Source organism: Papaver somniferum, chromosome 9 (genome assembly GCF_003573695.1).
Source record: "Papaver somniferum cultivar HN1 chromosome 9, ASM357369v1, whole genome shotgun sequence".
Lineage (NCBI taxonomy): Eukaryota > Viridiplantae > Streptophyta > Magnoliopsida > Ranunculales > Papaveraceae > Papaver > Papaver somniferum.
The window spans coordinates 2,429,175-2,501,263 of record NC_039366.1 but is presented as its reverse complement, the minus strand read 5'-3'; the positions used below and the strand labels follow the sequence as shown (position 1 = coordinate 2,501,263).

At 37.3% G+C, this 72,089-nt stretch overlaps 4 protein-coding genes across 4 annotated transcripts; 1 reads left to right on the top strand and 3 right to left on the bottom strand.

Moving 5' to 3' along the window:
- Positions 1–38,815: 38,815 nt before the first annotated feature.
- Positions 38,816–42,562, bottom strand: LOC113311152 (kinetochore protein SLK19-like). Its single transcript, XM_026560004.1, has 5 exons — positions 42,549–42,562; positions 41,159–41,291; positions 40,357–41,073; positions 40,102–40,276; positions 38,816–38,967 (listed from the first exon to the last, which is right to left on the bottom strand). Exons 1-5 carry the CDS (start codon positions 42,560–42,562, stop codon positions 38,816–38,818), a joined length of 1,191 nt encoding a protein of 396 aa, XP_026415789.1.
- A 1,883-nt stretch (positions 42,563–44,445) lies between these two features.
- Positions 44,446–45,224, top strand: LOC113311151. The gene is made up of 4 exons (XM_026560003.1): positions 44,446–44,613; positions 44,713–44,856; positions 44,935–45,012; positions 45,084–45,224. Exons 1-4 carry the CDS (start codon positions 44,446–44,448, stop codon positions 45,222–45,224), a joined length of 531 nt encoding a protein of 176 aa, XP_026415788.1.
- A 15,381-nt stretch (positions 45,225–60,605) lies between these two features.
- Positions 60,606–61,598, bottom strand: LOC113313359. Its single transcript, XM_026562120.1, has one exon. The coding sequence runs from the start codon at positions 61,469–61,471 to the stop codon at positions 60,776–60,778; it is 696 nt and encodes a 231-aa protein (XP_026417905.1). The 5' UTR covers positions 61,472–61,598; the 3' UTR covers positions 60,606–60,775.
- Positions 61,599–62,278: 680 nt separating this feature from the next.
- Positions 62,279–65,650, bottom strand: LOC113307728 (target of rapamycin complex subunit LST8-1-like). The gene is made up of 11 exons (XM_026556180.1): positions 65,520–65,650; positions 65,242–65,418; positions 64,368–64,469; positions 64,166–64,278; positions 63,956–64,025; positions 63,608–63,685; positions 63,368–63,484; positions 63,133–63,227; positions 62,910–62,989; positions 62,755–62,814; positions 62,279–62,663 (listed from the first exon to the last, which is right to left on the bottom strand). Exons 2-11 carry the CDS (start codon positions 65,356–65,358, stop codon positions 62,536–62,538), a joined length of 960 nt encoding a protein of 319 aa, XP_026411965.1. The 5' UTR covers positions 65,359–65,418; positions 65,520–65,650; the 3' UTR covers positions 62,279–62,535.
- Positions 65,651–72,089: the final 6,439 nt, after the last annotated feature.

Genomic DNA, 72,089 nt, shown 5'->3' with positions numbered 1-72,089 from the left:
CAATCCATTGCAGTGTGGATTTCAAATTTGGCATCTGCATCCAATCCATATCGAACGGATTTTGTATTCAATGGATGCACGAATGGACGGATTGGATGCGGATAATCCAATAGTTTTGTTTTAGTTAAAATTTATAGTAAAGAAAATAAGCTGACACAAATGACTCCTTATAAAACCTACATATCCTATATATGTATACACATATAAATATGTCATGTACAACACCCCAAGCAAATATCTTAAAAATTCAAAAATGGTCCATAGTATTTTCTAGAACTATATAAATTCCCTTAATTTAACAGAGATGTATGTCCAACGGATTTTCAAGGTTCCATCCGGCCCGATCCGTTGTCCGTTGGATTTCAAACATTTCATCCGCATCCAACCCATTAACTAACGGTCCGGACATCCATCCGCAAATGAACGGTTGGTCCCGGTTAAATCCGTGGATTACGGTCCAAATGCTCACCCCTAAGTAGAACTTGATATTGGTCGTCTATAATTTCACATAAAAGTTCATTGACAATTCAAAAATAATTTCCATGTACACGAGTTACGTTAATTATTTGGTAAAGATATCCTTTTTGCGGTAGAAAACGGAAACCACCGATATATCAACACATAATTGGAAACTTTAAACTAGAATCCCATTCCGGCCGATGTATATTACCTATAAATATAAACTGGTACTAGGGATGGTCATGGGGAGGGTATGGGCGGGGATCTTGTATCCCAGTCACTGCCCCGTTCAAAAAAAAACCCACACTCTCCTCATTACCCGCTTGATCTGGGACGGGGCGGGTATGGGAAATACCCGTACGGGGCGGGTTTTTTACGGGTTACCCATAACATTAAGCTCAAATATGATGAGTTAATTTAATAATCAATACCTAAGTTCAACCAATAATAATAATAATTTAAAATTTCAAACTCATAAATTCATCGTAAAACAAGCAAAGAAAAACAAATTGGTCTATAAACGAGCATCACTCATTTTAGTTCTTAATTATTTCTTATCAAGTATCTTCCTCCATGTTGATCACCTCATCGTCTGCTTCAGTTTCTTCCCAAAATGTTTCACCATCGAATTTTGATCCACCTAACCAAAATAAGAAAGTGTATCATATAACCATAATGATGTATTAAATGTAAAAAAAACATTTCAATAAAAAGAGAATTTCATTACCATTCAGCATATCCCATAGCCAGTCTTGAGCGCACATCAAAGCTTCCAACGTTTTTGGATGAAGTCTATTACGTTGGACACTCACAAATCTACCTCCGGTACTAAAAGCTGATTCGGAAGCTACCGTTGAAGTCTATTAATGATATCTTATACTTTTACCTTTTCTTTTATAATATAATATAATTTCTTAGTTTAAATATAATATAAATAATTAATGATATCTTATACTTTTACCTTTTCTTTTATAATACAATATAATATAATTTCTTAGTTTAAATATAATATAAATAGTTAATGATATCTTATACTTTTACCTTTTCTTTTATAATATAATATCTTAGTTTAAATATAATATAAATAATTAATAAAAATATAAAATCCTAAAATGGGAATGTACGGGGCGGGTATGGGGCGGGGACCTAGAATCTCATCCCCGCCCCATCCCCGCTTCACTAATTTCGGATATTACCCAACCCCAACCCCATTTGTACGGGTAAAATCCTACCCAATAGGAACGGGTACCCACAGGGATGGGTTTGGGTGGGGCAAATGGCCATCCCTAACTGGTACTGTATTAAAGTAGAATTCGACTTATTTATCCAGCCTATATATATCATATAAACCTACCTTTTCCTAGATACATCGAAATCTGGTTTGGTTTTGTAGTTGTAAGATTTCTTACAACTACACTCCACTTAATCTGATTATATCTCTATGTCATCATCATGGACAATTATTTTATTGATTGAGTATTCAAATCACTTACAAGATAGATGGAAATCTAACAACAACTCTTCTTGAAACCTAAACTCACTTTCTCTCTCTTCCAATCCCTCTTACAAGACTTGTCCTAGAATCCTCACAGAAACAATGACTCTCTCCTTGATGTATTTTCAAATGTTGTTGTAGATAGTGGTGAAAACGGGGTTCTTTTCGAACTTGTGAAGGTAACTTTTTTTTTTTAGATTTAAATAAATGAAGGAAATTAATTTTTTGATAGTAATGTCAAGATTTTAGAAGGATTAAGGCTCAGGATTCACTACCACTTCAAGTTGATTGGTTATAAATAATATTTCAGAAATTATTATTAAGCTCTTTTTCTTCTTAAATCACTTTTTAATTTAAAAGGTGTCCAAATATTAAGTTGTAATCCTTATGCATGATTTATCAAAGAATTATTCTAAGCATAAAACATCAAACTGATTCACAACTAATTTAGAAAACCATTTTATCTTTTTTTTTTTATATTTATCCAAGTGAATTAAATAAAGTAAATAATTAAAGAAATTATAAATAAAAATATTACCAATCAAACATGAGTGAATAGATCCTCCATTGCCTCAATCACCAAGAATTTATCCTCTCATCATGTTGGAAAAATACTCAAAAGATTTTATTAATGCTCAAAAGTTGAGTACAAATGATGAAATAAAAAGAAATCGTTTTAAGACTGTCCTTTGAGACACACAGGAAGCGTAGGGAAGAACGGCACTTCAGAAGTGTTGTAAGATCGTCGCGGGAAAGGAACTGAGAATTGTCGCAAATATGCGACCCTAATCAACGACTTTCCTGGACTGTACAATGTTCTTCGTCTTCAACTACACCAGCAGAACTCTTCTCTTCTCTGCGTGATTTTCTTTTGATTCTCTCGACTCCTAAACTTTCCCCCAGACTCTCCAAACTTGCTAGCTTCAATTGTACGTGTATTTATAGTGAATTGAGGCCAAAAATACGACCATTGATTGCGTATATACTCTCTTTAATTCGATTATTCCTTGCTGCCAAAAATAGAGAATAATTGCCATTTAAAGAATTTTCTCACGCCAACTTGCTTCCTGCACGCTCCCATTCGACTCATTCACGCCTCAACACTCTTCCAACGCCAGCAGAACTCCTCCATGCACACAAGAACTTCAATTTTTCTCGTGTTACAGTACACGTGCTCTGTTTTGGGTGTGTGAATCATCACGCGTTTTCCAGCCAATTCTGATCGAATCCACTGCTCAAAATGTGTTCCTTAACCTATATCACATCTCTCTTTCAAATTTCAGTCATTGAATCGACCCATAACCCCTTCATTTTTTTGATCAAACTTCTGCCAGTTGAGAATTTCATTTCCCGCCAAAAAACAGTTTTCAAACGAAGAAGAAAGGGTGTCCCCCTATCCTGAACTGGGGTGCGAATAGAATCTGCCTTGGGGGTGACCTGGGGGTGCCCCTTAGTAATTAGGTTACCCCTTATCCAAAAGCGAGAGTCCGAATAACACTTGTCCTCCGGGTGCCAAAATCAACTTTTCGAGCCGAATTTTCCAAAAATGTTTATTTTCTAAAAATACATAAAAACACAATATTAGTACAAAAATAGAGTTCCAACAATACGGACATTGAGGACAAATTAGACACAAAAATGTGTCTATCACTCCTTTATATAGGATTTTACATAGTGGATGACAACTAAGAATCCCTTTATTTTCGGGATCACTGTGCGACATATTCGCTCATATACAATCGCTCATCTTCGCATAACTTACTTATTCGCATAATTCTTCACACTTACCCATGACTTTGCGGACATCATCTGGTGTGTCATCTCAATTTGCTGTGTGCGATGCTCCTCGCATATGTTGTATTTTTCACTTCGCGTAATTATTAACGTGTGCGACATTTAACTTCTATATTTTCCTCTTCTCATGTCGTTGATTCTTCAAAATGAGCGATATGATTCTTCTTTTTAAGATCGCACATGCTTATCTTTTTCCATTTTACTTTGCCGACAGTTATCCGGGTTTCAAGTTCTTCTTGTGTACGCGTGTCCTTTTAACCACTCATTTGTTGACACATCTTTTTTAACCGCAAGTTTTTATCCATTCATTTCTTCGCATTAATGAGAGTAAATTTTGAAAAACGGGTCGCTCTTTGCTATATATTTTCTTATTTTATCTTCTTTTTATCTTCTTCATTCTTTCTCACCTTCTCTGCAAATTCATATTCTTTATTCCCATTCTCTAATGGCTCCTGATGGTAAAAATATGGAAATCGAATTTAACAGAATGAAAACCAACTTTAATCAAAGGGGTTATGAACTCTCCCTTCCTCCTTCTTGTAACTTCGCATCCAAACTTAACCTTGATCAAATTATATCTGAGCAGTGGAGTAACCAAAAAATCATCGTTTCGTTAGGTCAACTTCAATCTCTGCCAATCCCTTTATATAACCCTAATATTTCTCTGTTCTATAGAATTCTTGCTGATGAAAGATTCGCACGAGGAATATTACAGCTGGGTGGTGATGTTATTAGGATACCCTTAGAGTATGCTCGTCGCGCAGCTGGTCTTGGAAATTCTTATCCCGAGGAAGTGCGAAAAGAAGGTCACCGTGACAAAGTCATAGATCCTGATGAGTATACTCTTGATAATTTCTTTAAGAATTATTATATCGCTATTATGAAAAGCAACGTGACTAAATGGGCTGTTCGCGTAAGGAGAGCAAATGGTATCACCGAAGATGATAAAATTATGCGAGATGTGGATTGGAATTCAAACTCTAATCGTGCTGCTCGCAGATCTAATGATTCCAGTTGGCTCAATTGTCCTGTCATCTTGCAAGGGTCCTTTGTATCTGGTAGAGTTGCAGATGGTTCTGACAATCCTCTTCCCGAAGATTTCCCTCCTTATCAACCTTGGGAATTTAAATTACTCGAAAATGAGGAAAAGAAATTAACGGTATGTGGTCCTCTTAACCCAATCTGTAAATATTTGTAACTTTCTTATATTTTATTTCTTCTCTTTCGCAGGATGCCACAAAGGTCAATACTTCGCTCAAGGTATGATCTTCGCAGAATAAATAAGTAAGAAACACACTTCCTATTTTAACAATATTGTTGCCTCTGTTTCTTATTCGCGTCGGTGAATCCGTTGAGCGACAAAACTTTAGGAAAAAACAAGAGAATCCCTAAGAAACCCGCTTCAAAAACTTTATCCAAGAAAACCTCATTGAAAGAAGATGTCTCTAGGAAACGTGCGAGATATGATTCTTCTTCAAGCTCTGAATCTTCGGATGGAAATACTTTAGCTTCTGAAGAAGAAGCTTCGATTGATTCGTACCATCAGAAGTTGTCTGATCTTTTTCTGGAGATGCTCTTGCTACTTTTGATGATGATGAAATGGAACGTGCCTTCCAAATGATCTCAAAGATCTGTACTGCTCTTGATTTTGGGGATCGATCTCTTCGCGGAGTTTCCTCTGCGATAATCCAGATTTTCAATTTGCAATGAATGGCTTGGTAATATTCTACAAAGTCTGTATTTTTAGTTTTTCCTTATTAGCAACATTTTCTTATGATATTTTTATCTTTGTAGGGTGCCCGCATATCTTATGCAATTTCTTTAGACAATGATAGAAAATTTTGCAAGTTACAAGATGAGAATACCAGACTGAAACATGAGAAGTCTACTCTTTTAGATGCGAATGTGAACCTTGCGAACGAGAATACAAAACTTAGAAATGAGAATTCAAATAATTCTCAATTGGTTCTCCAAGCTCGAGAAAGAAACAAGGAACTCATTGGAATGTAGCTCAGACTTTCTCACTCTTTTTTTTCCATGCAATCATTAGCATTTCTTATTTGATTGTCTTCGCATACCTGTATAACCTTTCAGATGAAGCAGCTAATCTTCCCGATGTTGAAACTCTTTTAGAACATCTCAATTCCTCTTTAAAAGAAGAATTAAGATTAAGAATTAATCTCAATTCCTCGAGGATTTGAAAACCTTAGCTTAGAAGAATTAAGATTAAAATGTACTACCCTTAGAGAACGCCATAAAAATGCATTATCCAATGCGAACAATTTTAAACGACGTTTTTTTGAGGAGAAAGAAGCAGTTCAAATATTGGAGGCGAAGAAGAACGATCTTATTACTGAAAAAGATGAAATTGCTCTAAGGGGTGCGAAAGCATTAGAAAAATTTCAAGAATCCCTTATTCAGATTAAGATAGAACGTGATTCAGCTTGTCATGAGAGATATATTCTTATTGAGGAAAGAAATTTAATTCGATCTCAAGTCCTTATAGAAAGTGAATCTTAGTTCAATTGGGATGCTAGAGTTCTGAACGATGCTAGAAATAATTTAGGTGTAAATGTTAGTCTTCATATTGAGCATTATACACTGGTCGCAGACATTATTTCTAATTATGAAGGTCATCTGTTGTTCTTTGATCTTCATTTATATATATTTTTTTTTCTGTTATCTTAACTCTTTTGTTAATGCTTCGCAGAGAAAGAGAAGGAACAACAAATGAGAATTTCAGAACTAGAAACTCGCTTAGCTGCTAAATAAGAAGAATCGTCTGCTCGTAATTCAAACTATCAGCAACTGAAGCAGAATTGGTTTAACTTAGTCCAGAACAACAGTAACGATGCTAATCGTTCTCGTGAGGCTGCTGTTAAGAGAGTTTGTGTAAAGAACGACATTCCTTTGTCGAAGTACCACTTTCCAGTGATCCCTGAAAATGTTCTTATTCCTGATATCCAAGTTACTGATGGAGAAGAAGATTCTGGAGAGGAAGTTTGCGTTTCTGAGTCTGAGCGAAATGAGGAAGATGAAAATTGATTGCTTCTTCTTGTTGTAATATACTTGTAAATTCTTGTAAATTCAGTTTTCATTAGAGCTGAACATGGTTTCGGTTTTTCGCTGGAACCGGACCGAACCAGACCAATTAGGAAGAAACCAAACCGAACCATTTACTAATGGATTGGTTATGGTGTAGAAAGTGGAAAACCGATAGTGTTGGTTTTGTTTTGGTTTGACCTCTAAAACCGAACCAAAAACCACTGGGAAACCGATTAATTTTTAAACTTAGTTTCTACAGTTGATTTACAAGTATTAGATTCTACCCATTGATTTAGAGGATAAATAGAAACCCTAAATCTAATATTTCATTATGATACTCTCCCTCTTTCTCTTTCTCCTTCTCTCAGTCGCCTCCCTTCTCCACCCCCAACTACATCAGCCAATGCTGCTACTCGACTTTCTTCTTCTCGTCTTCCTTCTTTTTTGTTTGTCATTAACTAAATTAAGATATATTATATATCTTCTTTTGATCTCTAGATTTAGAGTAAGCTTTAACTATTCTTTATATTCTTTTTATTTATCTTTTGTCTGTAAATTTTTGTAAACCAATAATTTCTGCGGCTACGATTTTTTTCTGTAAATTTGTGTAATTTTTTTTTTGGTTTGACATAATTATTGGTTAACCAAAAACCACTGGGACAAACCGAAACCGGCCGGAACCATATGGAAACCGAACCAATGGTTAATGGATTGTTTTGGTTTAAATTTTTAGAAACCGATAGTATTGGTTTCGGTTTTGGTTTGGCTAGAAACTGAACCAAAACCGACCATGAACATCCCTAGTTTTCATATTTTTAATATGATTCTTCTTTTCTTCGCTTCATACTTATGACTTCTTCATATGCAAGTAAGACTATCAAAATGTGGCAAATAACACTTCCTTCGCATTCCCCTTATTTCCTCTTGTTATTTGTCGTATCTTTGATATACCAAATATAATTGCTATATTTTATACAAAGTTTCTCTTGGTGCGAACATATGGAGAACTTTTAGGATTAAATTTGTGTATTAATCATGAGGTCTTATTTGTGCCTTCCTATGTAAAGGTCTTATGTTGCCTCTTTCATGTGCGATGAAATCGTAGGCAGTCGTTACACCATAGTGTATTAACCCATTGATCTCATCTTACCATTTTCTCTTTGTATTATTTCCTCTTCAGGTCAATTCGCATAAATATCATAAGTCTTAATACTCATATGAGTTATAAGTCTTTTGACATTTACTTTTGACACAATTCAGCTCCCTAATGGAGGGTGTCGTCCTTATCTTCCCCCTAGCTGCCCCTTCAAGGAAGCTTACCTCTATCTGGTTAACATTATGGCTCTTCCCATCTGGATTTTCAACAACCAGTTGATTTCGCAATCTCGCATACACTACCGATAGGGTTTATGGTATCAAGATCGCACCCTCAGTGGGGTATCTTCGGACCGAGTGCATCATAGTCAGGACTTGTCAAGAGTGGCAAGGTACGCTCCAGACGTCCCGGGAACTCTTGACTCAACCGTGTACCTCGGCGCCCTAATCGAGTTTCTTCACCCCTTAGGAGATCCTTTCTCACCTTAGGCTCTCAATCTAAGATTAGTATCTTAGACTGAAAATTTAAGGTATCTCTCCCGGATGGGCATTATCGTTTAATGCTCACCCCAAATCTCCACAACTCAAGTTCCGGGGTCGGTGTAGCCTTCCCTTGAGTCATGCCTTCTAGATCTTTCCAATTATGACGTGCATTAGGTCTTACTATTTTGCCTCTTGCATATGAGCGAACTAGGGTGCACGCCGTATTTGGATTCCTAGCCAATCTGATAATAAATATCATTTTCTGTAGCCTTTTATAAAGGTCTTATTGTAAAGATTTCTCTTTGTATTTCCTTATTATGGATTTACCATATGAAGTTAAAGTTTTTCATTTCAATCAACTCTAGTTCATAAATTTTGTTATTGAATCATCTTGCTCAAAGAAAATCATACACATTCATTATACGCATTTGTCTTCTTCATTTTTGATTCTTCCGAAATTCGCATATGTTTATAATCATTCGACTGGCATTGTGCGAATATCCTTGTGCCTTCCACCTTATGATGTTTCTCTTGTTGCTATTCATCCTCATCTTTTATTATCCATTTTACTGCTTCCGTTAATTGACTAATTTTACCGAAATTCGCACATGTTTAATGGTTGATTTCTTCTACTAATTTTCTTCCACCATGAACTTTCCATCGAATTTTGCTTTCTTTCCTCCTATTGATTTTTGATGTTAAACATTACCATACTTCAGTATTTCACATACTTGTTACTCAACTTCATAGACTTCCTCAGACATCAACTATTATTAATCTCTCTGCTCTTTTACTATCTGATGCATTCTTTTGTCAATTTCTTCGCTTAGACTCCCTTGATTCACATCTATCAATATCAATTTCTTGACAACTTTTACTTTCAACTGTGTCCCATCTTATAATTACAACACCCTGCGGTAAAGGAAACTTGATACACTGATGAAAAGTTGATGCAACAGCTAGTATACCATGCAACCATGGTCTTCCAATTAGAGCATTATATGGTGATTCAACATCCACTACACAGAATGTGATATCTTTTGGTAAGCTTTGTAGAAGAATTCTCATAGCCACCCATTGTTTTGTATCTGTGATAAATATAATATCCACAGAACTTCCAGTGTCTATAAGAATTCTATTTATCGCCCAGGTGTTTTTCTTATTTTCTTCTTCATCTTCTTCTAATGGTTTTGGGTTAATTCCCAATCTTACCACCAACGGGCACTCATGTGACGCTTTTCCTTCTGGAACTTCATCTGTGCTGAACGAAATGTTTTGCTTTTGCCAGTCCTTTAAAGATGGTATTTTTGCCAGGTTGAAAATTTCCCTTCTTTACTCATCTCTTGCATATACTCGACTTAAGATATTATCATGAAAATCTTCTATGTTTTTGAATGAATGTATGATCGAGTTACATAATAAATTCTTTGCCTTCGCTCCCACCTCAATAACAAATGTGTTCCTATCCATTTCCTTTCCATATTTATTTCCTTGATATGGTGGTGGTGGTAAATTTCCTATTTGATTTAGTAGGAAGTGGTCCAACTTCCCCTGCTCGATCATTCGCAATATATTCTTCCTCACATTTCTGCAGTTGCTTGTTGTATGACCATGGAATTTGTGATAGACACGAAATTCTTTACTCCTCCTCCCTGGTGGTGGCTCTTCACCTGCATTATGTGGTTCTGGAATATCATGCATTATGAGAGCATCTTCCCATACTTTATCCATTGTAGTGTTTAGTTTTGGTAGATTTACTTGTTCCCACACTATTCTTACAGCTTTCTTGTTATAATTTGTTTGTTGTCCTGCAGATCTACCTGGCTGAACTGTATCATTACTTCCATATTTTTGAAGTTGTTTGTCTCTGTACTCTTTTTCAAACTCTGCTTGATCAGCACTGCCCATATCCACTAACTTTTGTTCCATTTCTGCATTACTCCTTCCTTGATTTCTCTGCGATGTACTCGCAACAGCATTTGTGAGTCTCGGAAGTAAGCTTGTATTTCCACCTTTCAAATATGATATTGCAACTGGGTAGGATTCCATGTCTCTTTTCTTTTCCTCGAGGGATATATGTTCTTCTTGAAATTCGGGTAGTTCCGACATTGTAATTGTATCCTTTACTCTGAAAATCTAGGTGTACAATAGGTCTGTTGAGAAGATAGCATTAATGAATGCAAGAATAAGATGTCTCTCGTCCACCCGCCTTCCCATTTCACTATGTGTGGGTAAAATACCCGATGGCCACGTGTCAGCATCTTAAGGGATGAACATCTGATGAGGTGATAAGGTAGGAGCACCGAATCATCCTCCAAAAGGTAGTTTTGTCTCAGTCGAGGCAACTGCACCAGATCCACATGAATGATGCGTGTAGATAAAGGTCTAATCTACTCAGACGGTCAAGTTTAAAAAGCAAGACCGCATTTAATGAAGTATAAGAACAAGACGTGGGTAGTTCCGCATCATGATGAGAGACTCGGCGATCCATACTACGTCCCAGAGCACCAGGTTCTCCACATAAGGCCGGCACGATCCATGGGGAATGAGAGACAACTCGGAGGGAGAACCCAGCGAGCCATCGTAAGAAGTAGTATGGATGTCAGCCCGAGGAAACCAGAGCGAGGGAAGACAGCTCACCGAGTTCGGACGACCGCACCACCACGAGTTTAGTTAGCCTATAAATACTAGTCCATGTACCAGGGAAAGGACAACTTATGTAACATTTTAGATGGTCTTTCTATAGAGAATTCCTGAGAGATCTAGACAGAGAGAAAGTGAGAAATCTAGAAGAGATCTATAAAACTTTCAAGGGTAATACCTTATAATGAATAAGAAAATATCTTCTTCTCCGTGGACGTAAGTCTTCATGGCCGAACCACGTTATATGCTTGTGTTCATCTTTACTTTTCATGTTATTTACATTTTTTTCATCTTTGATCTTGTATTTTTAAGTAGTTTTTAGTCTTTAATTTTACTTGGGTGTAGTAGTCAGAAAATATGCAACTACATTTTGGCGCTAGAAACAGGGAGGTATGAAGATCTAATCTACCTACATAGTAACAGCACTATAGTTTTCACCATCTTCATAAGAGATGTTTCTGTTGAGATGAATGAGTAGAGCTCGGACTCAAACTCGATCTTCACGATCTGGGTAGTCTAGAAGAACCTCAGGATTAACAGATCTGTGTCTTTCATGAATATTTTTTTTAAAGATTTTTTCGTTATTATAAAGATTTTTTCATCTTCATCAAGAAGCTCAGGAGAGTTGTAGATCGGAGTAAATATGGAGTTTCAAACACTTCGGTGCTCAAACGATCTCCTTCTTGAACGAGTTGGGAAGATTTTCAAGTCAGTAAGCTACATAAGGAAGAAATCACCTTATGAGAGTTGAAAAGACAAATTTTTCGTGATGTTCATCATCAAACTCAATAAAGTCCAAGATCTCCTTCTTAAGAAGCTAAATCTAAGTCAAGGGGAAGGATTAATGAGTACATAATCGTTCATCAAACTCTAAGTTTGTTTAGAATCAAAAATAAAAAGATGATAAGATATGTTTCCTAGAATGGGAAAATGCACTCAATCATCCTGATAATATTTTTTTCCTAAAAAGGGAGGTGTAATGATGGAGTTATTTCCTCGAAAAGAGAGGACTGGAAAAACATTTTTCCCTCCATTATTAATACCTCACTCTTGAAAGGAATGTTTTAACATTTTCATATGTTTCCAAAATTTACTGCGAAGTCTTCCTGTACTAAACTGTCTAGTATGAGCTATAGCTTAGTAATTGCACGTGACCTGCAAACTTAGGGTCCCAGTTTTCTAGAGAAAAGACAAATTAAGTATTATTGCATATGTTACAGGAAAGGTAATGGTTACGAGACGATACGCCCGTACGAGCCAAGGTGAAAATGGTGGAGCATAAACAGAAGGACTCGACGATATAGAGCAAGGAGAAGCTCTGGTCTCAGGCGAGGGACAACCCGATGACCGATATCGGGAAGGACTGACTGACAATTCTAGATCCGAAGGCGAGGGAAACCCATTCGATAAGAATGACGATATCCATCTTAATCAACCAGGAGGGTTGAACCACTTGTCAAGGAGAGTATCCAGCTCCGAGGTCAAGAAGAGTAATCCTTTTGACCTCGTCGAAGCTAATATTGCTATAGCAGCCATCCTGAAAGCTCAAGAGGCTCGGGATGAAAGAATGGTGAAACTCGAAACGCGAAACAAGAAGTTAGAGCGGAGGAACCGCAGGCTAAGACTTAAGGCCAAGAAGAAGGTGTCACTCACTACTATTGAGGAAATTACGGAGGAAGAAAGCCCCCTTGAACATTTGCAAGATAATGAACGAATTGATATCCCAGACACCTCTAATGAGGAAACAGCAGATCGCTTCCCCAAAGGAAGCCAAGGTATACTCGATCACGAGGGAAGTCCCTCTGAAGGTTCATCAGAGGTTGACCGTAAACATCGGCGAGATCAAGGACGAATCAACTAAGTAAAAGCTAACTGTGAGGCCGAGAACATCGCAGCTACCAACCCTAGACGAGGGGGGGGACTTGATGTATTTTCAAATGTTGTTGTAGATAGTGGTGAAAACTGAGTTCTTTTCGAACTTGTGAAGGTAACTTTTTTTTTAAGATTTAAGCAAATAAATAAATGAAGGAAATTAATTTTTTTGATAGTAATGTCAAGATTTAAAATGGACTAAGGCTCCGGATTCACTATTACTTCAAGTTGATTGGTTACAAAAATATTTCATAATTATTATCTAGCTCTTTTTCCATTAAATCACTTATAAATCTATAAGGTGTCCAAATATTAAATTGTAATCCTTAAGCATGATTTATCAAAGAATTAATTCTGAGCATAAAACATCAAACTGATTCACAACTAATTAAGAAAACCATTTTTTATCTCTTTTTTTTTTGATCCAAGTGAATTAAATAAAATAAATAATTAAGAAATTATAAAAAGAATTTACCAATCAAACATGAGTGAATAGATCCTCCGTAGCCTCAGTCACCAGGTATTTTAGCCGCTCATAATGTTGGAAAACCTCTCAAAATATTTCATTGATGCTCACAAGTGTTTACAATGAAGAGAAAGATAAGTAAATGTTATAAAACAGGATTCTGCACCCACAGAAGGCGTCCAGAAAGCAACGACACAGAAGAAATAAGACTGCTGTATAGCGAAGTGCTGTAGAACAACGACAGTAATCTGCGACTGTTGACCGTGGGTTGATGTTCTTCGTGTTCTTCAGCAGCACCAGCAGAACAACTTCTTCTTCCAGCGCCTGGTTCTTCGATTTTACGCCTCTATTCTCTTCCAAACTCTCCCTAAACCTACCTAACCCCTTCTGCTCGACACTAGGGACCTATTTATACACAACAGGTCACTCCAATCCTTGTAATAACTCCAAGAATATCCGGCCATAAAAAGAATATTTTCCGATATATTTTTTTTCTTTATTTCTCTGATTTGTTACGGATTGTTTCCTGGTTTATCTCTTTCACGCATCATCTCTGAGTTGTAGGAGAAGTTTCCATCCAATAGAGTTAACCCATGCACGTCTCTTCCATCCAACAATTCCAAAAATAGAATATCTTCCGTATTTGAGAATATCTTCCCTGTTTTGATTCCCACCAATTATCTAACCAAATTTAACCGAATCCAACACCCATACCAGCTCTGTCTAGGCCCTAGGAACAAACCCATTTAATTTGGGCCGTTGAATCTCACTGGAACACCTTCAAATCCTCAACCTTAGTCACGGCAGTTCAAGAACAATTTTTCCCGCCAAAACTGTTCTTGATGTTTTCATCACCTGGTGATTATCTAGCCAATTTTGATCAAAACCAACACCCATACCAGCTCTTTTAGGTCAATTAGAAGAAACCCATTAAATTTCAGCGATTGAATCTCACTGGAACACCTTCAAATCTTCAACCCTAATTTTGTTACCATTTTTCCCTCCAAAATTTGAAATTCAAAAAGGTTGAAGATGATATGCCCCTATCCTGAACTGGGGTGCGAATAGCAGATGCCTTGGGGGTGACCTGGGGGTGCCCCTTAGTAATTAGGTTACCCCTTATCCAAAAGTGAGAGTCTGAATAACACTTGTCCTCCGGGTGCCAAAATCAACTTTTCGAGCCGAATTTTCCAAAAATATTTATTTCCAAAAAATACCTACAAATACATAAAATAACAAAATTAGTACAAAATCGAGTGCCAACAATATATAGTATTGAGATCAAATTAGACACAAAAATATGTCTATCAGGACTCGAGGTTAACTCGTTCCAAGATTGTGCCATACGTTGAGCAGTCAGATGATGACTCGGGGCGGTCAAGGCGTCACTACATCGAACCCTCTTTCTCACCCGAGAGAGCTGCGGAAAGAAGAAAGAAGTCTGAAACGAGGCGAAGCGACGACGAGCTCCAAGCACGAGTCAACCGGCTCGAAGTAATGTGTAGAGAAAAAGCAGGAAAACCGGAGAACCATAAACTAGCAGTAGTCTTGCGAGAAGCATGACAATCACCCCTTTATGAAAATCTACTGAAATTTCCATTTCCAAGGAAATGCTCTTTGCCAACGTTTGCATCCCCATTCACTGGAACAAGAGACGCAATTGAGCATTTAAGGACTTATCGCATGACACTCACCCAATGGGACCATTATAATGTGGTGTTGTGCAAGTTTTTTTATGCTAGCCTAAAAGATGAAGGCCTATTATGGTACAACAATCTTCCCAAGGGCTTAGTTCAGTCATTTGACCATCTATTCGAGCTATTTTTAGAGACGTACATTCACAATAGTCGAATCCGACCTGAAGTTGACGCGTTGTTCCAAATCACGAGAGGGCCGAACGAATCACTTCGTTCCTTAGTCACACGATGGAGGAAGCTATGCGCTGAGATTGGAAAGGTCCCCGAAGATTATGCAATCTTGGGCTTTAAAAACAGTCTTAGAAAGACGGACCCACTCTTTGTCCGTATGCATGAGTGCATGCCAAAGAATTTGGGTAAACTAAGAGTAATCCAAGAAGACTATGTTGCCTTGGAGGAACTCCAAGATGGAACTTATGACAAAATGGTGAAAGGAACCAACAGAGGAGCCAACGTGGTAGAACCACAGAACCTTCCATCCCAAGGAGCAGGGCGATCCAATGGTAGGACAACCCAGTTCGATAAACATCGGACTGGGGGATGGAAATGAAGAGATCAGACCCAGCAAAAGAAGGGGAAGTTTATAGACCCTGTCTATACGAAGCTAAACACACCAATCTCAGAGATCCTCAAGAAGATCGACGGACAACACACAATTACCTACCCATGGAATAGAGGTCAGCAACCAGAACGAACTAAAAATCGGTCTGACTTCTTTGAATTCCATCAATTCCACAGCCACACGACGGATTCGTGTAGGGACCTAAAGAAGGTATTGCAAGACATGGTCAATGAAGGAAAGCTGCAAGAATATGTGGTGCAACCAACATCTCCACCAACAACTGGGGCACCCATACATCGCGTGGAGATCCATCGCGAGGCGCAGTACTTAGGCTGCAACACCATCTCGCACTCGGCGATTACCTCCCATGTGCGAGAAGGAAACATTACTGGAAGAATACACAAACGAGACTTTAAAGGCGATGAAGTCTTCAGTGTGGCTAGAGAACCTGCAATGGATGAGTGGATGAAATTACCTATCAGCTTTTCAGCCTCGGAAACAGTGAAAGGAGGACATAATCACAACGATCCTTTTGTGGTCACGATGGCCATCGCACTCCCCCGAATGCGAGGGTGAGGAAGTAAAAAACAAAGCGCTACCATGGGCAATGCCCAAAATTATAATTGATGGTGGCAGCTCTGTGGAGATATTGTTTTACGAAACATTCAAACAAATGGGCCTCAAAGACGAGTGCCTCATACCATCTACATACATCATATTTGGCTTTAACGGGTCGTCCACTCGCCCAAGAGGGGAGATAACACTAGAGATCCGAGTGGGAAGATTCCTTACCCTAACCACATTCTGCGTGGTAGACGTGCTGTTACCCTACGCAGCCATTATCGTACGATCCTGGATACATGTAATCAAAGGAGTGGCCTCTATATATCATCAAAGGCTAAGATTCCGAACACCTGACGGAGTAGCAGAAATCATTGGAGAATCTGGCGAGGTAAAATACTGCTACAAGATGGATGTGAAAAACGACGAGAACAAAATGAATTCCCCAAAGGCACAAGCAAGCATATCTAGAGGCATCAATAGCCCAGCCTATACCCATAACTACATGGCAATAAGCGATGTACCAACACACTCGCCTGACACCCAAGCCTCGTGCAACACCGTAGCCTTGGATCCGGTAGCACGACTCTTATAGCAATCACAGGACCTCCCCAAGGAGGGAGAAGTCAGACCTCGTACTCACACTGAGATCGAGGGTAGTCCTAAGAACAAAACAGCTTACACCGGCACCAAAACAATCTAGAAGAATTCCCTCTACATCATCTAACAGAAGTCTGTTGACATAAGTACTGCGCCTACAAGTGCCTTACTATCTTTCCTAGATTGTTATTCAGGTTACAACCACTGTTATAATATTTTTCAAGAGGTAAGTAAAAGTTCGTTGCTCGGACTTGTAAAGATTTAAAAATGAAAATATATACACAATATTTGTCACAATGGGCGAGAGGTACTGGGACTAGGATTCCGCCAATTTCATTTCTTAAGGTTCAAATAATAATTCTTTTATCAATAATAGCTCAAAAAATATATTAAATATATCGACTCTAATTTTTTGCCAAGATTGATTCTCAAAACATTGATTGTAAGTCCTAAGCATGATGTATCAAAACACTTAAGCCAAGCATACATCATCAAATTAAATAACAACCAATTAATTCAAATCATATTTCAATTTTAAATTACTGCAAAAGTCATAAAAAAGAATTAAATGAAATTACCCCAAGTATGAAGTTTGGCCTCCTCCGTCGTCCCAGTGTTGGGTTTTAGCTCATCATAGTAAAAATGCTCTCAAAATAATTATTTATTGCTCAAAAAGTTGTTTACAAATGATAAAAATGAGTAAAACAATTGAACAGAAAAATCGCAACAGAAATAACTGTTGCAAAGGCGCTGTTCAGCTGTTACAAAAAGAACGATAAATGGTAACTGCTGTTGTACGAAGAACTATGACCCACGCGTGTGCGTCTTAGACACTGTTGATAAACGACTGCTTCTGCGAGTCCGTTCTTCGTGTTCTTCATCTTCATCAATGGCAGCAGCAGCAGCAGAGAGAAATCATGGTTCTCGATCTGCAGCGTTCCTTCTCTCCTCCCAACTCTCGACAGCCTCTCTAGTACTCCCAGGGAACATATTTATACACCTACAGATCGTTGAATCTCCCTCAATTACTCCATATAATTCTCTTTAACTCGGCAGTAAAGAAAAATATTCTTGGGAATATTTTCTTTCCATTCTTGCTCTGGTACGCATATATTTCCATCCTGGTCACTCTAGAAGTGCTTAAACACGATCCAAAACGTTTCTAGATCCCTCATGCATGAGAAGAACACGCTCAAATCTTCTCCAATCCCGTGTCCAACCCGTGTTTCCCTGTTTTGCTTCCGTGAATTGTCCAGCTAATTATGGCCAAATTTGATCGAACCAAAAGCCCAAAACGTGTTCCTTAACCTATATCACATCTTCCTACCAAGTTTGAGCCATTGAATCGCACCACAACACCTTCATTTTGTCGATTGAAATTCTGCCAGTTGATGAACCAATTTTCCCGCCAAAAAGTTTATTTGAATTTGAGAAGAAGGTGCCCCTTATCCAGAGTGCTGGGGTGCGAATAGTAATTTGGGTGGAAATAGTAATTTTGGGGTGGAAATGATAATTTTTCTGGGATCCTCCGGTACATTTCTGGGACGTTTCCGGTGCATTTCTGGGGTGCCTTTCAGTGCATTTCTCCGGGGTGTAAAACATTACTTATTGAGCAACTCTTTCTACACAAGGGGTATTTCTCCAAAAAACACCTAAACAAACATAAAAACACCACAATAAGCAAAAATGGGTACTAACAAAATACACAAAAGAGATGAAAATAGACACAAAAATGCGTCTATCAAATACCCCCAAACTTATTATTTGCTAGTCCTCGAGCAAAATTTATTCTTGAAAAGTGACCGAGTTAATCTCGGGTGGGTTTATCAGAGGTGTACCCACAAAAACCAATACTCCAGACCCTAGCTATCTACGCAGAACCTTGGAAAGCACTAAAGAACCTCCTTGGTTGGCATACAATTATTGACTCTAAGAGGAAGAACCCTGATGCGAAATTCCAATTGCTGTACACGAGTTTGCACTCAAGCATACTAAAATCCATATAAGTGACAGAGCTCTACTAAGATAGTTTCACGATGGACATCATACTCGGAGTCAGACTAATCACATGAAAAGATTAAGAAGATGGAAAAAGAAAAATGTAGATGGTTGAAAAGTGAACGGTGTTTCCCATATCTGTCTGAAGGCCTCTGTCAAGATGAACCTAACCTAAATGACTGAGATACCGGTCTGACTAATATTAACACACTGGCATATACAAGGGAACCAGTGGTCAATAACTTAAATCTAGATCAACAAACTGGCAAATACAAGGGAACCAGCAGTTGACTACACATAACAATAACCATTTTTTTTTTTTTATAACGGCATGAATAGATCTTTTGGATCCAAGCGCATGCTTCTTGTCAGCAGATTACACGATAGTTCCCACGGGTCCTGCATTCCACGCTTGCTTAGGCGACGGAAACAGGGAGAACACACGCATATTGCTATCCAAGTGTTAATACTTATTCCGATTGGTCTAACTGGTCCGGTCTATTTATTTATTTTTATTTTTTTTTATTTTTTTTTTATTTTTTTTGAAAAGGTAACTCAGTCACTCTATTTCACCCTAGCAAAGGTAACAACTTGAATCGTGTGCCCCACCAAATCACTTGAAATAAAAGAAAACTAAAAATAGAAAGTGAAAAGGACTCGACGAGATATGGCGAAACTATCATGTTATTTCTAACACCTGAGCTCTGTGCTTTTATGAATAGACTCTATAGATGTTTCCATCTAGTCAGATTGGTTCCTCAACTCCTAAAACAAAAATGTTTCCATCCACTTAGACTGGTTAGTGCTATCCTTAATAGGCGTAAATTTCTAGGCTCTGAAGTTTATTTATTGCAACTAAAAAGTTTCTCCCATACCCCCAAACTTAAATCTAACATTGTCCTCAATGTTCTAAAGATGAAACTAAAAGCATGAACAAGGAGAAACTGTTACCATTTGAAGCGAAAGAGTTAAGGAAAGATATTACCGTGTTGCATGAGATTGGGTTACCTCCCAAGAAGTGCTAAGTTTAAAGTCTTCAGCCAGACTTAGGAAAGGTTTAGTCAACTCGAACCGTATAACAGTAGCCGGAATAACTGTGGGTCTTTAAAACCAAAAAGAGCTGACAAAAGGAAACTGCAGTGAACCAAGAAAATGTACAAGACTAGCATGCCCTTACCTAGTTTCCTGATAACTATCGCTAATTGTGGTTCAGGTTCAGGTTCTATGAAAGGGTCTAAATAGAATATTTTCATTGGCCGCGTTTCTTCATAGGTTGGATCCAAATTATTAGGTCTTAGAGTCTGTAAAAACTCAAATAAGAACTTAGAATCACAAAATAATAATAACCTAAATAACTGAGGATCCTCTAAGTCAATCAGGTTTGACTTACATAATTGACCACAGTGAGAGTAGTGGTCATTCTTAGGAAAATGTGTCGATTCCATTAACCTAAAGTACTTAGGCTTAGTCTCAGAACTTAATAAGTGACACATTTGAAATCTATACGTTCCCACAATTGGAAGAAAACTATTTGGTGGGAAAACAAAATCAATCTTGGTATTATTGCATGGGTTAACCACATCAACCAGAGGATGGGTTTCTAACATTTGAGACTCTTGTTGGATATCATTAGGTTCTGGAAAACGATTATGAAGATAATCTTGTAAGATGGTTGAGGCATTGATGTCAAGTCCCAAGTGAGGGACCTTACTAAGAGTTAAAGCACATGGAGAATGATACTCACCCCCAAACTTAGAGTTTTCGGCGTCTCTAGATAGACTAGTCATAACCTCCCTAATTTCTAGGTCGGCAATTGATTTTTCTAAGTCAGGTTCATCCTCGCTAATCTCTACGAGTTCATCTAAGACTATTGTTTCTAAATCGTTTGACTCGATCTCAAGATAAACTGGTTCCTCTAAACCATCATCGGTTTCGTAAACAGGACATACTACATCGTCTGAAACGTGGGTATCTCTAGTCAAATCCTCGTCCTTTTGAATAGGTGAATAATTTTTAAAATTATTAGGATCTGAACCAGAAATAATATAATCATTATAAGGCTCAACTGGGGTAACAAATTCCTGATCACTATTCCCACATATTTCAGATTCTTCATCATCACTATCCTCATCATCATGATACAATTTTTGAAATTCAAGAATTCTCAATCTTTGTTCCAAACTACATGGTATATGTTTATAATATTTCTCATAGATCGTTAGAGGTGATTCCTCAATAAAAGTTGGAGTATCCATATATCGCTGCCCACGCATATATTCACCAAGAGTCATTTCCGAAGACGTCTCTTGATAACGAGAATTTCTAGACATATATTCTCGCAACGTCATCGCAGGTGGCGTCTCCTCAAAAGGATTCATCACCGAAGAAATATAAACTACAGAGGGATTCTATACAATCACAAACAAGGCCGACTCGACTCCACCAAAGCAAACCTAAAGATTTCTAGCAAAAAAAAAGCATGATGGCTCCACTTAGATTGTTTCTAGACCAGCTTCTATCTTTCGAAAGGGAATTCGTTGCAATTTGAGAAAACCCCTCTGGAATCAATCCGAGTCAAAGTAAGTTGAATTGAGGCGAGGGAAGCTCAGTGGAGCTTTGATACCCAAGGCCTCACCGCTATCACAAGGCGGCGCAGTCACGCATTCAACCCACAGAAACCATCATGAACTTTGGAGTGTGCTTAAAGAGCAACCAATATTTTTCGAACGAGTTTCCTATTAAGCTCGTTACCCTATCGGTCTCGTTCTATTCCAAATTTTAAGCTTGGGTTCGCGTTAGGTTTCGTTTTCCTAAGGCGGGCAAGAAGGGAACGGTGATGAAATCCGAACCCTTATCTTGTTTAGGCCAGGCCTTGCCCTTTACTAGGAAAATAAAGACAGTCTGGTTCGTCCTCAAACAATTATCACCTTAAGGCAGACAGTAACCCGCTTGCAGAAGATTCGCGGGTGTTTCGATTGGACTTACCTCCCGTACCAGACGGGCGATGAACCGTTGTCGTCGACTCGGGCCACGACTCCTATGCCGTGTACGAACCCGAGGGGCCGAGACGATATAGTAATCGTCGTCCTTCCCTGCACACAGTTTATATAATTTTTTTTTTTAATAATAATACCCTTCCGTAGGGTTAAAAAAAAAATAATAACAAAGTCCAAGAGTCCAGTCCAAAGTCCAAATAAATAAATAAAGAAAAAAAAAATTACAGTTTTCCTCACACACTCTAAAAAAAAAATTAAATCCTAAAATTGTCCTTTTTTTCTTCTCTTTTCGCTTTTCGCTTTAAGATTTTTCCTCTCCAAGTCCTTAGTTTTCACTTTGAACCTGCAAAATAAAGACAAAAAGAAACGTAAAAGGGAACAAACAATTCTAAAAAATAAAATAATAATAAACCTAAAAAAAATAAATCAATCTATATACAAGTCCGCGTCGGCGGCGCCATTTTGTTATAATATTTTTCAAGAGGTAAGTAAAAGTTCGTTGCTCGGACTTGTAAAGATTTAAAAATGAAAATATATACACAATATTTGTCACAATGGGCGAGAGGTACTGGGACTAGGATTCCGCCAATTTCATTTCTTAAGGTTCAAATAATAATTCTTTTATCAATAATAGCTCAAAAAATATATTAAATATATCGACTCTAATTTTTTGCCAAGATTGATTCTCAAAACATTGATTGTAAGTCCTAAGCATGATGTATCAAAACACTTAAGCCAAGCATACATCATCAAATTAAATAACAACCAATTAATTCAAATCATATTTCAATTTTAAATTACTGCAAAAGTCATAAAAAAGAATTAAATGAAATTACCCCAAGTATGAAGTTTGGCCTCCTCCGTCGTCCCAGTGTTGGGTTTTAGCTCATCATAGTAAAAATGCTCTCAAAATAATTATTTATTGCTCAAAAAGTTGTTTACAAATGATAAAAATGAGTAAAACAATTGAACAGAAAAATCGCAACAGAAATAACTGTTGCAAAGGCGCTGTTCAGCTGTTACAAAAAGAACGATAAATGGTAACTGCTGTTGTACGAAGAACTATGACCCACGCGTGTGCGTCTTAGACACTGTTGATAAACGACTGCTTCTGCGAGTCCGTTCTTCGTGTTCTTCATCTTCATCAATGGCAGCAGCAGCAGCAGAGAGAAATCATGGTTCTCGATCTGCAGCGTTCCTTCTCTCCTCCCAACTCTCGACAGCCTCTCTAGTACTCCCAGGGAACATATTTATACACCTACAGATCGTTGAATCTCCCTCAATTACTCCATATAATTCTCTTTAACTCGGCAGTAAAGAAAAATATTCTTGGGAATATTTTCTTTCCATTCTTGCTCTGGTACGCATATATTTCCATCCTGGTCACTCTAGAAGTGCTTAAACACGATCCAAAACGTTTCTAGATCCCTCATGCATGAGAAGAACACGCTCAAATCTTCTCCAATCCCGTGTCCAACCCGTGTTTCCCTGTTTTGCTTCCGTGAATTGTCCAGCTAATTATGACCAAATTTGATCGAACCAAAAGCCCAAAACGTGTTCCTTAACCTATATCACATCTTCCTACCAAGTTTGAGCCATTGAATCGCACCACAACACCTTCATTTTGTCGATTGAAATTCTGCCAGTTGATGAACCAATTTTCCCGCCAAAAAGTTTATTTGAATTTGAGAAGAAGGTGCCCCTTATCCAGAGTGCTGGGGTGCGAATAGTAATTTGGGTGGAAATAGTAATTTTGGGGTGGAAATGATAATTTTTCTGGGATCCTCCGGTACATTTCTGGGACGTTTCCGGTGCATTTCTGGGGTGCCTTTCAGTGCATTTCTCCGGGGTGTAAAACATTACTTATTGAGCAACTCTTTCTACACAAGGGGTATTTCTCCAAAAAACACCTAAACAAACATAAAAACACCACAATAAGCAAAAATGGGTACTAACAAAATACACAAAAGAGATGAAAATAGACACAAAAATGCGTCTATCAACCACCGCATTAGCAAGGCTAGTATGCAGACGTACCATGAACGAACAAAGACACCCATACTAGATGACCCTGCACTAAACCCCTGACCACTCATCAAAAAGGCTACAACGGCTCCTAAGCCCAATTATACTAGGGCAAAACAGCCAATTGACGGAAATGTCTCCTTCACAAGTTGGGCTACAGACAAAAGCCCAACTGACATTACAAGCTAATGAGAAGCATTAGCAGACTCCTGACATCACACGACCATGAAGGTTGATGTTTAGCAAGTTCATATTTGAGGCAAGGGCTATGAGCCCCTACTTGTAAGAAGGTTATGAAACCTCCCTCGAAATGTACTAAGGGTTTACATCCTCTTTTGAAATTAATAAAACTACTCTTTTTGACTATTACTTGTCTACATTTTGAATTTATGTTGAAATTTATATTCTAGGTCATAATATTTATTTTGTTATTTTTTCCTATCTATTTTACATACATTTAGGACTAGTCATATCACATTTGCATTTCTAACATGCACATCAAATAGATGAAATCATTATGGCATGGTGCTGGCCACATCCTATTTTACAAAACAATACGGGGGAAACAATCCTCAGTTACCTTCTACGGACTAGACCCAAGGTAACATCGTCACGATCATGATATCGGACAATAACCTGTTTCAACAGGAGACATTCATTCTTGAAAATACGCTCCAACAGCTAACTCAAAAGAGCAAAAGCTCAACAGCGAGCTCTAAGCAAAAACAAACGAAGGCTAAACGAAAGTTGTTATAACCTCATTCCAAACAACGTAAGAGATAACATAACCAATTAAGGAAATGATCACTCCTCGGATATGTTACCCAAAGTTGGACCAGCAGAGTGCAATCAAAACTCTTTCATAAGCCAAAGCATGATAAAGCATCATACAAAAAACAAAAGATGGCAGTCGCCAGACAACAATGTTAAATACCAATTAGCAGCAAAGTTAAAGCGCCTTCCACATACGAGGACTTACCACAAAAACAACAATGTTATGCCTCCCACAACTGAGGGCTTTCCAACAAAAGACGAAACTGTTTCCAAGAGCAAGAAAGGAGCAAATTCAGACCTGTCCATCGCCTGGAGCCTCTTGCTCAACCTATGCCACGCTATCGACGACAGAAGCATCTTGTACAGGCTCGGCAACTGGCGGAGGGACAGCGATGTTCGCAGCAGCAACTCGTTGACGTTCTCGAAGGACAACAGCCTTGCATGCCTTTGTTATCGTAACCTTGTACTGCGCATGAAGATTGGCCAGGCTCTCATCTCTCTCGGCACGAACGGCAGCCAATTCTTCTTCATGGCTATTCACCAATTCATCAAGCTCCTGATCAAGGCTACGCCTAGCCGATATCTCCTCCTCCAATTGCTTCTCCACCTCATCCTTTTGTTTGCAAACCTCTGCAACACAAAAGCAAAGACGATTAGCCCACAAAACATATTTAGCATAACACAATGCACAAGTTAACATGCAAATAACCTTCGTTTTTATGAAAAACGGTGGCTAAGTTCTGTTCTAAACGAGTGTTCTCGGTATCTAGAGCAATAAGCCTTTCTTCTGAAGGAGTCACAGCCGCCTCGCTTTGAGGACAAGATAACATATGCCTATCGCGCTCCTTCTCCAAAGTAATATAATCTCGCTTGAGACGTCTCAATGTCTCCTTGTCTTCCTCCGCCTGTAATATGATAGACCCATGATCGCACTGCCAGTTAATAAACTCATCCTTCTGAGCTTGAAGTATCTTGTTATCATCTGAACGCTTCACGACTATCTTGTTGGCCTTGTCCAGCAAATGGCGTAGCTTCACAATACGATTCCTATGAACATCAACATCTTTTTGCAACAACACCTTTTCTTGCTCTAAGGAGTCAATCTTACACTGATGCGAACTCACATCAAGTCTAAGCTCACTACGCTCTCTACCATGCTTACGGCGAGCATCTTCTAACTGCTCCTCCAATCTCTTGACCATCACTACCAATACAGTGAATCATTCAGAAGTATAAACCCTACCATGAAGATGCAATACTAAGCAGAAAAGAGGTAGATAAATACCTTCCAAATCCTTTTTATCTTTGCGAAACGCCAATGCTTCATCCCTAGCCAGTTGCAGTCTAGTACGAAGCAATTGAGCCTCCTGTTCAGCAGCTTTGGCTCTCCTTCCAGCAGCACGAGCTTTGGCGATAAGGCCAATTATAAGATTGTTGCTCTAAACAGAACATCCAACACTATTAGTCAATACTGGGGCAAAACGAAAAAATAATAAAAGTACGCCAAGGAGCAAAAGCTTTTAATCACATGCTGATAATACAAGCTGCTGCTGTGAAGCCCTATCCAAGGAATTCAGGATGCGATCCTGCTCCTCTTCGCTTAATAGAGCATACTTCTCCGAGCACATCATAGCCATGGACTCGGAGCCTCCACTAAACAGACGCACAGAAGGAATGTTGGACGGACCCGCAGAGGTAGAAGGAAACCCACTAGCAAAGTTACTTGGTACGCTCGGAGCACCAAAACTGCTCGGAACCAAACTTTGACCACCCCCTGCTCCCTTGCCACCAACAACATCACTCACCTGGGGAAGACTCATCTCTGATCCAAAAGCAGCGTCAGGATCGATCGGATCAACCAACAGAGCTTGGTCAAGATCATCTAAGAACGCATCATTAACATATAACCCTTCATCCTCACCAAACAAGGCATCAATATCCACTTCCATTGCATTCTCAAGTGCACTAGCATTTGATGGCCCGACACCATCGGTCAACCTCATCCTCTGCCAAAAACACAACAAACCTCGGCCGCTAAGGAAAAAAACAGGGGCAAGGTATATATATATATATATATAAGTCAAAATACAATACAAGTATTTTTTACCTTAGCATCCTCGCCAGCTCGAGCAGATTGAGACAACCGCCTACGAGGGACGTTCCACTTGATCTCCCAGGGCCTATAAGCAGGCAGATGAGCATGCATCTCAAGAATGCAAGGAAGAACGTTACCAAGCTCATCCCAACCATAAATATAAGGACCCTTAACTCGGATAGGAGCAAGAGGCCACTTAGGGTCGTGGGTCTTACGAAGCGTGCGGTTAATAGCAAACTTTGGATCCAAATAGGACAAGTACGTAAGATCTCGAGCGCTCTTCCGAGATCTAGATATCCCAACCCCAAAACCATCATAGGTGTTGGACTGATGACACCAATAGTTCTCCACAAAGGTTTCAGGAATGTATAAACCCTTTTGGCTAGGATCGAACCTATTCAACTCGTGCCGAGTAACTTTTCCTTGGCTTCGGCGATTACACTCTCGGGCGATCTTGTAGAAGTTACCATTTGGTTGATTGATGGGTCGCTGAGCATCAAGCAGGCACAATACCTCATACTGGAAAGTATTCAACGGACAGTGTATGGGAAGACGAAGACCGGCGTCATGTTGGCGCACAGAGACAATGATCTCATCAGGCCCACAGGGGTTCGCCGCCAGAATATCCTTTGAAAGAACGCCATGTTGCTTCTCTTTAGTAGCGCAAGAAATCTTGAATCGTATAAGATGGTTTCTAACCCCCGCCGATTCAGTAAACTCATCATCAGACTGGCCGGCGAAACGCTCATAACTAGGAGTTCTCATCGGATCTTTTCCAGGACTGATGAAAACAAACAGAACCAGAAGGAAATAAGTTTAAACGGCTAACAAAGCAAAGAAAAACCGTAACTAACAGACTTATACCGGCAATAACTACAGGAGAAAATGGCGGAAAAGCCTCACGACCGGAGCAAAAGCAGGAGTTATCAGTCAAAAATGACAAAGATAACTTTAAAACCCAAAAAGGGAAAGAAAACAATGATAAGAATCATTGATACCAACAAAATCGCATGATTACAGAAGAACCGATGGCAACCATCGGAGAAAGCAAAAAGAGAAATAAAAGCAGAGGGACCGTACCGTCTTGAAGTTCGAGATGGAGAGTTCCGTCCAGACATTGTGAGTCTTTTTATGGGAGACAAGAAGTTAAGGAGAAACAGCAACACACAAAGGAGAGAAATAATGAAAAAATTTTGAACTCTGAAAAGAGATATTAAAGGCGACATTCTCGCCTCTCAATAGATTTTATAAGAAACCAAAGGAACACCAACCGGCGCCTCAAGTCCAATGGGTAAAAGCGCATTAAAGATGCAGATGTGGCGTAAGCCAGGGACGTGGCGGAAAAGGTGCGACGGTTACCAAGTTTTATTCCCATCATGCCCTCGGAAAGATGCAAAGAAAAGGAGCAAAATGTGTGGGTAAAATACCTGATGGCCAGGTGTCAGCATCTTAAGGGATGAACATCTGATGAGGTAATAACGTTGGAGCACCGAATCATCCTCCAAAAGGTATTTTTGTCTCAGTCGAGGCAACTGCACCAGCGCCACATGAATGACGCGTGTAGATAAAGATCTAATCTTCTCATACGGTCAAGTCTAAAAAGCAAGACCGCATTTAATGAAGGATAAGAACAAGACGTGGGTAGTTCTGCATCGTGATAAAATACTCTGCGATCCATACTACGTCCCAGAGCACCAAGTTCTCCACAGAAGGCCAGCACAATCTAGGGGAAGGCGAGACAACTCGGAGGGAGAACCCAGCGAGCCATTGTAAGAAGTAGTATGGATGTCATCCCGAGGAAACCAGATCGAGGGAAGACATCTCACCGAGTTCGGACGACCATACCACCACGAGTTTAGTTATCCTATAAATACCAATCCATGTACTAGGAGATGGACAACTTATGTAACATTTTAGATGGTCTTTCTACAGAGAATTCCTGAGAGAGGTCTAGACAGAGAGAAAGTGAGAAATCTAGAAGAGATCTGTAACACTTTTAAGGGTAACACCTTATAATCAATAAGAAAACATCTTCTTCTCCGTGGATGTAGGTCTTCATGGCCGAACCACGTTATATGCTTGTTTTCATCTTTACTTTTCATGCTATTTACATCTTGTTCATCTTTGATCTTGTATGTTTAAGTAGTTTTTAGTCTTTAATTTCACTTGGGTGTAGTAGTCAGAAAATATGAAACTACACACTACACATTGTTCTCCAGCGAGTCGTTAGATGACGTAAGCTTTCATTTGTTCTTCTGCGAAGTCCAAATGAAGTTTCAATCCCCGGTCTTGATAGATTATTACTTATGTACTACCTCAAAAAGATGTTTTGTAAATGATGAAACGAACCAATGGATTCTACAGGTAGTCCTTCAAACCACTTTAAAGCTTCACCTGCTAAACTTGCAGCAAAATACTTGCACATTACTGCATCATAATTTTCCCACTGCAATAAACATCTAGAATAAGCTTTCACATGTTGGATCGCATATGCACTACCATCAAATATACTTGTAAATGCTGGTAAACTGCACTTAGATGGTATCGGTGGTCTTTGAATTTCTTTTGTAAATGGAGTTTTTCCAGCTTCCTCCACTGCTTCCTCTAGTTGTCTTCTTCATCATTTATTTTTGCAGTCATCATTTCTCTTAATTCTGCCATCTCCCTGAGAATTTCTTTGTTGAATGATTGATCCAAATCTTCTTGCATAGGTCTTTTTGGTCTTGCTTGTCTCAATCTATTCTCATGATTGTTTTGGTGTATTGCCTCTTGTATCTCTTGTCGTTCGGTTTCTTCTCTTCTTCGCCTACGCCTTTCATTATTTGCTTCGATTTGTGCTCTGTCATGTCTTTCTTCAGTATCTCTGCGATCATATCGATTATTGGATATTTCTCTTTCTTGTGGTGTCACTCGACCTTGATCCGTATCTTCTTGCGATGACGTTCGCGTTCTGTTCCTCTATTATCAATGTGACGCAATCCACTTTGTAATTCTCTTTCTTCTAATTCTTCCCTTCTCCTCTGTCTATCTTTCGCACGTGCAACTTCTCGTTCGCGCTCATATTCACCTCTCAACATTTCCCTACCATGTAATATCATTTGTCCTCGCCCTAGACATTCTTCTTCCCTTTCATAATTAGCATTTGCTCGACGAAGAAGTTCGCGTCGATGCTCATACCGATTGGTTGCTAAGTCAATTATACATCTTCTTTCTCTGTGATCTTCCAAATTTTCATCTTCTTGGGAGTTTTCTTCAATGACTTCCATATGTTTTTTTCGCCTATCATTTCTTCGATTAGATTGGCTCTGTCTGGAAGAATTCCTGCTGGATCTTGATCTTGATCTTGAGCGTGTAACACTCCTTGACCTTTGTTCTTGTAATATAAGATTCTCTTCTCGTAAATCATAATTTTGATGGATTAAATTCGCACGTTCCTTTTCTTTTCTCTTTCTTTCAATTATTAATTTTTGTCTAAGCTCTGCAATCGTCATATTTCCTTCACTCGCTGTAATTGGTTCTTCGTTCCCAATTCTTTGTTCTTCTTCCGTAGAATTCGTCACCGCAGTATGGACACTCACTCTATCATAATATATATCAATATTCTGTCCTTGTCCTCGCTGAAACCTATTTGGATTTTCTTCTCTTTGATTTTCATCCATTATTTCTTATTCTTGCTCAAGATTTGTAATTCTTCTTCGCTCAGCAAGTCTGTTACTCCTTCTAGTCGCCATTCCTTGTTCCAAAACAGATTCAATCCTTACCATTTGCTAAATGTTTTGATCTCACATTTTCTTTACAATCTATGATATAATATCAGGATTTATCATTCAGAGCTGTTTTCTAGTGCCAAAAATGTAGTTGTAAGATTCTTACAACTACACTCCACTTAATCTGATTATATCTCTATGTGATCATCATGGACAATTATTTTATTGATTGAATATTCAAATCACTTACAAGATAGATGGAAATCTAACAACAATTCTTCTTGAAACCTAAACTCACTCTCTCTGTCTTACAATCCCTCTTACAAGACTTGTCCTAGAATCCTCACAGAAACAATGACTCTCTCCTTTATATAGGATTTTACATAGTGGATGACAGCTAAGAATCTCTTTATTTTCGGGATCACTGTGCGACATATTCGCTCATATACAATCTCTCAGCTTCGCATAACTTACTTATTCGCATAATTCTTCACACTTTACCCGTGACTTTGCTGACATCATCTGGTGTGTCATCTCAATTTGATGTGTGCGATGCTCCTCGTATATGTTGTATTCTTCACTTCACGTAATTATTAACGAGTGCGACATTTAACTCCTACAGGTTCTGTAACTTCTGTTGATCAACTGCGATACAATGGAGAAAGAAGATTTGAAGGGTAAGAGAAAGATAGAGGAACACGACGAGAATATTCGAGTAGCAGCTAATCATCAGTACCAGCATGAAGATGCGATGATGACCATGGAGAGGTATGTCTTTTCTACTTCCTCCTGGTTTCTTGTTCGCTCCTTCGGATCAAGAGTTGTTATCTATTTACTTGAAGAAGAAGATATAGAGGCCTGACTTTAGCTTTGATGGCATGACTTTTATACCGGATGCCAATGTTTATGGACGTCATCCCCAAGATCTTCTTGGTAAGCATCATATACTAAGTTTATTTGCTCTTTTTCACCTTGGTTAATTTGTTTGATTATATATGTAAAACACTACTAGGTGTTATGATACTGATCGTTTAATCGTACATACTACCTCCGATTTAGGATAATAGGATGGTTTGTGTGTAAATTTGCACACAAACTTTCCTATTTTTTAGAGACGGAGGGAGTATATATTACAACTGACATTTGGAAAAATGCTGGGTGTTTCTTTACCTGGAGAACCTACAGGTATGCGAAAGGAAAAATACCGGCTCGAACTGTGGAAGGACATGGGTACTGGAGAATGTCTGGAGGCACCGAAACCATCAAGGAAGAAGGTAGAAATGTTGGCAAAAAGAGTAGCCTCGTTTTCAATATCTGTAGTTGTGAGAAATCTCACAACCGCACCCTAGATGAAATGTATAGAACAGTCTAAGTAATCTTCATAAGAATCACAAGAATATTCATTAAAATCTTTAAATTCAATACAAAGAGATAAATAATTCTAACTTTCTCTCCAAACAATCTTTCTATCACCTAAAATATTGTCTAAGATCTCTATTTTTTTCATACAAGGTCGCACGGCTCCTTATATAGGAGTTTACATAGTGGATGACAGCTAATAAAGCCTTTATTTTTGGATCTGGCGTGTGTTATTAACGCACGCTTACATTGACTCTTCTCGCACGTTCTCTTAATATCGCACAGCTCTTCACACTTTATTCGTGATTAAGCTGACGTCATACGATGCGTCATTTCAGATATGTTGTATGCAGTTATCTTCGCTCAGTCTTGATGGTCATTACTTCGCATATCTATAGGTGTGCGGTATTTTACTCCTACATTTTGCCTCTTCTCATACATTTCTTTTTAAAGAAAGAGCGATATGAGAAACTCTGATCCATTCTACCGCACCCGTTCACCTTTTCGTATTCTTTTCTGCCAACATATTCCCCTGATTTAGGCATGACAGCCTACGGGTTTCCTCTCTACCATCCATTATTTGACATGTCTTTTATAACCGCCTCTTCCTATCCGTTCACTTTCAATCACCAGGGATTCAGGAAATTCCATACATGTAATGGTGACCCTAAGACTACAGAGTCGTTAACGTTTACCAGTAGGTGTATATTCCCCATTTATGAAGCAGACTTTTAACGGGGAAAACCCACTTGGGCTAGCATCCGTAAAATATCTGTCCAAAATAATGTTGTGTTTATGGATACAAGTTCAGGGGACGGGATAGAAGCATGGGTAACCTTGAAAGCGGAAGACATGGTTGAATTTGAACGTCACGAGGAACTCCTTGCGTTTGCTTCTTACGATTTCATCATTTCTTCCCTTTTGACTTTTTTGTCCTTAATTTATGTATGGTTTGTGGTGTTTGTCTGGGTCTTTTTGTGGTAGGTTGTTATCCTCTGTTCCTGTTGTATGTTCATTTTGCGTTTATTTTCTTTCATTGGACTCTTGTTCTGGCTTGATTTTTTGTAAGGTGTGATTTAGTCTTCTTGTTTGATGGTTTGGAGCTTCCTTAATTATCTGGGAGACTAGTGCGAAAGAAGTGCAAGAAAGTATAATGGTGATGAGTGGGGTGTTTAAAAAATACAGGTAATGTAGGAGTTAAATATTGCACACCTTAATACTTACGCGAAGTAAAGAATACAACCTACGCGAGTCGTATCGCAAACAGCAAAGTTGAGATGACACACCAGATGATGTCAGCAAAGTCACGGGTAAAGTGTGAAAAATTGTGCGAAGAAGTATGATATGCGAATATGAGTGATTGTATATGAGCGAATATGTCGCATAGTGATACCGAAAATAATGGGATTCTTAGCTGTCATCCACTATGTAAAAATCCTATATAAAGGAGAGAGATCATTGTTTTGAAAGAGGATTCTAGGACAAGTCTTGATAAAGAGATACAAAGAGAGAGAAAGTGAGTTTAGAATTCAAGTAGAATTGTTGTAATACTTGAATTTATTTTGTAACATTCCTAATCTTTTGTTAATAAAATCAAGATTTCACAATGATCACTTAGAGATTGAATTAGTTATAGTGGAGTGTAGTTGTAAGATTTCTTACAACTTCATTTTTGGCGCTAGAAACAGCTTTGGATGTTAATTCATGTTGATAGATCTGAAATTATTAGGGAAATTAAGGAAGAATCATAAAAGATTAATGAAGACAACAAGAACCACACCAGTTCAAGAAAGAGGCAGAAATATACAGTGTCATAACATAACTAAGGTATCAATTTCTGAGGCAGATTTCCAAGAGAAAGTAACCGGGAGAATTCATAAAAGAAATTACGAATAAAAGAAGATTGAAACGATAGAGACAGAATTACCGTTACAAGATTGGGAAAAGGTGAATATTTCCTTTACGACAGATGAAATTCCAGAAGAAAATTTACAACGAACAGATCCATTGGTAATTACAGTAACAGTCGAGCGAGATAACATCATTGCAAAACAAAAGACATTTGAAGCATGGTCGATTGACAAGACATTAATAGATACATGAAGTGCAGTTGATATACTATTTTATTGCACATTCAAAACAATGGGATACGAAGATGAAGAACTGATACCTACACCATATAATATTCATGGATTCAATAGAACAGTTACAAAGCCAAAGGGAGAAATCGTGATGCGAATATTACTGGGAGAGGTTGAAACAAAGATAACACTGTGTGTGATTGACATTGAGTCACCATACAACATGTTGTTGGGACGACCATGGGTACATGGATTAAAGGCAGTAGCGTCAACATTACATCAATGCATCAGGTTCCAAGCGGTATAGGTGAAATCAGAGAAGACATTAAGGATGCGAATACTTGTATTCAAATAGATGTGAGAAATTATGAAGGACGAGCCAAAAGACGAAAGGATCGATGGAGAAAAGCCAAAGAACAAAAGAAAGAAGAGGAATTTTGAATATACATGATAAGAGCGAAAAAAGGAAAAGGAATACCATGCGAAGATCCAGCGGAGGGAGGTGGACGAAGTAAAGAAATTAACGAACCAACACCTATGGGAGAATCAAAAGAGAATTTTTCCGCAGCAGAACCAACAAAAGAAATAAATATAGGAACTGAAGAAGAACCAAAAACATTAAGAATTGGAACAAAAATGGATAAAGAATAAGAGGAAAAAACAATAAGCATTCTGCGAGAGTATAATGATATTTTCGCATCGAGTATGGAGGAAATGTCAGGAATAGATCCGTCTGTCGCATGTCATAAATTGGACATTAAGAAGAATGTAAAGCCGTTCAAGCAAAGCATAAGGAAAATCGCCACTGATTATCATCCAAAAATAGAAGCAGCACTACAAAAGATGTTAGATGCAGGAATTATAATAGAAGCAAAATATCCAGAATGGATAGCAAATATGGTGGTGGTACCTAAAAAGAACAAAGGAATTAGGATTTTCATAGATTTTACAGATTTAAACAAAGCGTGCCCTAAAGATAGTTTTCCTTTACCTGACATACCCCAAACGGTAGAATCGGCATCAGGGAATGATAGAGTCACAATGTTAGACGGGTACAAAGTCTATAATCAAATTCCTTTGGCAGAAGAAGATCAAGAACACACAACTTTCTTCGCACCAGGAGGTTTATATTGTTACACGAAAATGACGTTTGGGTTGAAGAATGCCGGTGCGACTTATCAAAGAATGGTGCAGAAAGTATTCGAAAAGTGGATACATAAAACATTGGAGGTTTATGTAGATGATATGCTAATTAAAAGCAAAGAGGCGAAAGATCATGTTGATGATTTGCGAGCAATATTTGAACAGATGCGAAAATTCAATATTAAAGTCAACCCAGAAAAATGTATAATTGCGTATCATCAGGAAAATTCTTAGGCTATATTATATCGAAGGAGGGAATACAAGTCGATCCGGAAAAGGTACAGGCGATTAAAGACATTCCACCACCTGCGACAATCAAAGATGTTCAAAAGTTAAATGGATTGATAGCATCATTGGGAAGATTCATGGTAAGATCCTCGGAAAAATGAAAACACTTTTTCAATATATTAAAGAAGAGAACCAAATTTTAATGGACAAGGGAGTGCGATAAAGCATTACAAAGCATAAAAGATTATTTGGTAAACTTATCCATTATGCAAAAGGCGCATAAGGGAGAAGAACTGTTATTGTATTTAGCATCAACATCTCATGCATTAAGTGCAGTACTGTTACGATCAGAGGAAGGTGTAGAAAAACCGATATATTACATAAGCAAAACATATAATTCTGCGGAAATAAATTATTCAAAAATCGAAAAGATTATTCTCGCACTGGTATATGCATCATTCAAGCTTCGCATCTATTTTCAAGCTCACAAAATTAAGGTATTAACAAGGATACCAATTGAAAACGCAATGAAGAATTCAAAGAGGTCAGGAAGAATAGAGAGATGGAATGCATAATTAGGAAATTATGACATTGGTTATGAAGTCTTTTCTTTACCAAAATCTCAAGTTATCGCATAATTTCTTGCAGAATTTCCATTAGAAGAAGATGAATATGTATAAGAAATGATGGAGGTGGATAAAGAACATGGAAATCCTAATGATTTATTAACTGAGCCAAATCCAAACAGATGGGAGATTTTGGTGGATGGATCATCCAATGGATAAGGAAACGACATTGGTATTGTATTCATTTCACCAGCAGGAGCGAGAATGGCTTATTCATTCAGATTGGACTTCGCATTAACAAATAATGAAACTGAATATGAATCAGTTGTTCACGCACTAAGAATAGAAATTGAAATGAAGATTGAGGATGCGCGAATAACTAGTGATTCCCAGCTGGTAATTCGTCAGATAGAGGGAACATATAGTACTAATGAACCATTTCTGCAAAAATATAGAAGATTGGTTATGGATTTAGCAATGAAGATTCCAAAAATATGTTGGCGACATATAGGAAGAAAAGATAATAGACTTGCAGATGCATTGGCGTTCATACCATCAATGTTAGTAGATCCCGTAGCAAGGAATATAAGGATACAAACACTATTACTACCATTTATATAAAAGGATGAAGAAATGAAAACAGATGTGATGACCATAGACGATACACAAGCATAAAATGTGAGCGAAGAGAAGGATTGGAGAACTGAGATACACTCCTATCTAGAGAAGGGGGAATTTCCGAAGAAAATATTAGAAGCACACAAGTTAAAGAGTCGTGCGACAAATTATGAATTAAGGGATGGCATTATTTATAGAAGATCATTCCTTGGACCTTCGCTCAGATGTCTTACGCGAAAGGAATGAATTGAAATTCTAAAGGCATTACACTAGGGCATGCTGGTAATCATAGTGGAGGAAGATCACTGGGATACAGGGCAAAAATACATGGCTATTATTAGCCATACATGCATGAGGATGCAAAGTAAGTTTCGAGGAGATGCGAAGAATGTCAACGTCATGGAAAGAAGATACATGCACCTAGAGTTATGCTTAATACATCAACAAATGTGTGGCCCTTTGGAAAATGGGGAATAGATATTGTTGGACCATTTATACTAGGAATGGGACAAAAAAGATTTCTAATTGTCGCAACAGACTATTTCACTAAATGGGCGAAAGTAAAAGCAGTTCAACATATTCGCGATAAAGACATATTCACATTCATTTTTGAAAATATTATATGCAGATTCGGCATACCTGCACAATTGGTGTATGATAATGGGAAGCAGTTTGAAGGAGAGAATATAACAATGCTTCTCAATGCGTTCAAAATTCAAAGTGGCAAATCTACTCCGTTATATCCCCAGAGCAATGGACAAGTAGAAGCTACAAACAAAACAATCACAGAAAACCAGAAGAAAAAGTTAGAGGGGAACAATAAAGGATGGTACGACCAAGGACATAATGTGGTGTGGGCTTTCATAACTACAAGAAGAGAAGCAACCGGAATGTCGCCCTTTTGTCTGACATATGGAGTAGAGGCAGTACTACCAACAGAAGTGATCATCCCTACCAAGAAAAGAGAAGCTTGGGAAAAGAATTTATGTGCGGACTTGATCTTAACAAAGCTAGATGATTTGGAAGAAGTAAGCGAAGTCGCATTGCAGAACATGGAAAATTATCAAAAAAGACTAGCTCGGGAATATAACAAGCGGGTGAAAATAAGAGAATTCCAAACAGGTGAATTAGTTTTGCGCGAGATTCCAATATATCAAAAAGGGAACGATGGAAAATTGGATAAAAGATGTGATGGACCTTACATAATAAAAAGAATAGTTGGAGAGGGAGCCTATGAATTAATGGATCCTGAAGGACGAAATACAGGTCGTAAACTAGATCTCCCTTGGAATAGGCAATTCTTGAAAAAATATTATTCATATCCACCTGCGAATCAATTCGCATGAATAAAAAGATAAAAAGTTCATATATTGAGAAAAATTTGTAATGCGAATATTTTGCTTAAAAGTCAAAAAATTATATAAAAGAAAAGTAAGACCCTGATAAAGGCTGCAGAAAATGATATTGATTTTCAGATTGGCTAGGAATCCGAATGTGGCGTGCACCCTAGTTCGCTCATATGCAAGAGACAATATAGTAAAACCTATCGCACGTCACAATCGGAAAGACCTAGAAGGAATGACTCAAGGGAAGGTTACACCGACCCAGGATCTTGAGTTGTGGAGATTTGGGGTGAGAATTAAACGATAATGCCCATCCGGGAGAGATACCTTAAATTTTCAGTCTAAGATAGAAATCTTAGATTGAGAGCCTAAGGTGAGAAAGTCTCTCCCAAGGAGTGCAGAAACTCGATCAGGGCGCCGAGATACACGGTTGAGTCAAGAGTACCCGGGACGCCTGGAGCGTATCTTGGCACTCTTGACAAGTCCTGACTATGATGCACTCGTTCTGAAGATACCCCACTTAGGGTGCGATCTTGCTGCCATAAACCCTATAGGTAGTGTATGCGAGATTGCGAAATCAACTGGTTGTTGAAACGACGGATGGGAAGATCCATAATCTTAACCAGATAGAGGTAAGCTTCCTTGAAGGGGCAGCCAAGGGGAAGATATGGATGGCACCCTCCATTAGGGAGCTGAATTACATCAAAAGACGTAAATATCACAAGGCTTTTACTCATGGGAGTATTAAAACTTGTGATATTTATGCGACAAACCTGAAGAGGAAATAATACAAGCGAAAAAGATAAGACGAGATCAATGGGTCAACGTACTAAAATCAAAAGACCGACTGCGATCTCGTCGTACAAAAATGAGGCAAGATAAGACCTTTACATAGGAAGGCAAAATAAGACCTCCAAAGTAAATTAATTAAACCACTAATGAATTCGGACGATTGTTTCTTACAAGAAAAATAATAAGAGGCAAGTATGAATTAAATCAACAATGTATTATCTTCCTTGCAACAAACAAATATGCGAAGATTCAAAACATGACAAGATAAAGAAGGGAAATTAAGAATGCTTAACAATAGCATCTTATTAAAAATATTTTTCAGACTTTATCACTGGATCCAGGATTTTCAATCTCAATACCGGCTTCATTAACAGATTTTTCTCCTTCTTGTTGAATTTCTTCATCGTCTTGATCTTTTTCATCATCGCTTAAAAGGTCAAAATCACTATCTGGCTCAGGATATTCTTCGTCTGCACTCACATTGCACACGGGAAATTTAACTGCTGGAAGGGAGTTGCTTGAGATAATTCCGTCAATAACATATTGAGCACTAGAGTGGCCTTTGCGAATGGCTTCTCTTTAAAGATTCCTAGCATTTATCTCTAGAAAATTCTTCTGAAATACAAATCTTCTTTGTGCTCTGTTTCGAGACGCAGAAAGAGAGAGTTCAAGATTCCCACGAGACAATTCCAGATTTGCATATTCTTTGCGAACCTTGGATAATTCAGAATTCAATTGAGCAGCAGTAGACTGGTGCGATTTCTCAGAATCTACAAGGAATAATACAACCATAAGTAGAAATAAAGAATTAATATTATGCGAAAAAATGTTAAGAAATCATAATAAGGAAGTCAACCCCAGCTGACTACCTTGAAAGAATTTGGAAAAAGCAAGGGTGTTGTCCTTCATACTTTCCATAGCTTTATCAAATCCATCACCAACTGAACACTGAGACGAGAGCGAATTTTCTTTTCTTCAGAGGGAAGAGATTTATTCTTCTTCTTAAGAATTTCATAAGAATTCTTTAATTGACTATACTGTTCTTGAAATTGATTCTTCTTCACAGAAAGACTTATATTATTTTGAATTAGTTTCTCATTACGGGAATTTAAATCTTTAAGCAAAGTTTCGTGATGCTCCTTCAGTACGCGAAGAGTTCGCGTTTGGTTTTCATTTATTTCATGAAGAATCGAATACTGATGTGAAAACATTGCTTCTTTCTTCGAGAAAGATAGTTTCTCCCTAGAAAGAGTATGGATTTCTTCTGATAAAGTTTGATGAAGTAAGTCAGCATCGCGTGATAGTTTATAAAAACAAGATATTTGATCACTAAGAAAATCAATTTTCTGAGTGAGACGATCATTTTCATGGAAAAACTGTCAATCTGATCAAGTGAATATGAATATTGATTATTTAATTGATTTAGTTGAGACTGCAATTTCGCGTTATTCGCTTGGGTATCTTCAGCAAGGAATTGAAAGTCATATCTCTCATTCGTTCGCTTCTGGTTTAAATCTTAACAAATGCAATAAAAAATTTACAAAAATGAACATATGCAAAGGAATACAAAATACGATAAGAGACTCAAATATAACAATAAACACCTCTAAGTTTTTTATTTTCGTTGCGAAGATTTTCAGCCTCAAAATTTGAAATTTGGAGTTCCCCTCTCAGCTTTTGTATCTCCTTTTCCAAAGAGGCATTTTTCTGCGAAAGTTCCAACTGAGAACAGCTAGACTCAAAATTCTTTTCAGCAAGCATTACGCGACGATGAGAATCCTAAAAAAGGAAAAGCTGAAGTTAGTACGACTTGGGAGTATCATTAAAGATGATAAAGTTAAGGTGCGAGGGACAATTACCATGACATCTAGAGAAACATGAAAACTCGGGTCAATTTGAGAAAGAATATCATCCCTTGAAGCTTTATCAACGGGAACTTCACATAGAATCTTGCTTAAAGCTGAACATGAGCGAAGCTTGCAGGGATCATCAGTTGAAGATTGGGCAGAATTGATGACATCGGATAGAGTTTGGGCAGCAAGTTTCAGACTATCCAAAGTTTTTTTATTCAAAGGAAAAGAATTCAGTAAGGAAAGAGGAGGAGTAAAATCTGTAGGGATAGAGGATTTATCTTGAGGAAGATTTGGTTGAGAAGTAGAATTAATGGATGAAGGAAAGACTTGATTTGCACGCGATGGAGTCGCAGAAGCAACAGAAGGAGTATTTTTTAGTATTTGACTAAGAGAAAATTCTTTGTTCGCAAGAGATTCTTTAAAAAGTTCTTCATAAGTAACATAGGCATTTTCATCCATAAGAGGATTTGTTGGTGAAGGAGTAGCAGGAACATTCTTCTCAGAATACTGGGGAGATATATGAGTAACCGAAATATCTTTTTCAAGGGTTTGACTTATTATCAGAGTGATAGGAGGATTAGTATTCGAAGGTTGAACTGTGGACATAGGAACAACATCTGTAGCGCTAAAATCTAGAATGGAAAGGTTTGAATAAAGTGCTATGGGTTTGCGAGACTTCTTAACTCTCTGCTTCTTACCATCAACCATCTCAACATCGGAAGCCTGCGAAAATAAAGTAGATAAGAAATAGAGGCAACAATATTGTTTTAAAATAATTAAATATTTCTTACTTCTTTATTATGCGAACCTTCCTCTTGTGAGATTCCTTATTTTGAGATTCATTATCAATGCTTGGTTTTTTCTTCTGCGATTCCGTGTTTTCACTAGAAGAAGACTTTGGTTTTTTCATAACTCGAAGAGCACTAAGGGAAGAACTTTTCCTGCGAAAGTATGGGAATTAGATCAGTAAAAAAATAATTATTAGAATGGTTAAAATCAATAATCCTTATGAAGAAAAGAAACAAACTTCGATCCAGAGTCCATGATGGAAGAACAATAGCAGAAGAAAAAACAGCAGGATTGGGTAATAACAGATGAAGATGAATAGCAGTAAGAGAGAGAGGATAAGTGAAAAAGAAGGGAAAGATTATTGTGGAAAAACCCTTAAATAGATGAAAAGGAGTAACCAGTTAAAGGCGGTTCAAGCCGGTAAAAGGGAAGAAAATCGACACGTGTAGAGAGGAACTTGAAACCCGGATAACTGTCGGCAAAGTAAAATGGAAAAAGCTAGGCATGTGCGATTTTAAAGAGAAGAATTTCTCATATCGCTCACTTTGAAGAATAAGCGACATGAGAAGAGGCAAATGTAGGAGTTAAATATCCCACACCTTAATACTTACGCGAAGTGAAGAATACAACCTACGCGAGTCGCATTGCACACAACAAAGTTGAGATGACACACCAGATGATGTCAGCAAAGTCACGGGTAAAGTGTGAAGAATTGTGCGAAGAAGTATGCTATGCGAATATGAGTGATTGTATATGAGCGAATATGTCGCATAATGATCCCGAAAATAATGGGATTCTTAGCTGTCATCCATTATGTAAAAATCCTATATAAAGGAGAGAGATCATTGTTTTGAAAGAGGATTCTAGGACAAGTCTTGATAAAGAGATACAAAGAGAGAGAAAGTGAGTTTAGAATTCAAGTAGAATTGTTGTAATACTTGAATTTATTTTGTAACATTCCTAATCTTTTGTTAATAAAATCAAAATTTCACAATAATTACTTAGAGATTGAATTAGTTATAGTGGAGTGTAGTTGTAAGATTTCTTACAACTACAGGTAAAGTTCCGTCCACTAAGTCGAAGACTAACAAAAGTTCATGAAATCTGAACTTTACATTCACAGCACAGTAAACAGTAATTTTTGCACCAAAATCAAGTTGAGCCTCAGATCCACGGGAGGACTAAAAGCTCATTGGACCAAAGACAATTAAAGCCAACCAATTAGTCTCGGTCAAATTTGATGGCTTTATTTGATTTCATTGGATTTCTGCAGTAGAACTTGATATTGGTCGTCTATAGTTTCACATAAATGTTCATTGACAACCAATATATGTTTGTTTTCACCTAGTAGTGTTCATTGAACTGACTAGTATCATAACACCTAGCCTATATATACCATATAAACCTACCTTGCTAGATACATCGAAATCTGGTTTGGTTCTGTTGATCAACTGCGATATGAAGGAGAAAGAAGATTTGAAGGGTAAGAGAAAGATGGAGGAATACGACGAGAATATTCAAGTAGCAGTTAATCATCAGTACCAGCATGAAGATGCGATGATGACCATGGAGAGGTATGTCTTTTCAACTTCCTCCTGGTTTCGTGTTCGCTCCTTCGGATCAGGAGTTGTTATCTATTTACTTGAAGAAGATACAGAGGCCTGACTTTAGCTTTGATGGCATGCCTTTTATACCGGATGCCAATGTTTATGTACGTCATCCCCAAGATCTTCTTAGTAAGCATCATGTACTAAGTTTATTTGCTCTTTTTCATCTTGGTTAATTTGCTTGATTATATATGTAAAACACTACTAGGTGTTATAATACTGATCGTTTAATCGTACATAGTACCTCCGTTTTAGAATAATAGGCAGGTTTATGTGTAAATTTACACACAAATCTGCATATTTTTTAGAGACGGAGGGAGTATATATTACAGCCGACATTGGAAAAAATGCTGGGTATTTCTTTACCTAGAGAACCTACAGCCACAGGTGTGCGAAAGGAAAAAGACCGGCTCGAACTGTGGAAGGTTATGGGTACTGGAGAATGTCTGGAGGCACCAAAACCATCAAGGAAGAAGGTAGAAATGTTGGAGAAAAGAGTATCCTCGTCTTCAATATCTGTAGTTATGAGAAATCTCACAACCACACCCTAGATGAAATGTATAGAACAATATAAGTAATCTTCATAAGAATCACAAAAACATTCATTAAAATCTTTAAATTGAACACAGAGACAGAAAGAGTTCTAACTTGCTCTCCAAACAATCTTTCTCTCTCCTAAAATCTTTTCTAAGCTCTCCAAAGGTCTCTCTTTTTTTCATACAAGGTCGCTCGGCTCCTTATATAGGAGTTTACATAGTGGATGACAGCTAATAAAGTCTTTATTTTCGGATCTAGCGTGCGTTATTAACTATGCTTACATTGACTATTCTCGCACGTTCTCTTAATATCGCACAACTCTTCACACTTTATTCGTGATTAAGTTGACGTCATTTGATGCGTCATTTCAGATATGTTGTATGCGGTTATCTTCGCTCAGTCTTGATGGTCATTACTTCGCATATCTAATAGGTGTGCGATATTTTACTCCTACATTTTGCCTCTTCTCATACCGTTCTTTTTAAAGAAAGAGCGATATGAGAAACTCTGATCCATTCTACCGCACCCGTTCACCTTTTCGTATTCTTTTCTGCCGTCATATTCCCCTGATTTAGGCATGACAGCTTACGCGTGTCCTCTCAACCATCCATTATTTGACACGTCTTTTATAACCGCCTCTTCCTATCCGTTCACTTTCAATCACCGCATTAATAGAGTGAATATCTTGGGAATCGGGAGTGAATCTTCTATTTACTTTCACTCGTTTTCTTCTTTCTTCTTTTTACTCTCTTCCTTTTCTTTCTACAATTTTTATTTTCTTCTGTTGTTGTTCTTTTGATTAAAATCTTTCTGTTGTTCTTCTATATTTGAGTTAATCACCACCTTCTCCCATTCTTATCACTCTTTTTACTCTTTCACGTCTGATCTTGATTGATTTGATCACCTTTCTTCACCCTCATTCACCTTTCTTTACCCTCATTCCCATATTCCTCCCAACTCAAAACCCACTTCTGCTCTCAATCCCAAATGGTTTTCGCTCGATAACTGGAATGACCAGAAGATCATCATTTCATTCGTGCAAATTCTCGTTGGCCTTCTTATCCCTCTTTATAATCCCCAAATTCCTTTATTTTATAGGATTCTTTCGGATACGAGATTCTCATGTGCGGTCTTCAAACTGGGCGGTGATAGTATCAGAATTATGGTAGAGCATGCTCGGCGTGGGGCTGGGTTAGAGTCCCTCTATCCCAAAAAGGTTAGAAAACCTGAGTATGCGGATGTAGATATTAACCCCGAGGAGTATACGGTAGAAAATTTCTTCGCTCACTATAATATTGTTATTATGAAGAATGAGTCATCTCGTTGGGGTGTTCGTTTGCAAAGGAAGGACGGCATTGCAGAAGAGAATAGGATCCTGCGAGATGTCGATTTCCATGATACCACTAATAATACTGCATGATATTCGAAGGAAGATCGCTGGAATGTTTTCCTCATCATCCTGAGAGGTCCTTACATTGCTGGTCTTCATGTTGATGGATCAATTAATTCTCTCCCTGAGTGTTTTCCCGCTTACAATCCTTGGGAATTCAAATGGACTGAGACAGAAGTTGTGGTATGTTATTCACAACTTCGCTTATTTAATTTTCATTATTCACCCCATTCCTCATCTTATTAACCTTCTTGATTTTAGATTTCCAAGTTGAAGAAGGATCTAAGGACTCATGGGAGACATATTACGTTGGAAGCGCTACGTTCGATCACTGATGAAGTAAGAAATACCTTCTCTCATATTTTAACAATATTGTTGCCTCTGTTTCTTATCTTTATCTGTGTGTGAAGGTTGAAGCTGAAGAAGTCAGTGGTTCTGGCAAAGCTGTAGGTGCTAAAGGCAACGGTATGATTCGCAACAAGAAGACGGCTTCTAAATCCTCTTCCAAGAATCCTTCAAAGAAGCGGAAAGCGCCTTATCTCTCTCCTTAAACCTCTAACTCTAGCGATGATGATGATATTCTTCACACTGAAGACCATTCAATCACATCTTCTATGGAGAAAATTTCTGGATATTTTCTGATTCCATGTCTACAATTGGAAATGAGCCACTTTGGACGACGAATCCCTTCACGGAGCTGCCTCAGCGTTAAGTCCAAGTTTTCAGTATTCACTTGGCTCTTTGGTAATCTTCTATGATTTCGCACTTTCTTTGATGATATATTTATGCTATATATTCTTATATTCATCCCGTGTCTTCGCAGATGGCCCGCACGTCATATGTTGTTTCTTCAGATTATCAGAGAAAACTTAGCAAGCTCGAGGCTGGAAATATTAAACTCAAGACCCAAGTTTCTACTCATGAGAATGACGCATATTATCTTCACAAGAGGAGTGGTAAATTAGAAACTGAAGTGTCTATTTATAAGAATCATATCTCCGATCTTTAGAAGAGGAAAGATCAATTAGTTGGTGCGTAATTCTTCATTTTTTCTTCCAATCTGTCTGTTCGTATCTTTCACTCCCCTTGTAATTGTCTATTCTTGCAAAGATTTACAGCCTTACTGACGAGGCATCTTCTTTATTTCGCTCCCTTCATCTTCCTGTTGATGATGATATTCTCCTTGAGTATCTTAACGCTTCTCTTAATAACCTTGTTGATGACAAATTAAAAACTCGTCGCTTCTTGGAATCCAAAGAAGGATTAAAGCTTTCTAAGGATTAATACTCTTATTACTGAGAAGGATGAAGTTTCTCTTAGAGGTGTCAAAGCTTTTAAGGAATTTCAAGAAACCATCCTTCAAGTTCAAACAAAGCGAGATCTAGCTATAAGCGAAAAAGACACACTTGTTGAACGAGGGAAGTTTATCTGTTCCCGACTTCTTATAGAGAGCAATGCTAAGTTTGTATGGGATGCTAGGGTCTTAGATAATGCTAGAAATGATTTAGTTGTAAATGTTATCCTTGAATATGATTATGTTGCAATGGTTAGAGATATCCTTTTTAAAAAATAAGGTTGTTTATAATTCTTATTCCCTTGTTATTTCTTGATGAGGGTTCTTATGCAGTTTTTAATCTTCTTGTCTTTTCCTCGCAGATGATGAGAAGGAATTCCGTGAGAAGATTGAGAGTCTGGAGGCGAAGTTTGCCGCTCGTGATTCTAAATATCACAAGCTCAAGAAAAAGATGACTGTCCCTTTTTCCAATAATAGCAAGGATGATATTCGTATTCGTGATGCGGCAATTAAGAATATTTGTGCTGATAATGGCATTCCTTTATCAAACTATAAACTTTCTGAAGGTTCTCCTAATGAAGAAGAATCTGATATCTATGACAGCGAAGGAGAATATGGAGAGTATGAAGAGATCGAAGAAGAAGTTGGTGATTCTGAAACTGGGGATGGCAATGAAGATGATATTGGCGGAAGTTAGTTATTTCTAACGCTTGTAAATTATTTTTCAATTTTTTGTATATCAGATACTTTCTAGTCTTTGAAATTTCTTCTTCAATGTAAATTCTTTTGATGTTTCTTTAATATAAATTCTCCCTGTTATATACATGTATCTATAAAAGGCGAAGTACCGCTCTTTCCAACAGTTAGAGTCAACTTAATATATATAACAATATGTGCGTGAATTTATCATACGGGGGGCGAGTAACATTCTTCTATATGCTTGCATTCCCATACTTTCCTATGTTAGTCAGAATAATGAGTTGAGAGAGGAGAATATAAGATTACAAGAGCGGAGATCAGGAAGTACCACACGTGCAAGCTCAAGGTCAAGGACAAGTAGGAGCTCGTCAAGACGTAGCCAATCTAGGCGAAGACATGCCAGAAGAGAACAACCTCTAGACAACATCGTTGAAAACTTTCAGATAGATGACAATTTACAGGATCAACGTGATGAAGAACGCATAGAGCAACAACCAGCTGACAACCGATACGAACAGCGGCGCGAACATTATCGCATTCAAGAAGGTCAAAGAGGTAATAGATGTGAACAAGAAAACGAACGTCACCGCACACATCATGATTATGATAGTGAAGAAAATGAAGAACAATAAAGAACTATATTGTAAGGTAGCGAAATACTGAGAAACCAATACGACCGCGAAGAAGAAGCAGAAAGGCATAATGCCGCACAAATGTATGCAAGTGACGAAAGATAAACACACAAAAAAATGAGAGGGGAGGCTGAAGAGAGAGAGATACAAGAGGTTGTGCGTCAAAACAGGCAGGATAACAGAGTAAGACATACAAGGTTGAAAAGACCAATGCAGCAAGATGCGAACCAAATCATGAGCGGAGAAATACTTAGAGAATTAGCAGAGATGAGAGAAATGATGACGGCGTGAAGAGATGGAGGTAGGTGTTAACTAGATGAAGCAATAGAGGAAGCGGTAAAAACACCGTTTGCAAGACAGATACAACTCGCAGTAATACCACCTAAATGCAACCTACCTGTATTCACTAATATCTTTGATGAAAGCACATGTGCAGTATAACATATATGGGCATATGGACGATCTTTATTACAGTGGGAAGAAAATGATGTGGTGTTATGTAAATATTTCCCTGCAAGCCTGACAGGAGAAGCCTTGCAATGGTTTGAAGGATTGCTAGTAGGAACCATTCGATCATTTCATCATTTACAAAACATCTTCTTAGGACAGTACATCAGTAATAACATGCTAATACCAGGTATTGAAAAAGTGTTTAGCTTACGCATAAGAATCAATGAGAGCTTGCGTAGTTTAACCACGCGTTGGATAAGCATGTGTAGTGAGATGGCAGGACGAGTAGATGAGAGAAACCTTATATTAGCCTTCATCAACGCACTTTTTCCTACAGATTTATTGTATACACAGATCTTTAGGACAAAAGATACAATAACTATGGCGGAGTTACGCGAGTTTCAAGAAGAATACATATCTCTTGAAGAAAAACAAAGATAAATGGAGTCTTACCCAGTGGCGATAGCAAACGCAAATGACGGGAATGCTAGCTTACTCCCAAGGAAAACAAATTTTGTTGCAAGTACATCCCAAGGAAGTCATAGAAACAAGGTAATGGAAAAAGGACAAAAGTTAGTAGCCATGGGTAGTAGGGATCAAGAAGAGTTTGAAAGAGAATACCAAGAAAAGCAGTTCACCAATCGTGGAGGAAATAATAAGATTCAAAGGCTTGATAACCAACCAGAAGGTTATGGAGGGAAAAACAATATTATAACCAAGGACCAGGAGGTAGCAAGCTAGTTTAGGAGCAGATAAAGATGCCGCATCTGAATACTATGATAGAAAAAATCTGGGAAGCTATAATTTTAATGGAAGACATTCCTGAGCCACCAAATATAGGAAATGAACCACCACCAGGGAGGAGAAGTACATAATTCTGTGCTTATCACCGTTTTCATGGTCACACAACAAACAATTATAGAAATGAGAAGAAAATCATAGTAAGAATGATTGATCAGGGAAAACTCAGCCATTTCCTAGTACATCTGCCAAAGAATCTACCACCACCACCACCACCAGAAAGACATGCACAAAATACGGAGACATGACGGAATACATATTTGATAGAGGTGGGAGCAAAGGAGAAAATTTATATTATAATTCGATAATACACTCATTCAAAAGCATGGAAGATTTTCACGATAATGTACTGAGTCGAGTTTATGCAAGAGATAGTGATGGGAGAGAGATACTCAACCTTGCGAAGATATCACCATTGAAGGATTGACAGAAGTAACCAATTTCATTTAGCGCAGAAGAAGTATCAGGAGGAGGAAAACCGCATGAAAGCCCATTAGTGGTAAAGTTAGGAATCAATACAAAAGTAAAAGCTTGTGAAGATGAAGAGGATGATGCGAATACATTGGCTATAAATAGAATATTAATATATCCTGGCAGTTCAGTAGATATTCTGTTTTATCACACGTACAAGACCATGGGAGGTAAAGATGAGGAACTTATTCCCTCAACTTACAAAATTTATGGTTTTAACGGAACTTCCAACAAACCAAAGGGAGAAGTAACGATGCGTATTCCTCCGAAGAGCATATCAATAGAAATAGTATTTTGCGTCGTGGACGTAGAATCACCCTATAATGCTCTGATAGGAAGACCTTGGTTACATGGTATTCTAGGAGTGGCATCAACTTTCCACTAATGCATCAAGTTCCCCCTACCTCAGGGTATTGGAATAATAAGAGGAGATCCGAATGAAGGTAAAACTTGCCAGGAGATTAATTTTGACAAGTGTGAAGAACGTGAAAGCAAGCGAAGAAACTGGAAAAAGTATATACAAGAAACCAGCGATGTGAAAGATTAATGGTAGATGATGTACATAAGGAGAATCGAGTACAAATAGCTTCTGCAAAAGCGACAACAGACGCACAAGACAGAAAATATAGCAAACTGCCTTAGCGAGAACGAAATCCAAGAAGGAGAATTGGTGTTAAGACAGAAGCCGCACTATCAGAAAAATGGTAATAGAAGTATAGAGAACATATGGGATGGGACGTATCAGATCAAGAAGGTCGTTGGGAATAGAATGTATGATTTGGAAGATGAAAAAGAAGAACAGCCATCTAATCAAATTTGGAACCAAATGTACCTGAGGAAATATACTCCATGCTACAGTCATCGCACATCAGAAGAAACAGAACGTCTACGATCACAGATATTGGAAAACATACGCGAACTTAATGAAGCATAGATAAAAAAAAATCTTTAAGAGGTATCTATTTTGTAGAAGAATAAGTGAAACTAGAAGACGTCAGAGTTATACTAATGAAAAGTATGAATGAAAATGAGAAAGTTCTTCTTCTATATGAAAATCAATTATTTCATATTAGAAAAAGGAAAAAATAAGACCTTACAATAAGACCTTAATAGAAGGCAACAGAAGTAAAGACTCCAACTAGGGAGGCTATGCATCCAATTGTGACGTGCACCCTAGTTCGCATACAGCAAGAGGAAATGATAAGACCTAATGCACGTCATAATTGGGGAAAACCTGGTTAGCATGACTTGGGGGAAAGCTACATCGACCCTGAAACCAGAGTTATGGAGATTTGGGGTGAAATAAAAGCCCATCCAAGAGAGGCGCCTATATCGAAAGATTAAGGTGACAAGGTCTTCCTAAGGAGTGCAGAAACTCGATCAAGGTGTCGAGGTACACGGTTGAGTCAAGAGTGCCTGGGGCGTCTGGAGACCTGGCCGCTCTTGACAAGTTTTGACTATGATGCATTCAATCCGAAGAAAGCCCACTTAGGGTGCGGTCTTGTAGCCGTAAGCCATATCGGCGGAGGTATAAGAGACTGCGAAAAAAACTGATTGTTGCATCACTGGATGTTAAGAGCCCACCCCAACCCGGTAGGGGTAAGCTTCCTTGAAGGGGCAGTCAGGGGGAATATAAGGACGACACCCTCCATTAGGGAGCTGAATTGTGTCAAAAGACACAAATATCATGAGTCTTTTTACTCACGAGAGTATTAAGACTTGTCGTATTTGTGCGACAATAAACCTGCAAAGGCAATAATACAAGAAGATGATAAGGCGAGATCAATGGGTTATCAATGGGTTATGATAAAAAGATGATAATACAAGAAAATGTGAGGACTTTCTGCGATCTCGTCGCACAGAACCAAAGTTGTTAGAGCATTTCTCGGTCGAACTCGCATGCGTTGCTATCTCAAGCATGTTTGTAAATGTTAGTGATCAAAACTATAAGTCTTGATTTCTAGTCTCGGACTAGGATAGTAAGTGTAGTTGAGATCAAGGACTCCATGGAGATTCATCATGCAAGACGAAGATCTACTCAAGGAACCGGTGGAACTTCTAGACAAAAAGGTATGTGGAGACTTGAACTTATCTGTCACTCAAAAGTCTATCTATTCTATCTCCTACTCTTTGAGACAAAAAGTCATATGCTATATATATAGACTATGATTATACAATTTGGTATTTCGAGTCGAGTATACCTCACCTATCTATATCCCGAAATATGTGTTGGTAAGTTTTTCGCTTCGACCAAGTTTATCTTTACCTAGTGACGAAAGTCATGATATGTTTCAATCACTTTGAAAATTGCTTTGACGATAAATGGTTTAACAACTATACAACGTCCTCTAAGAATGTTTCAATGATTGGAATGAGAGTTTAGATTACATAACCAATGGTGGACATAAGCATTGTTGTGCAAACACAGTTATGTACAAGTCCTATTCCTTGAACCAAAGTTTTCAAACTTTGTTGATCAAGAGAACCGGAAGAATGAAAAGTGCCAAGTCCGCGAACTGCCGAAGTTCTCAAACCCGAGAATTTATGTTGGAGTTGACAAACTACTTGCGTGAAGCTAAGTCCGCGAACTCAGTCCGCAAACCGGCGAAGTTCTCATCCCGAGAATTTCTGCTGGAGTTTGCAAACTCTGTCTGGTATCTTAAGTCTGCGAACTTGAGAAGGTTATATATATAAAGATGATTTCTGAACTTAAACTTAAAAAGACTAAGGAATGTTATTTGCAAACCGTAGCTATAAAAGTTCATGAACCGATTCGAGTGAATCAAATCATCTTTGCTTCAATTGTGTCTTGTGTAGTTACATAAGATTTCCTTGCAATTGAACAACTCTCTAACTAGTTCAATTGAGTCATTTGAACTAGTTATGGTGAAGAAGAACATGGTTGATATGAAATGCTCATATGGCTAACCTCTTGGTTGAATATTGGTGAACCAACAATGTACACGTTTGGGAACGGTTAACGAACCTAGAAGCGTGCATTTCATTTGTGTATAACAAGATAAGTTTTCGATCTAACAGTTGAGAAATATTAGCTTGAATCTAAATCAGGTTTTCATCTAACGGTGGATATTGATTGCGTTGTTACCAATGCAAAACCCTGATTTGAAAGACTATATAAGGGGACATCTAGCAACTCTGCAAAACTAATCCCCACACCTTACGTGTGATACTAGTTTGCGTGCTAGAGTCGGTTATCCTTTAACCTTTGGTTTTCTTCTTCTAAAACCAAGTTAAACGACTTAAAGACTTCATTGGAATTGTGAAGCCAGACCGATACTACTTTTATCGTAGTTGTGTGATCTGATCTTGCATCTTCTATTGTACGAGTACAATCATATTGATTGGCATTATATTGATCTTGCATCTTCTAGGTCCCGGAGTTTTTCTGCATTTGCGGTTTCCTCGTTAACAAAATTTCTGGTGTCTGTGTTATTTCAGTTTCCGCATTATATTGTTTTATCTTTATTATTGAAATAATACAGGTTGTTCATTTATATCATCAATTAGTATAATCCAACCTTTGGTTGTCGATTGTCATGTATTGATCCTTGGACATTGGTCTTTGGTACCGTCCAAGTTATTCCTTGTATTTGATTAGAACTCGCAGGATCTGCTTGAGTGAATCAAATCAAGAGAGAGATATAAACTCGTTGATATACTTTTAATTGATTGAGTATTGTTGATTCTCTTGAAAGTATATTCGAGTTTATTCATACAGATTTCTAAGCGAAATATTGGGTGGTGTTGTTAGACCCCCGCTTTTTCAAAAGTCATATCTCAGGCAAAATAAGACCTTTAATTTGGAAGGCTAAATAAGACCTCATGAAAAAAATAGAATAAAAGCTAACTTTGTTTTGCAGGAAATATTGAGTCAGCATATATCTTGCGAATATAATCGCACAATGAAAAGACAAAGGGTATTTCTCACAAGGAGAAATAGATAGATGCATAGAAGCAACGCAACAAAACAAAACATAACTGAGGCATAAAACAAAGAAATCTTCGTATGGTAAGATAAGGTAAGGAAAGCAATTTGGATATCATATTATCATGTTTTAGTTATATAATCGGCGTATGTGAATAAATACATAATAGATCATCGCACAAAGAAATATTACACAAGTTAGATACACACATAAGTGATAACATCACATCTATCAATTCCCATTTACTACATAATATTTTCATAACTCAATCATCTTGTGATGACGCATCAAATTCGCATGTTCTTCATCTTCCCTCCTTCTTTTTGCAATCAACCTTTGTCGAAGTTCCTCGATTGTCATGTTTTCTTCATCCCCTTCTATTAATCCTGGAGCTCCAGTTCTTTCATCTTCCTCTTCTGTTGAATCTGTAGTTGCGATATGAACACTCACTCTATCGTAATCTATGGTATTGTTCTCCATCGGTTCTTGATTTCCTCTATTGTTTCTTTCTCCCATCCTTGAGGATTCAGCGATTTCACTTCTTCTTCTTCCAGCGATCCTTCTACTCCTCCTGACTGTTATTGCTTTTCCCGCTGCATTTGTTTGTCTCACCATCTTGTTAGTCTATAACAATTGTTTCACCTCTTGGAGATAAAAATTACTCTTTAAAGAACTGAACTGGACCGATGAAGATTATTTTTCTGAGATTAAAACTTTTTGTGGAACCTTTTTAGATCTAAATTTCTAAAACTCTTAAATGTTTTTAATGAAAAGGTGATAAACTACGAAGAACTCAAAACTTGTTTTTACAGAAATTCACCAACAGGGTATATCATTCTGAGCTGATTTCTAGCGCCAAAATGTAGTTGTGAGAAATCTCACAACCACACCCTAGATGAAATGTATAGAACAATATAAGTAATCTTCATAAGAATCACAAACACATTCATTAAAATCATTAAATTGAACACAAAGAGAGAAAGAATTCTAACTTGCTCTCCAAACAATCTTTCTCTCTCCTAAAATCTTTTCTAAGCTCTCCAAAGGTCTCTCTTTTTTTCATACAAGGTCGCTCGGCTCCTTATATAGGAGTTTACATTGTGGATGACAGCTAATAAAGCTTTTATTTTCGGATATGGCGTGTGTAAAATATTAACGCACGCTTACATTGACTGTTCGCACGTTCTCTTAATGATCATTGGATAAGCTGAAGAATCAAACATATACGAAACAACGAAACCTAATCTCTCATGAAAACGAGAGAATTGGTATATAAAAACCTGAGGAAAGGACCCGTAGTTCAAAGATAATGTTCCTGTCATAATCTCATAGAATATCATACATCATTAGATTGAATGACAAAAATTTTGTTAAACAAATTCTCTCTTCTTTTTTTTCCTTTAAAGAAATGTTACTAATTCTTGGGTTTTGGATACCAAATAACCCCTATTTAATCCCGAATGACGTTGTGTGTGGTGGTGCTGATAACACCGTCTTCATCACCCATTCAAACATGCCGCAACAACATTGTATTGTCATCGAAACGACCAAGATTGGTTATAGTTTGCAACTGAGCAAAAAAGAAAAAAAAAAAAGAAAAGAACACCTCATAGTTGCGGTGTTCATCTTATTCTTTAGCCATTCGAATTACTGCAAATACATACTATAATTTTCGGTTAAGCCCATGTAGTGAAAATGATGGGCTGGTGCCGAGTGGAAATGTTATCCTTTTAACAGATTAAATTTACTCAAATTTTGGCATCAGAGAGTTTCTCCAATTGTATGTGTGTGGAGATAAATGTCAAAATCCACATAAGATACACATCCATTTTCTCTAAAATTATTCTCCAATCATGATGCTTTAAATCAATGTATATATGACTTTGGGTACGTAGACAATGTCAAGAAGAATGTAAGTTTTACATTCCCCTTGACATTGTCTACCATCCTAGTCAGGTTTTAATTAATTGAATTGATTTTAATATATTAGCTAACCATTTTTAGCTTTAGCAAAATCTTAATTATGAAAAATAAAAATTATACTAATTAAATAAGACATTGTATGCAATACCGTTGGAGATGGGTTTTTTTATTCTCCCTAATTTTAAGGAAAAATAGAGTGAGGATGTTTTATTTGTGTTGCCACTTAGGAAATACACACAATGATCATTGGATAAGCTGACATCATCCGATGCGTCATTTCAGATATGTTGTATGCAGTTATCTTCGCTCAGTCTTGATGGTCATTACTTCGCATATCTAATAAGTGTGCGATATTTTACTCCTACAATATCGTTCTATAAAGTGATAAGCCAAGGATTAGTACCGACTGGTTGATGAAAGAGTACCATATGATATACTAGCTGATAGTGAGTGGGCACTGTGTGAAATCTATTTGAAAGGCCATGGGCACTATCTAGACATATAACTAAATGATTCATGTTGAAATTCATTTTGATGTTACAGTACTTTTGTATCTGTATTGATGGTAAATATTTCACTACAGAACTTCTGCAATTTTATTTCAGTTTGTTGTTTTTTTTTCCATTAATGTGTAAACTACAAGGAAAATTAAGGGACAAAATCTTTTTTATTCATGAGTTTTGTGTACTTTGTTGTATTTTGTGTGTGTGCTTTGCAGAGATTCGCATGTGTTTGAACAGATTTGACCACCGTGGCTTTTAAGTAGGGACTTGGTTCTTGTTGCGGTTTGTTGGTTATAGGCTTCTAGCAACAAACTTGATAAAAACAAACTGCCAAGAAAGTAGAAAGAAACATTACCAAAAACATTAGGTCCTAAAAAGAAAAAACAAAGTTTTCGACGTTAACTGAGTGTCATCACTGTTATTGACCATGGTGGAGTAGAATCCGCATAAACTATGGAAAAGTCGGTTTCTACGATGTTTAAACATGTCCCTGAAATATTTTATCCTCAAGTCTTTCATGTAACAAAAGATACAAAATACATTGAGTATGGAAATAACTTGTGGTAGGACGTAAATTCCCTAGGCAACAAAATCAGAAAACGTAGATGACAAATTGATACATGAATTTTGTGGCGACCAATTCATACAACCTGAATGATCCACTCTGCATTCGCAGTTTTGCACCTATAAATCCCTTGTAAAACCAAACGTTCATTCTTTTTCTCAGAAAAAAAAATAATAAAAAATAAAAAATGTTCACACCATTGAATTATCTTTTTTATCGTACATTAGTTTTGTGTGCGCCATTAGTTTATCCTAAGCTATTACTTACTTAATAACCAGATGAAAAAAAAAGAAAAAAAAAAAGATGAAGAAGTTATATGTTTTTTCACTGCCCTTCATTTCTAAACAATATTTGAGACGTTGGAGAAAACTAATGGAAGGGTCGTTTGTACGATGCTGCCCAAACAACTCATGATTTGTCATTTCATCCTAACTGGTTTTAGGTAAGCATTATGTTCTAAGTTTATAAATTATTTTTCAATCTTGGCTAATTTGTTTTGATTATTTATATATATATATGATTACTATGATATGATATTAATCGGTTGTATGTTTAACTGTACATATTACAGATGGAATTGTAGAAGATTCCGCCTAATTCTTTACCCGGATATCCAAAAGATGCATGAATACAAGTAGACCAAATCACCCGCAAGGACTGGAGAATTAGATACAAAAAGGGGAGGAATGGCTGGTCTTGTATTCCATACTGGTTCAAAGTAATAGTAAAAGTATGAAAACAAATTGGTTAATGAAGGAGCATCACAAACCGGAGATAACCTCCTCCTGTCATAAAATGTTATCATATATATATACACGAATTGAATGACAAAAATTTTGTTAAACACATTCTCTTTTATTTTGATTTAAAGAATTGTATTTGAATCATGACTCATCATCAATCATAAATACCCATGGCTCATGCATAAGAGAACGGAGACCAACCAAAAAAGAAGAAAAAGCAAGAACGTTCTTCTCTTGGTGTCAATGGCCTAGCTGAGTAATATTCCTCCCATTTTTCTTCTTTATAATTTATAAAGCAAAGGCCCATCCAAAGTGATAGGCCAAGGATAAGTTCCAATTCGTTAATGAAAGAGTACCATATAGCTGATATGGTACCATATAGCTAATGAAATAGTACCATATAGCTCATAGTGAGTGGGTACCGTGTGAAATCTATTTGAAAGGCCACGGTCACTAGCTAGAACATATAACTAAATGATGCATGTTGAAATTGATTTTCTTTAAATCGATGTTACAGTACTTATGTATCTGTATTGATGGTAAATATTTCATAACAGAACTTCTCTTTTTTAATTTTGGGTGAAGTGTAATTAAACTATGGGGAAAATTAAAGGATACAATTCATTTTCATTCATGACTTTTGCAATGTGTACTTTATTGAATTTGGTGTGTATGTGTGTTTGAACAGATTTTGACCACCATGGTATTAACAGGGACTTGGTTGTTGTCGCAATTTGTTGGTTCTAGGCTTCTAGCAACAAACTAGATAAAAAAACTTGGCAAGAAAGTAGAAAGAAACATTACCAATCCATAAATTTCTCACATATGAATATCACTTATCCCAAAGAAGGATTTATATCCCTTTTAAGAAGTAAAAATTTATCAAAAAACATTAGATCCTTAAAAAAAAAAAAAATCCGACGTTAACTGAGTGTTACTGCAGCTGCTATAAACCATGGTGGGAGTAGAAGCTATTTTTTTTTCTTTTTCCGTCGGAGTAGAAGCTACGGAAAAGTCGGTTTCTACGATTTTTATATCTCTGTCCTAAATATGACTGTAAAAATAACTTGTTGTTGGACATGCAAATTTTCCTAAGCAACAAAATCAGAAAACGTACATGACATTGATACATGAATTTTGTGAGAGACCAATTCATTCAACCTTAGTGATCCACAAAGCATTTGCAGTTTTTCACCTATAAACATTCCTTGTAAAAAAAAAATTCACACCTTTGAATTATATTTTGTTTCCCTAAATTGGTTTTGCCTGCGCCATTAATCTTAAGCTATTTAATAACCAGATATTTGAGACGTTGGAGAAAACTAATGGAAGAATCCTTGGTACGATGCTCTCTAAGCTACTCATGATTCAGTGTATCATTCCTATTGGTTTTAGGTAAGCCTTATGTGCTAAGTTTAAACTAATCCGCTTTAATTATTTGTAAATCTGATTATTGTAGTATGATATATATGTGCTAAGTTTAAACTAATCTGCTTTGATTATTTGTAAATCTGATTACTGTAGTATGATACTAGTATGATATTAATCAGTTGTATGGTACATGTTACAGATGAGATTGAAGACGATTAGGGAAGAATCAAACATATACGAAACAACGAAACCTAATCTCTAATGAAAACCGGAGAATTGGTATATAAAAACCTTAAGAAATGACCCGTATTTCAAGGATAATGTTCCTGTCATAATCTCATAGAATATCATACATCATTAAATTGAATGACAAAAATTTTGTTAAAAAAATTCTCTCCTTTTTTTTTCCCTTTAAAGAAATGTTATTAATTCTTGGGTTTTGGATACCAAATAACCCCTATTTAATCCCGAATGACGTTGTGTGTGGTGGTGCTGATAACACCGTCTTCATCACCCATTCAAACATGCCGCAACAACATTGGATTGTCATCGAAACGACCAAGATTGGTTATAGTTTGCAACTGAGCAAAAAAGAAAAGAACACCTCATAGTTACGGTGTTCATCTTATTCTTTAGCCATTCGAATTACTGCAAATACATACTATAATTTTCGGTTAAGCCCATGTAGTGAAAATGATGGGCTGGTGCCGAGTGGAAATGTTGTCCTTTTAACAGATTAAATTTACTCAAATTTTGGCACCTGAGAGTTTCCCCAATGGTACGTGTATGGAGATAAATGTCAAAATCCACATAGGATACACATCCATTTTCTCTAAAATCATTCTCCAATCATGATGCTTTAAATCAATGTATATATGACTTTGGGTACGTAGACAATGTCAAGAAGAATGTAAGTTTTTGACATTCCCTTGACATTGTCTACCATCCTAGTCAGCTTTTGATTAATTGGATTGATTTTAATATATTAACTAACTATTTTTAGCTTTAGCAAAATCTTAATTATGAAAAATAAAAATTATACTCATTAAATGAAGACGTTGTATGCAATACCGTTGGAAATGAGTTTTTTTATTCTCCCTAATTTTAAGGAAAAATAGAGTGAGGATGTCTTATTTGTGTTGCCACTTAGGAAATACACACAATGATCATTAGAGAAGCTCTAAATGTCGACAACGAGAAAGTTTGACACCTTAATGCTGGATTTCCACCACCGGGAGTTGGGTTGTTTATCTCATTAAAATGCCCATCTTAGTTATCTAACCCTGTGTAAATATAACGGTGGTGGTGCTCTGTTGGTGCTCTCTTGTAAGTTGCATACCTTTACAATAGACGTTGCCACTCAGCAGTTTTATCACTCTACTAACCAAACCGCTCAATTTTTCTGTTCAAAACCTTTGAAGATGTAAGATAAATAACTAATTTGATTAGCGAACATGGTTTGTTAAGCATTTAAATCATGCCTCCCCATCATTCCAAAACTCCATGGCTCATTATTAAGAGAAGGGACACCCAGCCAACAAAAGAGAAAAAGAAAGAACGTTCTTCACTTGGTGTCAATGGCCCTCCTCCCTTTTTTCTGCTTTTACAGTTTACAAAGTAATAGGCCCATTAGAAAGGCAGACCAGTCACTATCTTCCACCAAACTCACCATCTCATCCATCCGTATTTGGATAGGAGTCCCACCAGCATATCATCATTTATAGTTGTGAAACTTGGACCTACACTTTAAGTAAAGCCGTTCATCCATTCCTTGCCAATCTTTGCTGGTATCCCTTAACCTTCGTATATTCCACTGCAACAAGATAATCCAGGGGAACCAGGCATGACTATACAAGATTATTACTTTTATCTACCTTTTCTTATCTTTCAATCCTTCAATACTGGAGTTATATCCCCAAGAGATAGTTTGATTCCTTTCTGGTTTGCAAATTGCGAAAAATGCAATGATCTAAAAGCTAGTGTGTTTAAGATCTGCCAACAAGCTTACAACGAGGATCACCCATTAATCTACTAAGCGTTATGGCATTTATGATTTAGTAATAAAAGAAGTGTTCAGAAATTTGTTGTTGATCGAGGTGTTCACATGGGTGCACGGGGATTTCCCAGAACCAGTTAGATTTCATCGATCATGCAAAACAAGATTTAACGTGATGATCTGATCGAGCTGAGCTGATCTTTCCCTTCTGTAATGCAACTGACGCTTGTTTCCTAACATGACTAGTGTCGGTTGGGTATCACCAAGTTTTAAATGATGTCACGAGCATTGATTAGATCCAACATCACATTAAACAATTTCATTCACTAAATTAACAAATTTATCTTTATTAAATTATAACCACAAAAAGAAAAAAAAAAACAAGATTTTTGATCAAATATTTTTCACCTCTCACCAGTGTACCCTGTACCGTACGACGTAGGCATACAGTCAAAATAGACACCTACTTCTATCGCCGACGAGGTTCACAGAGAAATTTTCTGTGATTTCGGTGAAAACAGTTAAAATACAGTACTAAGTGCTAATTGCAGCTGATTCTCTATTAATCACATAATAAATACTCCATTTGTTCGTGAAAGTTGATTCACCTTATACCAAATTTACATAAAACAGAAGGAAGAGAGTATAACAAAACAAAGATCACAAAAATAAAACGATTCCGGATGATTTAGCAGGAAATGAAAAAATCAGCTAGCCTTGGTTGTGGCCGGAGGCGGCGCTGACGCAGTACTACTGATGCATCGCTGGCTAGGCATTGCGAGCATAGCAGTATGATCTATGAAATCTTTGAGTTCAACCACAGACTGAAGAATTGTTCTAAGATCACTAGCACAAGAAAACTTACCTGAGCGACCGACTGTTCTAACTGCATAAACATAAAAAGTGATACATCCTTTCCTGAATTTGAATCTTGCCATTTCACATTTCGACAAGCCTCGGATTAGTTTACGGTTCACTTCACCAAGAGGAATCACTGGAGGCCATATACGATCAATTTCAGACTTCATGTTTTCAGATTCAAATACAAACAAAACTACTTTAGATTTCTTTGTACCAAGGCCTAATGTTAGAGTATGCCATGCATGGTGAGCTAAGATTGTAAAATTTGTAGGTAAGAAAGCTGTGGTTGATGGAAATGGCAGGGATTTGGTATCATCATTGATCTCTGAAGGTGAATGTGACAAAAGATGCAAGAGTTCAGGAGATGTCGCTCGTCTAACTGTAAATGATTTCACAATGAACTGCCCACCGAAACGAATACCTTTTACATCTGAACTTTGTTTAAACACTTCAAGATCTGATATTGGTTTGGTTTGATTCTGATTCTGATTTTCATTCTTCTTCTGACTCTTTTTCTTCATCTTCTTCTCTTTCTCTCCCATAGCCTAGAATACTACCAACGTCTTGGTGATTGTATTTTGTTTTGTTTGATAACCTAACCAATCTAAGCCTTTTACTCAAATATATTTTGGGCTGAGATTTTTATTATTATTTTAATTTTTTTTTTTGTATTTTTTTATTATTTCTATTGATAGTATATATTTTTCCAGGGGTTGGTGATGAATGAGGTGGGTGCGAGTGTCGGAGACTATGGTAGGGTTGGGGTTAAGATTTATTTGAAAATCCAGAGTAAAGTGTCTTCCTATCTGTCTATTGAAGTCTTTAAACAATAGTGGGGCACTTCTGAGATTGAAATTGATTTCCAGTACTAAAAATTTCTATAAGATTGAGTGCAAACATCATTATGATACATTGTAACCCCATCTCTTTCTAAGTCCTTTTCCCTTTCCCTTTACCTAAGTGCATTTATGTGTCTGTCTACTTTTCCTAGCCCTGTGAATGTTATCTGTAGTTTTACACACTTTTACGTGTCATGTAAAATGTATTTAGGGCATCGGCAATGGCTTCCCTGCTATGAGAAGTATATAAGTTTTGTGATAGACATGTGGTTTAATGAATGTGTAAAAAGTTGATCTGAAACCGTGTAGATATTTTTGGTACTGAATAGACCCAGGGTTTTCGTTGTCTGGTCTAATAATGGAAGCTATTGTGTTGATATATATGGACACATAAATACACTAATGTTTTGTCTTATAACAGCGTTGATAAAGACTTGATAAGCCTTATGTTAACTGTTATAGCAAGATGAAAGCGAAATGGAACAATTATTCAGTAAAGCAGATGGTTTAAAGATAGAATTAGATGACTCAATAGACTATTTACTTTGAAAAGCTTAAACATATTCACCGGTGCCGGCAGTTCTTAGCTGTCAGCTATGCATTAGATAAAATACTTACATGTGTCAGTAGCAGTAACTTGTTCAATATGTGTTGGAAAACACCACAATTATAATACAAGAGGCAAGCAATCAAACAGGCTCCCACTTTTCAATATATTCATGATGCATAGGGAATAGACCGCATTACCAATTAAGGCTAAGAGAGATTTAAGTTGCAGAAGGTTCTGCTCCATCGTGTAAGGCGCAGCAGACCACTGCTTTGTGATGCCCTTGATATACTTGTATGGACTCACCGGTTCCCACACCCCAGAGTCTTGCTGTTGTATCCGATGAAGCTGCAATGACAAATTGGGGAGATTTTTAATATATGTAGGATATGACAAGTTAAAGATTTAAATCAGAGGTAATGTGCTAAATATTAATGACCTGTGATTAGATATGCACCCTCAACGGAAAAAACACAGTCCCATACCCAGCGTTTATGACCTGTTCACATACACAAATAAGAGGTATCAGAATTCACAGTTCACATTAAGATTTAAAAACAGAAAGAACAAAAGGATAAGAATCGAGGAAATTACCCACTAACGTTCTCTCCAACGAGAAATCATCGACATTCCATATCTTCACAGTACCGTCTGAGGATGCAGTTGCCATATATCTATAATCAATGAAATGAATGAAAAACTCCTACTCACAGTAATAAGGGCGGAAATGAGAGTAAATGAGAAAAGTAAAAAATGTCTTCAATCATTCTATGCAAATAAATGAAAGACGAATACGAGCGATGCAGATGAACTCAACCTATTGGGGTCGCCAAATTCAGGTGAAAGCAAACACTTCAGGATGTAACCATCATGTGCTTGTAGTTTATGAAGCGGCTCAAAATTTGTCATAGTCTGCATCATAATACAAGTGTTTAAGATTAATCAAATAAGGCTCAGACTCTACCAAAAGAGTACAGAGAGTTGATATATCGATCTTTAGCCTTTTTTTAATAAAATTAAAAACATGTATTGTTACAAAACTGATAAGAAACCTGAGTCCCACGCTGCAAGCGCCAAACATAACAAGTTCCATTATTGTTTGCAGCAACAACTAAGCTTCCATCCCACATTACTGTGAGAGATCGTACGGCCGTATCCACCTCTGGCACCTGAATTTACACTGTAAACTTGATAAAAGGTTCTAATGTCTACATACTTCTGATCATAAGTTAACAGCACTGTTACTGGAAACCAAAAAATTTCAACAAATCAATACAGTATCCAGTACATACCAACTCACAACTGCATGAATTTGCTGTCAAGTCCCAAACACGAATATTTCCGTTCTGGTCCCCAGATATTAGTTCAGTCTGCAAACCACAAATAATTAGGATGAAAAAAATGTATCTAGAACCTTAAAAGAGAAAACACAGTGCTTGCATAGAACACTATAGAACCTAGGAGATTCTAGGCAGCATTTTTTCCCACACGTTCCTACAAACCTGGCTCCGCCCCTGCATGGGACCCTAGAACCTACGGGGTACTACTAGGCACAATTTTTCTGAAATCCTTGAGCAATTTGGTTAATCATCGAGTTGTATATGCTAGCAATGGTAGTACAGTGGGTAAAGAAATTTGACCTGATTAGGGTGTAGGATAACAGTATTAACTGCTGCACGGCTTTCGTATTCCCTCTGGCAACCAGGAGCCCTGTATTTGATTTAAGATAAGAACGAGACTACAATCCAGTATAAATAATATCCAAGTCCGAGAGAAAAACAAGAAAGGCAAAAAGTTGCTTCCTAGAAGATGTAGGCAAATAGCAATACAGTCACTCCCAGCAGATATACCTCAAGTCCCATATCTTTACAGTGCCATCTTCAGAACCTGTGTACATCCAGTTTCCATCACACTGGAAGCCCAATGCTGTAACATTATTAGTATGTGAATCATAGGTCATCACCTGCCATTAAGATCAAGAGAGAAAGGAGTTAGCACTTAAATGAAAGTAAGAAAATAAAATCTACAGTATTACAAGACAATAAAACTTACAGGCTGAGGGCTACTTGAGTTAATATCAAATAACCGAATATGAGGATTTCCAGCTGCAGCTAGGTACTTCTTGTCTGGAGTTATTTCAAGCCGATTAACTTGCTGCATAGATCAAAACACAAATCAATTTTTGTATACAAGACATCTGAACTCATCAAAAGACATCCATGGATTTCCTATTTCCTCTTGTTATCCATATCACTCAAATGGACCCCCCATTCCAACTTCCAATACTAACTATAAACATCCTCAAATTAGTATTTCAATGAAAATCAATTTCAACAAGGATAAGACTTCTTTAGCGCAGTCCTAATGGTTTCCATTCCTTCTCAGGAATTGGGTTTGACGATTTGGTTTTGAGGTGCATTATTCAAGTACTTAACATTCTTCTGAAATGCCTGAATGTTCTACCTATCGTCCCCTTTGTTCTTCTACTCAGTAGCTTGATTGTGGCAATACTGACATTAATGTACCTTGCGGTAATACCCTTTGTTAAAAGTTTAACAAACATTTGAAACACCATCAAGCCGTTACTACTCATTTCATTCTCAAAAGAAAAGTGCTATTGAGGACCCAAACTTAGATACCAACGATAGAAGCCAACATAAACTCGGATGATCAGAGGAAACCAATGAAGCCGCGCAACCAATAGAAAGGGTTGGTTGATCAAATTATATTACAATTTCTCTTAATTTCATAGATTATATATCTTTCTGCCAATTATTATCTATCGAAATCATTTGATTGACCAAATAATTATCAGCCTAACCATGAATAGTTCAACAGCGAACAACCGGAACCAATTACAAACTAAATTATAGGGTTCGATCAATAAACTTATAAACAAATTTCTCAGTAAAGTTGAGGAACATACGGAATCAGGGTATTGAAGAGTTCGATAACACCGGCCACTATCAGCTTCCCAAAACCTAATCGTATGATCATAACCAGCTGTTGCAAGTATCACTGTTGGTTGCTGTGGTTGACTCATTCTCTTAATCAGACAATCACTCACTCAATCAATCAATCAATTCCTTAATTTAATCACTTTCTGTACAAAACAACAACAAAAAAATCAAACAAAATTAACAAAAATCGAAATCTCAAATTGATCGAAGAAAGAATCAAAGGATGATGATCAAATAGTCATACCTAGTAGGTTTTCTTCTTCTTGGTTTGCTTCGGTCCATTTCAGGTTGTCTGCTTTCGTTTTTCTAGATTCTTCGTCTCTGTTTGATTGGTTTCATGATGAAAATGGTAGTTAGGGTTTTTAGTTTTTTTAAGACTCTCAGAGGAGGAAGAAACGTTAATATACTGTCACATGGGCCTAGCCCAGATAAGTATTTTGGGTTGGGCCTTAATTTCCTGTTTTAAAGGGTACTATTAAATGAACGATTTTTTGGGGACCATGGTTTTTTAAGGGGACCATAATTTTATTTTGGGTAAAGACATTAGAAGTAAATCTATATCATCCTTTATCTATATATTTATATTAATACCTAAATTATCCTCCTGATTAATTTTGGATGATGATTAGTTAGTGTTAATAATAGTTAGTGTAGTGATTAGTGAGATGATTAAGTTAAAGATAATTAGTGAGATTAAAAAATCAGATGGTTTTTTTTAAAGAAGTAGAATTATTGAGAGAGTAAAGTTAGAGAAGATGAAGAAGGAAAACATGAAAAATGATGGATTTTACCAACCACAACCGGAGGAAGGGTATTTGGGTATCCAGATAGGCTTCAAACTTAGATAATGTTGGTTGAATTGCTCCAAACTTTAAAAAAAAATGAAATTTTTTATGTAGATTTGGGCCAGTTCGATTACGTTTTCCAAACACGCAGGTTATCGAACTCGCTCGTTAATGGAGGTTTTGGTCGTACAGTGTAATGTTCGGTTACCTAGGATAAAATGGTAGGTAACCGAACTTTGAACTTAACAATTTATTTGGGTACATCTTGTGTGTTCGGTTAGTTCGCGAACTTCAACGCAACCAAGTTTCCAACCGAACTGCAGGTTAAAAGTAACCTAGTGTTAGAAGTTCGGTTGGTTCGCAAACTTCAACATATTTTGCGAATCAACCGAACTGGGCTTATATATGCATATATGCAATTAGGCAAACGTTCGGTTACTACAAAATTTATTTCTTGGCGAATTAGGTAGAGTTCGGTTACGAAGTTTCAAAGGTAGAGTTCGGTTACAAAGAAAACTTAACATTTTTGCGAACGAACCGAACTTGTGGACTTCTCATTATTTTCGTAAACTAAAGTTCAGTGATATCCTTATTTTGCGAAGGAACTGAACTTATGGACTTCTGTTGTTCTAATACAAGGAGTTCGGCTAAAAGTATTTTTTTGCGAATCAACCGAACTCAGAGTTCGGTTAAGAAAAAATTAATTCTTGATAACCGAACTTTTCTCTGAAAAAAAAACCCTCCACTAAACCACTCTGCAACTTTCATTTTCAACTCATTTTACTGATTACTTCTCATTTATTCAACCAAAAACGAATGACAAGTAATGGGTTTGTAAGAATATCTTTGTTAATGTTTTAAATTAAGTTATATATATATATATATATATATATATATATATATATATATAATGGTGGTGGTGGTAATTGGAGGTGGTGGAATCGGTTGTTGGTGGTGGTGATAATCGGAGGTGGTGGTGGTGGTAATCGGCGGTGGTGGTGGTGGTAATCGGCGGTGGTGGGCGGTGGTGGTGGTGGTGATCGGCGATGGTGGGAGGTGGTGGTGGGAGGAGGTGGTGGTTATATATATATAGGTGGTTATTGGGTTGGTTTTAAATTAAATTAGGTTAAGGGTAGGTTAATCATTTCAATGCTTTAGGACACCCCTTATAATTATAGGGTAGGTGGCCTAATAGGACCATGGTCCCCCAAAAAAATCATGGTCCCAAAAAATCGTTCGATTAAATGATCACTTTTCCTGCCCTATAAATGATTGTAAAAATTGAAAATTTAGAGTAAGATATACCGATGAAACTCTAATAAGCAACCTCTCAAAAGTTGAATGAAGGAATACATGTTTTCTATTTTATTCCATTGTTATGGAAGAAGCAATTTTTCCAATACATCAAATAATTTAACTTGTAAGAATAGGTGCTTAATGTGTACATTTGTGACCACAATGAAAATCAATACAATGTTCTACTTCATCTACTCGAGGTTCTTGAGGTCTGCTTTTGTTGATGCAGTCTAAAGAAGCACAACCAAACTTGCAATAGTGATCAGAGGTAATCTTAGTAGCAGGAACCCCTTTGAATCCACATTTCGCCAAGCATATGGGAGGACATAATCCAGATTCAAAACCCTCACAATTATCCATACAATCGTAATAACATTTTGTGTTAAATGCTTCACTCTTTCCCGCGAACACTGCAAACATCATTATCACCATCAGAGAAATCACCTTCAAACTTTTTCCTCCCGCCATGGTTATCGGTAGTTTCTATATGATCGAACAAAGTTTTCTCACCTTCTTTTTCTCTCTTGTAAATTTGATGAAGAGGGGATCCCCCTCAGGAAGGTATTAATTTATAGTGTTCAAAACACAACTGGATAACTTGTTAGTAATTAACGTAAAGATTTTTTACAATTAAAATATTAATTTCATTACCATTTCTCGTCTCCATAAATGCTAGCATAATGAGTTTATCTTCCAAACAAAGAACAATATCATCCCAGGCATTAAACTGATCAAGTGTAATTGAATTCACTACAAGAAAACATGGCTTAAGCGACCAAAATCCCAGCAAGAGCCCATAATTTTAGTCACTTTAAGGATTTAAGCATCCAAAGTTGCAACTGCCATAAAGTTTGGCGGCTACAAACCTGTGTCATCTAATATCTAGCCACGACTGAATGTGTTTGCTCACTACATCACTCTTTCAAGTCATCTATAGCAGCTTGAAAAGTGCTCAGGTAGCTATTCACTTTGAGGCACCGACTCCTAGCAACTAAAAAATGAATCGTTTGGTACAACCTCTCTCTGAGCAACCAAGTTTAAGCGGCCACCACATGTTCAAAAGAGAAGTCAGTTTTGGACGTAGGCATTTGAAACCGATAATGATCTCATTTTAGTTTCTTATTGGTTAGATTAGTGTCATACGGATCATGGTTGTTATCTTAGTTTACTATTAGGGGTGCACAATGGCATGTCGGTATGGTTTTTAGGCAAAACCATTGACCAAACCGTATACACTCGGTTTTCAATTTCAAAACTACCACTGAACTGTTGATGGATCGGTTGCGTTTGAAACCGATCCCAGTCCGTTCGGTCATTTTCTGGCTACTACTGTTTTAACTGGTTCCAAATGAGAAAAAACAAACAAACAAAAGAAACCAAAAAACCATCCTACAACATGAAATAGATCTCGGAGCTTTACCGAAATCTTGAAAATTTAAAATTATATCGATAATTCCTTCGGTCAAAAAATCTGTGGAACTTGGTCAATTATGCCGATTAACGCATCAGTTCTCATCTCGGTGAAAAATAGAAATCAGCTTGGCCAAGGTGAAATTTTTGGTCTCGGATAAATTAAGTGAACTAAATGGATATCTGAGTTGACTTAATAGTCAACCATATAAACGCATGGAATCCAAGAAAAATCGAGTAACTATTGAATAAATTTGATTAATAACGGGTGAAATTCGTTTGAAATTAATAGGCAATAATACAATTATATCCATGGAATCCAAGGAAAATCGTGTGGAGCGAGCGATGTTGGATAAGGTTAATATATAACAGGTGAAATTGACTAAAGAGTATGGACATTCGGTTAAAATTATCAATAACATGAGAAGCCGATGTAATACAAGAGAAAGTGGGTGAGGTCGACGGACATAAAGTAAAACTGACAGATAAAAAAAAAATTAAGTGTACTAAATGAAAATTCGATTTGATTTAATAGTTAACCATATAAACCCATTGACTCCAGGAGCAATCGAGTGATGTCGAGTGATATTAAATAAAATTGATTGATAACATGTGAAATTGACTATAGTCAATCGGCGCATACGGCTAAAATGATGAATAATTAGAAGAAAACCGATATATCTGATTGAAAATGAATGCGGCAACTAAATTTGGTAAGATTGACCGGTAACAAATAAAATTAAATGAAGTGGATGGAAATTTGAATTAATCGGTAACCTTATAATTAAACCAATGGGAATCTAAGAGAAATTGAGTGAGCCCGAGAGAGATTGGATAACATTAATATATAACGGATGAAACTTTTTTCCGGCGACTTCGAAAAAGAAAGTGGTTCCAAGGTCGAAACATGGCCGGGAGTGGACTATTATAAGTCGGAAACTATGTAAGAACGTACCAGTGTACAATATGCCAGAACATGATATTACTTCAAGACTTCTTGACGATATGTATACACAGTATGCATAACCAACTGTTACCATTAGTATGCATGTCGTTTTTATCTGAGTTCGGGACTTACTGGCGATATATATACACGGTATGCATACTATTTTGATATGACTTCGCGAACTTTTAAGAACACGTACGCACACAGGTATGCACACTTTTTGGATATGATTTCACAACTGCCAAAGGTACCCATACTCGGTATGCATACCTGGTTGACCTGACATAATTCGGAAGCGTAAGTGCAAAGGCAAAAGTACATGAAGTACCTAAGGTTAAGCATACTTGTTGTGCAAACCTTGACCATGGCTATAGTTCATTCTTGCTATATTTCTCACACACACTTCTAAGAAAAATTGCAAGTTCAAGCTTGTCTTGTTTAAACTCAGGAAATATATTCCGAAGGAATCTTATCTGTAAATGGATGAATTCATCGTTCGTACGAAGTAGATGCACTTATAATAGTCCACTCACGGCAAGGTTACGTTCTCGGAGCCAACGTATGCGTACAATATGCCAGAACATGGTTTGTTTGACGTTTCAGGGTATATTCCGAAGGAATCTTACATGTAAATGGATGAATTCATCGTTCGTACGAAGTAGATGGACTTATAGTAGTCCACTCACGGCCAGGTTACGATCGTATGCGTACAATATGCCAGAACCTTGCCGAAGCTTCAAGGTTCACAGTTTGTATTCCGTTATACCACATTTGAAGTTCGAATGAATACTGAGCTTCATATTTATCGATTTAGATGATGTATCATTATAAGTTTGAAGTCATAACCCTCCCAGAGCTTCTTGGCTCATAGTTTGTATGTTGTTATACCACATATGAAGTTTGAATCAAAACTGAACTTCATATTTATCGATTTCGATGATGTATCATGCTAAGTTTTAATTTAGAAACCCTCCCGGAGGTTCTTGGCTCATAGTTTGTATGTTGTCATACCACATTTGGAGTTCGAATCAACACTAAACTTCATATTTATCGATTTCGATGATGTATCATGCTAAGTTTGAAGTCAGAAACCCTCCCATAGGTTCTTGGATCATAGTTTGTATGTTTTTATACCACATTTGGAGTTCGAATCAACACTGAGCTTCATATTTATCGATTTTGATGATGTATCCAGCTAAGTTTGAGGTCTAAACCATCATGAATTTCGTGGTCCATCTCTAGTAATCTTATAACCTGAGTTAACCAGTGTGAACTAAAGCTACTTCATGACCTATATGAGTTGTAAAAATTACTTCATGACTGGTCGAAATTCAAACCCGAAGCACAAAGAGAAAGCACAAAAACACAAAGAGAACGCACAACGAAACCCACCAATTATCGAATTCATTTTTCATTTTCCCGATTCATTCTTATACATTTTTTGGATTTTTTTATATCAGAATGTCGAAAATAATGTTCTAAATTTATTTATATTTTTTTTGGATTTTTTTTCATGTTAAAGGTTGATAATTAAACCGAAAACATGAGTTCGTATTAACACAAAAGAAACACAAATGCGTCTCAATCCGTATGAGCATCACAAATAAAATCTCAACCGTCAGATTCTTTTCTCAATCCGTATGGCTGGATCCAACGAACTCCGTCCATCACTTTCATTCACCCACCAAACCCTCCCAACCACTCGAACTCTATCTGTTTTGCTCTATCTTCATCTTCTCTGCTCTTCGTCTCCTCCATAAATCGATGACCGGCGCCATTACTTGGGAAAATCTAATTCACTCAACCCATCTTTTACTCTTCATCGCCGTCTCCTCTCCCCCTCTTCACCTGCTTATTTGAAACTCATTTTCTCTCCTTATTTTCTCTTCTTCTTTCTTCTTTTTCGTTCTTCTTTTCTGCTCTTCTTCAGTTGAAAATCGAGAGGTCATATTGAGGTATGTCTTGAAGAAATTTATATCATGAGGATGTATAAAAGAAGCAGGAGTTGGTGTTTCTGCTAATTATGAAGAATAGGATTGAGTCCTGTTATGAATCGAGAACTAGGGTTTCCTCGGTAAATCGGTAATGGAGTTAGAAATTGAGAAATTAAAGTGGGTTTGGTGAACACAGTATGATGAGGAAGAATTAGTGATTGATGTGTGAGTTTTAATGAAGATTAGAGAAGCTAGGGTTTCTGTTCTTTCCCAATATAGATATTAGGGTTCTTGGATGCAATTGAATCAAGTGACTGAAACTGAAATTGAGGTTTTAGGTGAAAGATTAGAGATGGGAGTGTTTGATTTGAAAAATTTGAGGCCGTGGTGGTGGTAGAGGCAGAGGAGGAAGCAAAGAAGGAGGTCGTGGTGGTGGTGGAATG

Coding starts and splice junctions, on each gene's coding strand:
- LOC113311152 (XM_026560004.1), bottom strand. Junction 40,277..40,356: donor ATGTTTCTCTAGATGTCATG/GTAATTGTCCCT, acceptor TTCCTTTTTTAG/GATTCTCATCGTCGCGTAAT. Junction 38,968..40,101: donor CGAAAATAAAAAACTTAGAG/GTGTTTATTGTT, acceptor ATGTGAGTGCAG/ACGAAGAATATCCTGAGCCA.
- LOC113311151 (XM_026560003.1), top strand. CDS start 44,446: ATGGTAGAGCATGCTCGGCGTGGGGCTGGGTTAGAGTCCCTCTATCCC. Junction 44,614..44,712: donor ATGAGTCATCTCGTTGGGGT/GTTCGTTTGCAA, acceptor TGATATTCGAAG/GAAGATCGCTGGAATGTTTT. Junction 44,857..44,934: donor GGACTGAGACAGAAGTTGTG/GTATGTTATTCA, acceptor TCTTGATTTTAG/ATTTCCAAGTTGAAGAAGGA.
- LOC113313359 (XM_026562120.1), bottom strand. CDS start 61,471: ATGGGAGAGAAAGAGAAGAAGATGAAGAAAAAGAGTCAGAAGAAGAAT.
- LOC113307728 (XM_026556180.1), bottom strand. CDS start 65,358: ATGAGTCAACCACAGCAACCAACAGTGATACTTGCAACAGCTGGTTAT. Junction 64,470..65,241: donor CTCTTCAATACCCTGATTCC/GTATGTTCCTCA, acceptor TGATCTATGCAG/CAAGTTAATCGGCTTGAAAT. Junction 64,026..64,165: donor GTAAAGATATGGGACTTGAG/GTATATCTGCTG, acceptor AATCAAATACAG/GGCTCCTGGTTGCCAGAGGG.